A 71,812-nucleotide genomic window follows, 5' to 3' on the forward strand; every position below is an offset into this window, starting at 1 on the left:
TCCCTGTACACCAACAGCTGCGCCTCCAATCACCAGTCTGTCAAGCTCCTGAAGTTCGCGAACGACACCATCCTCGTTGGACTCATCTCTTGTGGGGATAAGTCCGCCTATTGGCCATCTGGTGACCTGGTGCAGTCCGAACAACTTGGAGCTAAGCGCTCTGAAGACAATGGAAAAGGTTGTGGACTTCAGGAAGGACGCAGCTGCTCCACCCGCCCACATCACCCTGGGCAACTCCACAGTCAACACTGTGGAGTCCTTTTGCTTCCTAGGCTCCATCATCTCCCAGGATTTCAAGTGGGAGCTGAACATCAGCTGAACATCAGCTCCCTCATCAAAAAAGCCCAGCAGAGGATGTACTTCCTGCAGCAGCTAAATAAGTTCAACCTGTCAAAGATAGCGATGGTCATCGAGTCCATCCTCACCTGCTCCATCACCATCTGGTACGCTGCTGCCACGGATAAGGACAAGGGAATACTGCAGCGTATCTTCCACTCTACTGAGAAGGTGGCTGCAATCTGCTGTCTCCCCAGGACCTGTACGACTCCAGTACACTGAGGCGGGCAGGACAGATTGTAGCCGATCCCTCTCACCCCGGACACAAACTGTTTAAACCCAACCACCAAGGCAGATTCCTTGTAAGTACTTACTTGGCAATAAACCAATTTCTGATTTCTGATTCTGATATGTAAGCAAGACATTTAACTCAAACAACTCAGCTTATGGCCAGCGTTGTTACCAGCTGCACGAACAATAATCTTCCACCTAAAGGCAGGGCTGGTAATGTTGAAAAGCAAGGGTATGGGTAAGATGACCCCTACCCAGGCCTAAAGATCTATGGTGCTGGAGGGTGTGGATGAGGGCGGGTCAGGAGGGGAGGGGAGGGGAGGGGACGCCAGCTACAGGGGAGATGGATCCCCTGTAGCTACTTCAATTCAGCCAGTGCAAAAGCCAGCGCCAAACGTACGTTCTATTGGTACAACTCAACATCTCTACCATTGCTCCCGTGCTCCTCCAGGCGTCACGTCAGTGCCTAATTACCAGTCAGGCCCATCCCCCCCATGTATGATGTCAGGGCTGATGCTCCAAAGTCTCCCTACAAGGTGCGATTAAAACCGAAGTAAGCCAAACTGAAACCAAAATGTACTAAAAGATTTACTGTTTTCATTACAGCAACATATCAGGCGATGAAAGCCAATCGTACAATAACACTTTCATGCTTGGTTGCCTTTCACCCACCATCCTTTGACATGGTCTGTGAAATATTATGTAAAACCTGAATGAGATTTTAAATAACTGTTAACTTTTACTTATCACATATCTTACATCTTACATCATCATCAATCATTCATTTTCTGTTCATACACAAACATAGGCTACAGTTATACTTGTGACAAATGCATTAAATAACAAAAAAATTATCAATGAGAGCCTTAAGTTTAGAAATAATTTATTAGTGTCCACATACTACTCAGTCAACCTCTTTGTCTCAGTGTCTCTCTACCTCTCTTGCTCTCTTTTCCTTAATGCCACTTCTGTCTCTGTATCGTCTATGTCCATGTCCATGTGTCTCTCTTTCTACATCCCTGTGTCTCCTCCTCCTATCTGTCACTCTCTCTTTCTTTCTCTCCATATCTGTTTCTCAACAACTCCTCCCTCCCTGTCATCATCTCTTCTCTGTCATACATCACTTTCCTCGTTTCTTTTCCCTCTCTCCTTCTCTATGTTCCTCAGTGCTCCTCATTAACTACTGACAGATCATTATAGTAGAGCACTGTATTATCATCTCCCCTCATCTCCAAGGCTGGCCTGCCACCTTGTGGCAATAGAGACGATATAACTCAAGATTCACTGGGCAGAGTGGCCGACCTGTGGAAAGTAACTGGTTCATTTACCCAAGTACTGTACTTAAACAGTTGTGTGCAGGGGGGATCACTCAGAACCCTCTGCAGACACTTGTTGTAGATTTCTGTCACAACTTGAATAAATACGTTCATTAAGACAACAGAGACTGACCTGAGAGAGAGTTTTTATTCATCACTCCAGTTTGCTGATCTGGTTGGACCTGTTGGGACCACGCATCAGTACAGATAGATGGTGACATCCCATATTTCCCCAGCACAGCTCCACTACCCCCCCTCCCCCCTCAACCTCTGGTGTCACACTCATGAACAGTGAAAGACTGCTGCCTCCCTTCTCTCTCCCTCCGTCCCCTTTACTCTCGCTTTCTTTATTTTTTCTGACACACTGTTGTGTGTCGGACATACATTTTTATTATAAAACTGAACAGGTTCTCTTATTGCACTTTTGCATTTTATATGACACTGTGTTTATTTTATAATATTTATTTACTTGTCAGTACTACTCCTTGTGCTTTTAAATTGGGGGTTAAATAAAGTTATTTGAACTGAATTGAATTGAATAATGGAGCTGAGGAGTGCTGCTCGTCGTGGAGGAAGATTTGGCGCCCTCTGTTGCTACAAACACGTCTTCGGAGCACATTTAAACAAGTCCATGTTGCCCTTGAGTTTAACCCTTCCCTGGACACATAGACTTTAGTGAACAGTGTTCATAATGTATATGCTGTTAGTCTTATTGTTCGCATGCCCTGGGACTGGGGATGACAATGAGATTTTATTCATGTCTCTGTATAATGCATCAGATTTCAAGTGTTGAAATTGATGTCTATTATGTGGTTCCTATCAAAATAACCTCCTGGGTACAATGTAACGTCTCGGAGAGACAGAGACGAGGAACAACTGGATCTACTCTCATCTCCTTCACCTGGAATGCATGTTTGATGCTTTCATATGTCAATACTTTGACTAACGTAAGCTTGGAGAGCTAATTTACATTTTGGGCCCCAGACTAAAGAAAATGACGCCACCCAAAATAGCAGTCAGTCCGACAGGCGAGGACATGTCGCTGTTCCTATAGCGCTAGATTTGATTTATCAAAGACGCTAGCAGGACAGACAATAATGGCTAAAAATGACATGTTATTATTTTGTTGTATGGTCTTAAATATTGTAGTTACTGTGTCAAGGTTTTTGCCAATAATTCAGCTTTAGAAAACAGTGAAGGGTATTTATACTGTATGTACATACATATTGACTAAAGTAATTAATATAAGATGGAAGTTAGTGGAGCTGTGCTGAGAATTATGGGATTTAACCATCTATCTGTACTGATAAGTAACCCCAACAGGTCCAACCAGGACAACAAAGTGGAGTAATGAATTAAAACCCTCTCAGATCAGTCTGTATTGTATGTGTGAATGCAAAAAGACAAGTTATGACAGAACTCTACAGCAGTGGCTGCAGAGGGTTCTGCTTGATCACCCCTGTGCACAACTGTTCAACTAATGGATCAGTACCTGCTGAGGACAGAAGAGAGCTGCAGTCTGATGAAGTCCCTGGCTGAAAGTTCAGGAAGTGGAGCTGTGATTGGTTGAGGTAACTGTTTTAGGGTTTAGAGGTACAGTTTTCTTTTTGTCTCTATATCTATGGTCCACGTTACATAATCTGCAAGGAAAAAATCTCTACACACAAGGAAATCCCGACCGTTTGCTGTCCTGGGTCCTAAATGGTGGAATGAGCTCCCTATTTACGACGGCCGGAAGCATATATATATATATATATATACTATATCATATATGATATATATATGCAGCTTATATATGCATATATATATACAGCTTTAAAAATATTTGTGTGTGTATATATATATATATATATATATATATATATATATACACACAAATATTCTGAAAGCTGCACTTTCATATGGCTCTTTGTAGTTAAAGCTAATATACTTGCACTTATTGTCTTATTTGACTTGTGTGTAGAGTCCAATAGTGTCATTCCATCATCAATGTATTTTTACATTATTATTAATTCATCAAAAACACTGTTGTGCTTTTATTTTGAAGACTACTTCCAGGTAGAATCTTTCTAGCTTGACACAGTTTATTTACTTCCCCCTTCTCCAAGGTAACCAACCTGTATACACAGACACTGAAGTGTAGTCAGATAGATAGATAGATAGATAGATAGATAGATAGATAGATAGATAGATAGATAGATAGATAGATAGATAGATTCCAATTAGTCATTACACGTCAACCACAGGTATGTTTATACCTCTATCTGTGTGTTAAGTCTGTGTTTAGAACGTGTTTGACTTTTTAATGGCCAGGACTGTCTCAAGTGTTACATGAGTATTACAGGTGTGTGTGTGTGTGTGTGTGTGTGTGTGTGTGTGTGTGTGTGTGTGTGTGTGTGTGTGTGTGTGCGTGCGCATTTCCAGTGTATGAAGATGCCATCCGGTGATGGGAAGAGTGACATGGAGCGTCTGGGTATCTTTAAAGAGATGAGCTACATCTCTGTAGGAGACAAGTACACTCCACCCACCATCCGTAAGCATCCAGTAGGATACGCTTATCTGCCTGATTACTTCACAATAAAACTGAAGATTCAATTCACAAAAAGATTGCACATACAAAGTTTTTTTTTGGTTGTTTGTTTTAATTCTTGTCATTGTTTATTCACCCTTTTTGTGCTGGGAAACAAAGATATCTTCATTCAGCGTTCTATTACTTCTCATCTTTAAATTGCCATTTATTTAAACATACAAATTAATGAAACGACCTTTAATATTCTTTCAAATGAAGATTCTTTTTTAAAAAAAATAACTGCTTCAAATGTGTCAGAACGTACCTTACATTAAGACGTTCCTTTTGTGGAACATAAATTAAATGTTATTAAATGTAAAAGTCATCAGAAACATGCATATGCCTCTTTCACCTCTTGTGTTTTTCATACAGAATTCTAATGTTCTTGTCGCTGATCTTTTCTCAGATACAGAGTAATCCTCTGCATTTTCTTTCACTTTGACCTGTTGACGTTCTCCTCCCACTCAGCAGTTGCAGCAAATAACCATTAAAACATGTAGCCGGCGCAAAATTAATAAATATCGGCCACTGCCATTTGTGAATGACATCTTATTTACCAAATGAGTGCCAATGAACTGGTGCATCCACAGAGCATATTCTTTGGTAGAACACGGTTCCAAACTCTCCACCGTGAGTCTGTTAATTGTCCAGAGCAACTGGAAAGACATGCTGCTGCTTCAGTTTTTAAATGTAATCTGGTGATATGGGTGAAATGACCTTTTGATGAGGACACAAACATTAATCAGACAACATAAGCAAAGTTCCATTCATATGTTTGGTGACACAGCTGCTGCATCAGTCTATAGATATCATTATTAAAAATATTGCAGGATATACATAAATATGTGATCTCCTTTTTTCCGAATCCAGGTCCGTGTAATGAGTCAGCGTATCGTAGCCGCCAGATGCAGGCGGGTGTCGCTAAACAACGATGTGCTCTGCAGAACGGCTTCTTCGACAAGTCCTTTAAACGGATATTTGAACGTGAAGCGCTGAGTGACCCGCTGAGACTGGCCCGACAGAACCGCATCCAGCTGGCCAATAAGAACCTGGGCAAGGCCTTCCTGCCCTGTAACGGGGTCAAGAAGCCGTGAGAGAACACACACACACACACACACACACACATCAGAGACACACACACTAACATACACAGAATTACACACAAAGACTGGAAATAAAGTGTAAATGTGTCCTTTCCTGTCCTGAGTACACTGTCATATGGTTTCTCTCTGCCTCCAGCTGTGGTTCAGGGAGTTACTATGGGACTCTGTCAGGACCAGTTGAAGCCATGAGTCCACTGTCAGTGGCCCAAAAATCCCATCGCTCTCCTGGACGCAACATTGTCACCTCACCTCCCAAGAAAGGCAGTGGTTACAGGTTTATGTGAAGAACTCTTTCTGAAGTAGCTCACAACCACAGCATAATGTATCTTATTCATTCCCGCTAACAACTACAACACTAGAGGGTTTAAATGCATTCATACAAACTGTAGCAATCAAATATCTGAAGATGTTGCATGTGATGAATGATCTGACTCCCTACTGTAATAACCAGTGAACTCGTAAAGCGAATCTCAAAGTTTTTCTGAGAAGATGAAACTGTTTTGAAATGTAATGTGTAGTTTTCACAGTGTCCCAGTAAGAATCAGAAGTGTTGTGCAACAGAGGAAATACTTGCACTGAGACCATTGGACGTGGACCTGATACTCTCATAGTTGCAGTCTTTTTTTTTTGAGTTAAATATATGAATTATAGTTGTTTTTCATATGCTCTGTAACAAGGATGATATGGCTAACTCATAATAATACAATATTTTGTGCAGCTGAAGTACCACCATGTTACCATGTTATCTCCTGCAGCTATCCCAATGTGACACTGTCCAAAGTTGAGCTGTATGCCTCAGACCCCTACAGCAGAGCCAAAGAAGTACTGGAGGTAAATTCTGAATTATGGTACACCTTGGGCCGTATATTCTTATTCAGTTTGGGCCATCATTTCTGTTTGTTATAGTAACACTGTAATCATCAAAGGACTGACATTGCTGAATGAATGAATGAAAAAGAAGTCAGATGGGGCAAAAAACTTGAGCAGTTTAGTTTAATTTATGATAGGATCCCCATTAGCTGTGCACGAGCTGATGATCAGATGTGGCTGTAAACAAGCCAACAGGTGAGCTAGGGAAACAGAGGCAAAAGAATGATGTGGCCCGTTGAGGTTCCTGTTGCTGTAGATAGTTTTATGGACATTTGTGTTAAAGTAAATATTTTTTTCATGCATTACTGACCGTTAGCTCACAAGGCTAATGGATGACATTGGCTATACTCTGAGTTGCTTGCTGTTCCCCCTGGGCATTGTTGCAACATACGAGTCTTTAAAAAATCTGTAAAAGCTGTTTAGGTCAGGTAGCAAACGTCTAGCTTGTTTATGACCTTTTAGAGATGTTGCTGTGTCCCAGGTCTCTGAAATGAACTTGCTGTGAGTGCAATGTTAATATTACTGACAGAAACGAAAGCCCAAACCACAAAATAAGACCCAAAGTATAATACTACTTTAATTAACCTGGATTCTGTGTGTTTCGTGTTCATCAGTTAAGCAGTAGTACTCACTTGTTCATGCAAAGTAGGTGGGCCCAAAAGCTTGGTGACATAAGCCGTTTTCACATATGAACTCCGGAATATATCCCAGGAACCAGGTCCTGGGACATTGTCCGGAATTTCCCTTCCTCACATGGAGCACCAACAGGAGATTGTTCATGTCAGAGCGTTCTCACTTCCTGGAAATCCTCTGTTTGGTTTAGGCGAGGGGTGGCGCCTGGGTAGAGCGTGCAGGAGGCAGGACATGACTCAGCAGATTATACCGCGGTCACGGTGCAGCTTCCTAATTTGTTCATAAGCAACCGAGTCTCTCGCGGTTCCTTGAATCTGTTCTGAAGATTTCAGCGTCGGCCCTTACCGACAGAAGTTCCTGAATCTCGTCGTCTCTCCTGTAAGACATTTTCGTTGGCACGTTCGTGTAAATCACCCTCCATCTTCCCTTTACTTTGCCTTCGCAAGCATATCGTCTAATAGCAGCGATTCCATTATAATAAATTAATCTATTTGCGAAACAGTGCCCTCTTTAACCCCGGGGTGTCAAGGCCTTTAAACTAAAAACTAATTTTTTATTATTTTTTGGTCTTTTCCACCTTTAATTTGTGACAGGACAGCTAGGTGAGAAAGGGGAGAGAGAGGGGGAAGACATGCAGGAAATCGTCACAGGTCGGATTTGAACCCTGGACCTCTGCGTCGAGGCATAAACCTCTCAGTACATGTGCACCTGCTCTACCACTGAGCCGAACCGGCCACAAAACTACCACATTTTGACACACCATATTTAACGTTTACAATTTTAAATGTGCGTGTGTGTGTGTGTGTATATGATACAGAAGGAGGCAGCAATCCATCGCTCCAAGTTAAGAGATGGTCCGTTCAAACTCAACCTTCACCCCGGAGATTATTTCCAAAGCAATCCATACCGCAGTGACAAGCCACTCCCACCAGCATACAAGCCCCTCCCAGCTGCACAGAAGCTCTCTGCGGTCCCCTTCAAGCCCCCGTCCCCCAGCAAAAAGGTTACCCATCTGTGTGCTCCACCACATCATTGTTAAAGGGAGATACCTGAGTCAAAGATCAATTGCTGATAATCTAGTGACATTTGATCTGCGATATGTCCAACCAATTCTAAATCGCAGCTCGTCGCATACGGCCGCTTGGTCAGGACCCCTTTGGCATCACTTTGTAAGGCACTGGGTCCCCCTTTAGCGAACCATAAAGTGCAAAGTCCACGTAGGGAGGTCGGGGTGGACCGATGGGTCAAACAAACAGGACTTTCACCCAAGAGATCGCAATTTGTGTGAAACCAAAAGTCAACCTTGACTTATTTGAACTTACTTATGTAACTTAAGTTATGTAACAAGCGTCCTTATTTCAACCCAAACCATGTTTTCCTAAACCTAACCAAATAGCTGTGCGTGAATTTACAACCATAACCAACGTGTTGAAGTCTATCGTACTACCCTGCCCGTTGAAAACTCACAATGGAAGTGTGTTACTGTTCGACGCCAAGAGCTCCTGACCAGGCGTCCGTACGTGACGAGATGGGAGTGAGAATGTGTTGGAGCGGTCTGTTTTATATTTACCTTTACATGTGAACAATCTATCTGTGTTTGTGTGACTGTATCTTGTGTTAGGTTGGAGGAATGAAAGCGGGGACGTTTGACCTTTATCCCTTACATTCGGCTGATCCGTACGTCATTCGCCGCTCCAAACCAACCAAGCAAGAGCCAATCTTCCGTCCTGCTCCTGGTCCTAAGAGCGTCCCTGTCAAGAGTATCATCACCGTCAATGTGAACAGGTTAGATCCCTGTCTCTATTATTGACTGTCTCTTTCTCCGTTCTCACATGGAGAGCTTTCAGGTGACACAAACAACCCTCTGGAGATCATAATGACTTCTCGTTTTATAGAAAAAAGTCCCAAATTAACGGAAGCATCCTATTAGGTGGCATTTGTAGTTAGTGGGACTGTCTCATTCGGGTAGGACACAGATGAAACTTTCTGTTGAAGCTGCTGTAAACTAAACACTGACTTATCACCTTATAAAGTTATGGCAACTTGTGTGTTAGCAAACAACGCCTCCAGCTGACATGCAGCATCAGTAGAATTCATTTGGAGTCGTCTTTGGGTCCACCTGATAAAGGTCAGTCCAATGTTCTCTCTCTTTTAGCTGTTTCTAGTCTCCGCCAACTCCTGAGGGAAATATCTGTTCTCTGTAGGTGCTGAATGCTCCGCTGTGTTCACCAGCTGCTCTCTGACTGTCTGTCTGCTGTTTGGAGCTCAGCAGGTAGAGGACAGAGGCTTTATCAGAGCTCTTTTTACTGAAAACAGCTGCTGCTGCTGCTGCTGGAGAGAGGTTCATGAAGGCTCAGGGGAACTGCAGAGTTGATGCTAGTTCTCTGTGGGTGTGTCACTTCAAGCGACACCTTATTACACTTATTACACATGGTGATTTGTTTCTGTTGTTAATATAGAAATATTGAACAGTGCAGCTTTAACACAGGGGTTGCCAAGTCTGCAGTTTTCCCGAGGAATTGGGCTGCTTTTAAAGTGAAAATAAAAAAAAAAAATTGTCCGCTGGTTGGGTAGATGAGACCCACACACACACACACACACAACATGCCCCGCAGCATCTCTAGCGAAGGCAACAAACTAGTACACAGTTTACAACAAAACAGGTTAGTTTGTGCATCCAGACTGATCTCATGAATTGGCGTATGTATGACACGCCAATTTGTATTCCGTTTTTGCGTGTTATGAAGACGCATAATCGCATTTTTGCGTGTATATCAACGCAAATCGGCCGCCATTGGCCTATATTGCGAGTCCATTTCCGCCGTAGCGAGTGGTATAAAGGAAGGAGGTAGGTTGGGGTGGCGGATGGGTAAAACACAGGACTTTCACCTGGGAGAGCCGGGTTCGCGTGTGGCGATTTTTTGGCCGTTTTTTGCTTTTAATTTTTTGTTTTTAATAAGCCTTACCCAATGTTTCTTTCCTAAACCCAACCATTTGTTGTTGTCGTAAGCGTGTTTTAGTCGTTATTTTCCGTGTTTTTGTCACTGTTTTGTTACTAAAGCCTTTCCCTGTGTTCTTTTCCTAAACTCAACCATTTTCTTTTTCTTGCCAGGCGTGTGACGTTGTTCTCGCGATAGTACGTCGCGTTCTCGTGATAACGCGCAACGTGGCAAGGCCACGTGGTGGGTCTGTTTACATCAGCTGTTTCCAGCGTGTATCATACACGTGGATAGCTGAAAATGGCGTAAAATAATACGCCATTTGGCTTTATGAAAGTGGCGTATATATTTACGCAAAGTCATGATGCCATGTTGGTGCATCAGTTAATTGGTCTACGTGTTTACATAGATGTATTTATTCGTAATATACTGTATCTAATTACGCAAGGCAAATTTAAGACCTAGATGAAATAACTTTTGGTACACTAAACATTGTAAGGGTTAGTTTAATAGGTTTTAGCTGGGGAGCATTTTGAGTTCTGTTGTTGGGGAGGATTTATTGGCCGTTGGGCTGGTTTTGGCATTCAGACCTGGAAACCCTGCTTTAACACATCACACTTACTATTTGTTGACTATGTATCAGAACAAGACTGTCCTCCTGAGAACGACAGTGAAACCTCCAAAATGACGTCTTTATGTTGAAGTGACAGAGCCCTCTAGTTGCTGTACGAATTATGACTCTTTTCCACTGTGAGCAAAGGAGGAAGTACCAGTGGTGCGATGTTGTTAGAGAGCAGGGCTTCTTCTCTCTGGAGTTGTGATGGCTGAGTGCCGTTTTAGGGTGACAGCATTTGGATGAGGAAAAGGGCATAGCCTACATTAAACATCTTACTTCCACATTAAACTGCACAGTTGTTCACCAGATTCGCTGTCTTTAGCTAACAGCACTAGCATTGATGACAGAACGTAATTCCTGCCACACTCACGTGGTGCAATGCGACCAATAGCTTTTAAGTTGTCATTTGTTACCTGACAGACGAGGGCGCCGTGAGTAGCGATTAAAGAGCCCCTATTGGGATTATTGGGATTTTCCCCATCTTTTAGTGTGTTATATAGTTTTTCGTGTATGTAATAGATTAATAAAGTACAAAAAACACATTTCACTCAAATGGAGCTTTCTCTCCCACAGACAGCACTTTTTGTCAGCTGTCTGAAACGCCTCGCCCACATGCCTGTTGGAAATTTCATTGATTGAGAAAGCCAGCCCAGTTTTTCATATGTGCTGCCCATAGGTGCCGCCCAGTGGCTTGTTTGAATTTGGTTGACCAATCACAACAGAGTGGGCCAGTTGACCAATCAGAGCAGACTTTTTTGGTCCGAGCCAAGAGCTCGGACCAAAAAAGTACAAATAGGACGCTGAAAAAGAGAATATTAGGGGCTCTTATGATGTCTCTTACCATGGTGAAGCCCCCGATGTAGTGGGAAGAAAAAAACCACACTAGACATATGATACCGTAGCACAGTCTGCCTTTGATGTACTTCCAGCAGGTACTGCATAAGATAGAGGTTAAAAGAGAAGGTGGAATGATCTCTGCAAATTGTCAATTGTGTGTAAACTGTAGGTTTGTCGGTCAGATTTTCCATCATGTTATGCAAGAACCCCCTCTGACTGTGCCACAACTTTTAGGTCAGAGTGGATGGTTGGTTCAGCAAAAAAATCTGGCTTTGACATGGCATGTGTGTAGTCCGAGCAAGTGCGCCGGAAGTACAGGTTTAGGAAGTGATCCCCCCCCCCATTTTACGCTCCCTGGCTGCTTTCGCTGGTCTGATCCCATCGCCAGATCATAATCAGAAAGAAAGTGCTCGTGTGTCAGTGTAAAGGGTGGTTACAAAAAAATTGTTTGTCCTGGGATCATCCCAGGTGTAACTCAAGATATCCTGAAGTTTCTATGGTCTGACTTCAAGGATATAGTTTTTTTTTGTTCTAGATATATATAAATGAATAATAATAAAAAAAATCAATACAACTACTTTGAAATAACTTTGACATTTTCAAGACATTAGTTGAACTCTAAATTTTATATCATATTCCATTTCTGCCGGACCTTGTCCCCGACAGGGGGCTGTAATTTCACCCGCTGATTTTTGAAGATAAATATTCAAAAGTGTGCATAAAGTCAGAAAAACTAATTCCATTTTCACAAGATTTTTTTTTTTCTGTTTTAGGAGTGTTCACTCTGCAAACTACACCTCAACCATTCCAACTGTGATGACCTTCTGACTACATTACCCATACCTCACCAACATTAGCTTCACTATCAGCCCTAAGATATGTACAGATATAATAAGATGAAATAAAGCTGAGAAGAGTGACTTTTGTCTTCCATTCTGTGACAGGATGCTTTTCTTGTGAGACTTTGTAGAAAGGAATAATTACCTGTGATCAGTGCAACTTGTTTCCAATGGTCTGTCGAAAAGAAGTGGTGATGGTGGATTGGTCCTCTAGCTCTGTAGGTCAGGCTGCACAGTGAACTGATGCCCATGTGGGCTTTGTAAATGAGAGATTTCACATGCATGCTGTCTCCTCTCTCCTCTCTGTAAAAGACAAGGGGAGACCACACTTTAATAACGGCAGCAGTTACAGAACATATTGTTGTATATAAATTCTGATAATAGAATAGATGCATATTGCTGATTGGCTGCTTTGTATACTGTATATTTCCAATTAGAATGAATATACATGTCTTTTTAAAGAAAAATGGTTCCCTGCATCAGTTCACCTCCTGGGCACTGCCAAGGTGCTCTTGAGCAAGGCAACCAACAGAGATGGGGACTCGAGTCTGAGACTTGGACTCGAGTCGCACTTAAGTTGCACAAACAGCTGATTTCAGACTTGACTTGCGACTGGACCCAAAAGACTTCGGACTTGACTCGGACTCGAGCTTTAAGACTTGTCAACAACCTGTTTTCATGCAATTATTGCTTTTCAAATCTAAATTTATTCATGTATTTTTATTTTCTTTTATTGGCGCATATACGTTGGGGAAACGTATGACGAGCTGCATGTCCCCTGCCCTTTGCTATGTGCGCGCACTCACATATCAAAAAATGCATTGACGATGGCGACACCAAGTCCTCCCGGAGTTGTGCCTTTTGTCATTAGATTTGCTTTCAATAACTTCGTAAGCAGTGGTAGTAAGCGAACAGCTACATGCAAAGTGTGTGGCACCAAGATAAATGATGCCGGATCAACGTCGAACTTCATCAGGTATCTCAAAACGCACCCAAATAGGTCAGTCACCTGCTAATGTGAAAGATACGTTAAATTTAGCATATATCGTCACAGGTAACAAGCTAACCATCACAAAGTGTTGTTCTAATGCTGGGAACAGGCAAACTGTATCTTTATTAGATATGTTAGTAGTTGCTGAGGCTCAGACATCCATGGCGCACAGGAGGCGGGACGCATGGATCCATCTCCCCAGGAACAAACGCTGGGCAAACTCATGTGATGCGTAATTGATCCCATTGATGATTTGTAGGCTATTAAGTGAACAAGGTGTACCCGATCCACCAAACACTGGGCCGTCTTGACTGTCTTAATTCTGCACATATTTCTGTTACTGTAGTCCTATTTACTATTTCATTATTTCATCCATGCGTGGCGCAGTGGATCCGTGCGCCCGTCACCTGCCGTGGAGACGCTGGCCTCACTAACCTCTCCTCCTCTGAGTCGGAACTCCCCTAACACTTATTTGGACTGACACTGAGATGACATGTTGTTCTGTAACTGGTGTGGCGCTGCCACTGTTCTCTTGATTTCCACTGCGACATTAGACATTTGTTTGAGTGAAAGAGACGTTACATTTACCATATATCACCACAGGTAACAAGCTCCATCGCAAAGTGTTGTGCTAATGCCGGGAACAGGCAAATTGCATCTTTATAGTTGTATCCATATGATGTGACAGACTTAGGTTAGACCCCATAAAGTTATCCTAACTGATTTTGATACTGTACTGTATGGATGGTAGCTACAGGACGTGCTTTGAATTCATAAGATTTAACAATACAGTGTTAGGGACGGATCAGATGGCCAGCACAGGCTCCACAGGGGACTGTGCTGTCTCCTTTTTCTGTTCACCGTATCCACCACAGACTTTCAGTACAACTCAGAGTCATGTCACCTACAGAAGATTTCTGATTACTCTGCAGTTGTTGGGTATATTAGGGATGGACAGGAGGAGTAGTAGCTACAGAGCGCTAAAAGTGGACAACTTTGTGGAGTGGGCTGGTAAAAATTGACCTGCTGCTGAATGTGGATAAGACCAGAGAGATGTAGGGAACGGCTCTGCAGCCCCTTAGCATTCTGCAACAGACTGAACTGGAAAATCAACATCACTGCTGTTTACAAGAAGGGGATGAGCAGACTCTATTTCCTGAGGAAGCTGAGTTCCTTCAACATGTGCAGCAGAATGCTGGAGATGTTCTACCAGTCTGTTGTGGCCAGCGCTCTGTTCTCGTCAGAGCCAGCAACAGAAACAGCCTGAACAAACTGATCAGGAAGGCTGGCTCCGTTATTAACTGCAAAAAGGAGACATTTGAAGCTGTGGTGGAGAGGAGGTCACTGAACAAACTGTTATCATGGATAACCCCAACCACCCTCTCCACCCCACACTGGTCCATCAGAGGAGCACCTTCTCTAGAGGTTCCGACAGCTTCGTTGTCGCACGGACCGCTACAGGAAATCATTCCTACCACAGACAATACAACTTTTTAACACTTCATCACGGAGTGTTAGATAAGACTCATACACATTACAACTGCACTAAGTGCAACTTGCACAATAGGTTTAGGCTACTTACATCTTTATTAATACTAGTACTTTTAATACTAAAACTGTATATTCTGTTGTGTGTCTGATATTTTGCTGCTGTAACAATTTCCCATAAAAATCAGTCTGTCCGTCCATCCGTCCATCCGTCCATCCATCCATCCGTCCATCCATCCATCCATCCATCCATGAGCCTGAGCTGGTGGTGCATTTGCTCGTAGCGGTCGCGGTAGCTCGTAGGACGATCTTTGGGAGAGCTTCCCCTCCCACAATGCACAGCGGCATAGTGCCCTTTATAAATGAATGCGTGACTTCCGCTCACTCTCTCAGTCTGCTGGAACTATGTTGGACAGAGGCGTCAGCTGAGGTAAGCATTTCTTTTAACAACGTATAAACTAATAAAATGGTCTTGCATTATTGGAGAGTAAACGGTCAGCTGTGTTAATGCAGTTACTTGACGTTAACCCAGTTAACCGTGCTGTAGGAGAAACCTGGTTAGAGTCTAACTCGAGCTGCAGACACGTGGACCCTGCACGTGCTGTAACGTTAACGTTCCACACCGTGAGAGGTTAGCCCGGTTTCTTTTGGAGACGGTCTTAAGTGGGGCTAACGGTGTCGTCAACGGAGAAATGTTAACCCAAGTAGCCCAAAACATTTAATAAACTTAACGGCAATACAAATAACTGCAACGCTCCTGGGGTCCTGAGCTAGCTAGGACCACTGAGGCTGCGAACGTTAACCGAAAAGGCTTCCCTGTCTGGGTGCGTTGTTGCTGCAAGAGTAATCTTGTTGAGACAAAACCTTAACGTTGTGTTATGGTTGGGTTACATGCTTTCCATTAGTCGGGTTATTCACAAACTGTTTATACTGTTTAACATCTATTTAGAGATAAAATTTACTTAACTTCCAATCAGATTATGTGCTAGGTTGCAACATGTGGGCTGTTGCACATGTAATTCCCTTTTGAATATGCAGGAAATGGTGAGCAACTGTGGCTCACTGTACACTGCCTGCCCACTGTGTTGGCTTGAGTAGCCTTATGGTGCGTTCTTTTTGTCTTGTAATCGCGACTAGTAGCTCGAGCGTGACGTCACATCCGTGTCGAAAAACTAATAACCGCGGGTTGATGCGTTCTTTTGTCACACAATACTACGAGTCGGAGAAAAGATGGATTTTTGTAACATTTAGGATTCTATTCACCCAGTTATTGACATTACACATATATATTTCAGTTTGATACATGAAAATTACGTTTTGGTTAACGTTAGGCTACTGCTCTGCTTTCTGCTCAAGACTCGGCTTAAAGCCATTGTTGTCATATAGTAACTGAGCGTCTCTAGCAAATTTCAGCTGCACAAGCTACAAAATGACTAATCAGTCGGTATTTAACTCCTAATAAGACAACTTCCGGGTCGTAACTCCGTAAAACGACTTCGGTGGACAAAAAGAACTCACCATTACAATGTGCATTACTATGAAGAGCAGTTGCTCTCTAAACATCAGGCAGTTCATTCAATGACAGGATGTTGCAAGGCCTGTGGGCATAATCCTATCTCTGATGTGCAACAATGTGACGTTCATGTTGTCTTTCAGGGATTTCCGGCTCTCCTGTTGAACAGGTGGTGTATCAAGAGTTGCAGCTATGGGATAGAGCTTCCAACAGAGCCCTGCTTTCCTTTTGGGCGTAAAGGTAAATGTACAGAACTGTTGCAGAAACTATTAAAGAGAGCTCTGCACAAGGCTCAGGTTTCTCCCAGTCGTTGTTGTGGCAGAGCCCCTCCAGCCAGCGCTCAGTCAGCTGTCCAGGCGCCGTGTCTGGCTCAGTGTTACAGCGCTGGTAGAGAAAGTCTCTGTAGTGGCTCTCAGCTCTGCAGGCTCTGTTTTAGAGTGTGCTGCTGTTGAGCTGCTGCAGAGCCTGGCCCAACGAGAGTGGCCTGTCCTGATCCCCAGCAGGGCCGGCCTAGTGACGGGCCGCACAATTCACACGCTCGCACCACCACATGGCTATTATCCACTAGTGACTACTTCTGACATGTTGGCCAAAATAGTTTGAACAGAAATGAGACCAATAGTAACTGGTACACCGGTCTCAACCAAACCTTTTTCCCTTGACTGTTGCAGGCTGAGCCCCTAAAGGCTGCTCCGTGTGGGACTGACAGTCATGCTGCTGGCTGCCTGAGGGTGAGTGTGGCATTTTCTTTTGTTGAAGCAGTCATATTACATGCAGTGATGACTCAAAATGTAACACATCATGCTGACAAACCCCATGGTGAACCATAAACCCTGAGCATGGCAGCTGGCTGTCAGCAGCATTGGTGTGTGTGCTTCTGCTTGTGCTGACTTTTCTTATTCTCTGCAGCAGCGTGTGAGCAGCTGGCCTGCGGGGGGGCAACACTGCTGGACCGGAGCCCGACCCGGGTATGTATGACGTCCAGTCGGCCTGGTACTGTGTGTGTGTGGATGGTGTGAACCCAATCGTGTACTGCCGTGGCAGAGACTTCTCCTCTGCTGTGGAATATTGTATTGGGAGAGAAAGCTCAGGACTTTTGGCACAGGTTCAGTAAAAACCATTTACCAGAACCTGACTAAAGATCTGAAACACTTCAGTAACAGTCCATGTCACTGAGCCTGGGTATGGGCTGCCGCTTTACACTGCGCTCTGTTTCTAGGTTTGTTCAGTAAGATGCTGCCAGGCCAGTCGGAGTGGATGGTCCCCAGTAACACCATGCTTCAGCACCCCTGTCTACCTGGTAGAAGCAGCAAACAGGACTTGTACATGTAATATCCTGAAGGCATCACCTGCATTGACATCTACAGGAAATTATTGGAATATAAAGTATCTTGAATAAATTTATTAAATTATGTACAAATGTTTGAGTAATTGTCTGGTGATTTGTCACTAGGTCTTGAGAGTGAGGATTTTTAATTCACAATTAAAGGATGAATTGGGTGTAGTGTTGAGGTGCATGCATCCTAAAGACCAAAGTAAACATTGCCTTCTGCGACTGCTGACCCCTAATCTGCTTTTGGTGCTCCAGCATCTATTTGTAGTAATTTCTGTTTGCATTAAGAATTATCTAACTCATGGTTAGAAGTAATGTTGACATGGTAAGTGTTGGGAGGAATGTTTTTGGAACTGCTGTAACTAATGTGACTCATTGTTTTAATGGAGTCAGTGTTGCTATATTGGCTGCTTTATGAGGAGTGATCCCATGTGACGGGTCAAACACCATCCTTTCGAGTGATAGCGTGACGTGTTGCTAGAACGCAGTTGTCAGATGTGGAATCCCAGCAACACATCTACACACTGAATAATGTAATGGAACCTAAACATGGTGGCTCAGTGGTTAGCCCTGCTCAGGACTGGGCTTGACTTTCTGTGGAGTTGGCATGTCTTCAGTTTCCTCACCAAAAAAAGCATGCTGGAAACTGCTGCCAGTGCCTTGCAGAAGGTTGGCATTACACCTGGAGCTAGGGCTGCTCGATTATGGAAAACAGTATAATCGCGATATTTCGGTCAATATTGAAATCACGATAATTTAACACTATTACTCGTTGACTTCTGGCAAGATGTTGCAATTATTGAACTTAAAACTGGAAAAAGTTAACTAAATCAACAGAAGGGGGGGAAAAAAAATTAACTGAAATTTGCCTTAATACTTTTCATATTGAAACTATTTTTTTCTTTCAGAACACAAGAAAAAATGAGTTTACTTGCGAAACGTAATGAGCTAAACGATTGTTTATCTCGACTATTCTGTTTTTGTGATCATTGGGAGCTGAAATCATAATCGCGATTACATTTTGATTAATTGCACAGCCCTACCTGGAGCTGGTTGTTAGCCAGGGTTCAAACACTCATGCTGGTACAATATATATAATATGGTAATCTATAAAGTGGCTGGTAAAATTTGAACATTCACGATGGATGGTGGATGAAAAAGTTGTCCCTGTGTGCTGGACTATGGCTGCCTACTGCTCCTAATTACAATACATTCCTTGTATGTGTATTAACAAATATATTCTACTTTTGAATGTAAAGTTCAGATGATAGTCATACACAAATATAGTTAGACTTCTAGGTAGGGCTGCACAATGTGAGAAAAATATGCAATAACGATATTACTTGCAATAAACAGACATTGAAGTGTACTCATTGTGAAGTGTTATCTTCGTGTAATATATATGAGGAGACTGTAAATTGTCTTTAGCTTGACTTTATTCCACATGTAACACGTATGTAAAACTTAATTTAACTTCCTGTATTACCGTACGCACTGACGTATACTCAATCACAGATCGTAACATGTTTACGTGACAGTCATTTCTGCTGCTTTCAGTATTGTGCAAAAAAAAGGAATTGCTTGTTGAATTTAAAACAAAAGGAAATCACCTCAATTTTTTTATGGAATACATTGACTTGAATATAAAGGGCACCGCTGAAAAAAGTGAGTTACATTTTAAAGTGCAGTTTTCTACTCAAAAAAAATCAGTGTCTTTCGCGATATGTCGCAGCCTCTCGCGATATCACAAAATAATGTGCAGTTAATATTTCCATGCAATAAAAAAAAAAGGTATGCTGTTGGATGACAAAGGAAAGCAGCTGTTAAATGTTCCAGAACAGTTTGAATGACCAGTGAGTGCAGCAACACACCAAACACATGACACCGTTAGATGATTAACAGTGAGACGAAAATAGGCCCTTTGTGTTCACCATAGACGATATACAGTAAGTTGTGTTCTTTAACTTGTTATCTATTACCAGCTGTTCATCTTCTGTTAGGTGAGCACATCTGGAACGTGACCAGGGCCTTAAACATTACACAACTAGTCATTTATAATGACATATCAAAGGCTCTTTCATGTACAGCTTCTACTTCAATATGTGGAGGAATACTGCGTTTATAGACGAGACGCTCTGTCAACCAGCATTTAATGATCTCAGCTGTGACTCAGCATAACTTCACCTTGCAGGGTTTCGGCAGGTGCAGCAGTGCATGCGCCACCAGCATCATTCCACTCACATTCACGTTTGACCCTTTACATCTAGATGACTCAACACGAGGTGCATTCCCTGCGTTCTCCATGGAATAAATCAAAGGCATGTAATGTGTACTGCTGTTTTCGGGAATCCATTACGTACCCATTGTTCTCCATGGTCATCTGCACAAAGTCAGACTTACACATATTAATCTTCATAAGTGATTAGTGGGTATTAAAATACCTTTTGTTGCACAGTGAGTCCTACTATGGCTGGGCCATATGGAGAAAATCAAATATCACAATATTTTTGACCAAGTACATCAATGTTCATATTGTTGGGATCATATAGGGTTGATAATTGGTGTTGATAATGTGCAAAACTCAAGCCACAGTCTGCATTACCAACAGTCACCTGAGCTAAACAGTTCACATCACCTGCTAAAGTCATTAAAAAGCAACACAACTCTTAACACACGTCTCAAAACAGGCTCAGTGCAGCCAAACACTATGCACAATCCTCACTGAGATAACACACACTGGCACTGAGAGTCAAAACACTAGCATCAAACACCAATACAGAAATGACAAACTTTCTCATCTTTACAGTTTGAACAATGTTAGTGACTTGACACTACTCAATAGTTTCTTCAAGGAAAATATATAGATTGTATATACCAATTTAACTACACAAGTAAACAAGAAGGAATGAAAATCAGCAGTTTTCTTCAATATAGTATTTTGTCTCTAGTAATTTATGGAATTACTGGAGAAAAAAACTAAAGGTAGGCTACATAACAGTAACGAAGAATAGTGTGACTAATCCTGCCTCTCTCCAGCATCATGTGGCAAGTTTTTCTTCATCACATTGGATGTCTGCATCATCTCTAAATACAAATGAATGTGGTGTTTCTATTGCTTTCACCGCCATTACTTTCTGAAAAACAGTAAGAACGCAGTTTTACTATTGTAAAGATATAGTGTTTTTCACTTCTTTTTTTATAGCTGTGTACATAACCTCAGGCATCGTTACCTGGACATATTGGTATCTTTGCTCTTTTACCTGTTTCTCTCAAAAGGTACAGTGTATAATTGTTTCATTCTTATTTGGTGTTTGTATAAAAAAAAAAGGCTTTCTGAGCTTTCTCTCTATATAGATATTGTATATGTTCACTAACACCTGTGAACACAAGACACCTGTTTAGGCTTTCAGCTGAAATTGCAATTAGCAGTGTTTGATAGGCACCAGACTGAAATCTATTCTGTTTTGAATGTGTGGTTTACAGTTTTGACAGCAGTGTGTTAGCATTTGAACAAAGTGCTGTAAATCTACAGTGCTGTGCACGTTGTGGTTAAAGTCATGGGATAAGTGTGTAGAGTTTTGAAAACTGTGTCCAAGCAACGAAAAACGATCTAGAGTTTGGTCCACATGAACTGCTGCTGTGCAGACTGTAGTTAGGATTTTGCACATGTGGCTCCAATTTTTCCCACTGTTGTTTAGCAATCGAAAAAACTGTAACACAATGAGAGTTTAGATAGCTAATCATCAGTAATGTGGATATGTTGACTAAGTGGGTAAAGGCAAATAAAAGAACAGCTAGAACAGTTCAGAAAATGACATGACTTTACTGTAATGCAGCCTTTAAAACCAGGAAATCTGGACCTACGAAGAACAAGGCAGCTAAAAGAAGAAAAATTATACAATAGTCATCATCAGATGATGAGGAGTGCTTCTGCCTCGTCTGTGTGGAGCCATTTTCAAACAGTCGTCCAAAAGAGACCTGGGTAAAATGTGTAAAATGCAACAAATGGGCCCATAATGCTTGTGTGCCAGAATTGTGACTCTAAAGATGAGCCTGATTAGTCAAGTACAGGGCATCTGTTTAGTTCAGGTTAAACATGTTAAGTTAAGCAAGTTATCTGCAGCTTTCCATTCAGAGAACGTTAGAGTTTGAAGTTCAAAGTAAAGTGGTCTTGCCACTTAATGTGTTTTGATTGAAATGTGTATTGTTTTTCCAGATTCTCTAGGCATGATAGTTTATATTTCCAGTTCTGGAAATCAATATTCACAAATTAGTTGTGTTCTTATTTTTAGATAATCTAGTGTGACAATTTACCCGCCGATGGGGCAAATTGTCACAAGTGTACATTCTGTATTTAACAGTCTACAACTCCATAATGAGATAAGATATGAAAATGTTATGAATACAACATATGTTCCCAAGACTTCCTTCTTTCATTTGGTATGACATTTATACTATTGTGATGTATGGTGCTCAGTAAATGTTAGACAGTGTGAAAAGTGTGACAACATACCCCGCTCTCCCCTGCAGTAGAGCCACAGCTCTGCTGTCCATGGGCTCTGACAGGATTTTCTCTCAAATGTGATATGTGAGAGAAAGATGTACAGGAAAGATCAGTGAAAGACATCCAAACAGCTTATTTGATGCATTCACATGTAAAGTATGACGTAAAGCCAGTAGGTGGCAGTGTATATGTAGTACATGATTGAGTTGCCAACTGGAAGATCTCCAAATGTTTGGCTGATAACAGCTCATTGTCACGAAGCACTATATAATTGTGTGATTAGTTCCTCTGGAAGTCGTTTTTAAAGTGTGAATGATTTGCGTATAAATGATCTAATTAGACATTAGGGAAGTAGGCCTACATTTCTGTACATTTTTGTTAAGATAAGAAAAGCTTTATAAAAGCTTTATTTTAGTTTACAGCTGAGTGAAAACAACACGAGAGCTCCACATTTGTACACATAGTTTTTCAGGGAGCGGTGTGTGTGCGTGTGTAGGGGGGGCGGAGGGGGGGGCGGAGTTTTTCTGCTCCAAGTAGAGACTTGTGTCTCTGCAGAGGAGCAGAGAGTGTTTGGAAGGACAGAGTGGGCCAGAACAAGGTAAAACAGAACAAGGTAAGACATTTAATCCGACATAACGGTTACAAAGTCACAAGTTGAGCTATGACGCGCTAAATCTTTGTTCGACGTCACTGTCAGTAAAAAAAACAAACAACAAAAACCGCTGGGTTGGCAGAAAACAGAGAGAGAGAGGAGAGAGACGGATGTTTTCTATCACGAGTTTCTGTCCATCCGCTGCACCGATCTGTGCTCGATCTGCGGGGAAACCGGGACCATTCTCTGGGTCGGCTTGGTTTGGATGAGAGCTCCAGAACGATCGCTGCTGTTGTTTTATATCTGAAAAATAGATCCTCATATCTGCATGGATGGATGGATGCATGTGTTAAATATCTACCTTTGGTGGATCGTTTTTAATGCAGTGCGGAATGTAAAGTTCTAAGTACATTTACTCCAGTTAGCCTACTGTACTTAACCCCTCATGACGTCATGTTGTTTTTAAAGTTTCTGTAGCAGAAATTTGGATTTCTTTCAACCAAACGGATATGGTTCCATGAAACGCTCTTCACAAGGCAAATTCACTTCTATCATTGACTTTTTTATAGCATTATTCGGACTAAACTTTGACAGTCTAGGTGATTATCCATCAACATCCTCTGATCTGAAATATTAGTCAAAATAATTCATACTTTCTGCTTTTTTAACTCAAAAGTTAGATATAATTGCATAGGCTATATAAGGTTTAGTGACCAGAAATTCCCAAAATAGTGGTTATAAGGTAAAAACGTCGAACAGTGCGTAAACAAACGTAAAAAAAAAAAAAAAAAAAAACTTTGAAAAGAGACAAACGCTAAATAAAAACAACAACAAAAAACAGCAAAATGAGTACAAAGATGTCAAAAAAAGTGTTCATTTTCATTTGGACAACACAAGGGTTAAGTCCAAATGTTGAGGTACTTGTACTTTACTTGAGTCTTTTCTTTTCGCGGCACTTTCTACTGCGTTATGTATTACTTTTACTGAAGTAAAGGATCTGAAAACGTCTTCCACCGCTGGTTGTATGTATAATTCCATTGTGTGATTTTTTGAGTTGATTCTTAGCAAAAAGCCCCTTTGTTCTTTCACAAATATGTACTCATTCATGTGTAATTACTTCCACCAACTAATCAAAGGATTCTCCTATGCGTAGAATCTGACATTCAGAATAAATAGGAGCGAGTCGCTCGAATGAAGGCCGCCATGTTGCGCCTCCATCTTTAAAATACATTAGCCAAAGAGGGCCATACCTCCGCCTTTCACTCTCTTCAAGGGGGTAAGCGAGCCCCCACAAAGCGTAGCTCCTATGGCGCCATTTTGATGCTAACAAGCCATCACCCGCCGTTAGCATTCCATTGACTGCCATTCATTTTGACGTCACTTTGACAGCGAATAACTTTACATCTGAAGCGTTTAAAGACTCTATTTGTCCATTGTTTATTTCTAAAGAAACACGACAATGTATAAAAGGCTCCATTACCTTGTATCTCCCGTTATGGCTCCGTAGCAGACGTTTTTGAAAAAAAAAAAGCTAACGATTGTGTCATAACCACACAACTTTCTGTCACATACTAGACAAATTACCGTAAAGGCCGGAGAAGCTTGCAGGCAGTTTCGACTTACATTAGCTGTTTAAGTTTAATTACTAATGTTAACTAGCATTTCAGTTAGCAATAATTAGCCTGTGCCTATGTTATCTCCTGACATATACCTACGCTCTCTGCAAGATTGGGAATGATTGAGATTTCTCTTGGCACAGCTACCAGAAGACTTACTTTCAGACAGGTTGCTCACGTCACATCTACGTCGTCAAGCTCAGTTTGACTGTCTATGGCCCTCTTACACTCAGTGGCACCAGAGTGGCACCGTGACGAATGCCAGGGGGAGATCACTCGCCAGGGAAGCGAAAAAGAGAATTAAAACGACAACGTGACAGGCAAAGCAACAAGACCAAAGTTAATATTGGAGTGGCTAGAACAGCTGTGTGTAAACGACGGAGATACTATAAGAGCTAATTTCGGGTTCGGCCACCGTAGGAGTTAAAACGCGCCTCGGAATGGGAAGGGCCAGAAAGTAATATTCAGTTGGTTGTCATATACAATTTCACAGCTAGATGGGAGAAATTCTTACACAATATTGCTTTAAACAATCCAAACTTTACTCTTTTAGTTGTTAGGCTGATCACATTCTAAACTCAACGATGTCCTGGCTTCATGTACCTGTGTAGAGAGAGGATGTAGTGGCAGTTTGATCTGCTTTACCAGGGATGGATTATGATGGGGATCATCTGTACAATCTTATGACTTTTTTTCCTTCAGCGACTACAGGCTGTAGCTCTACGATTGTGTGGAGGAATGATTATTTAAGAAGGGCGCCTATAAGGTTCGCTTTCTCAATTACAACATCATGTTGCAAACCAAAAAAAAAAAGGAGAAGTAAACTGATTGACTAACAGATGGAGAAATCTGCCCAGATGGTGACATTTCCTACAGAGCTCACTCAAGGGTGGAAGAAGTACCGACAGTTTCACTCCTGCTGTCACAGATTTGCATCAGTCTGCAACTTTCAAACATTTGGCTTTGCTGTTATCAAGAGAGAGATTGCAAGTTGCCCTCTATGAAGTTGTAGCCTACACAGAAACAGCTGTGTAACCCCCGCTGTACAGCGTCTGCTCTACATTTGAAATTCAAATTTGATTTTTGATTCTTTTCATGCCACTTTCTCCTTCTACTCCACTACATTCATCTGACAGCTTTAGTTACTAGTTACTTTACACATTAAGATTTCTGCACACAAAACACATGTATGTTTATAACATCTGATGTTTTATCATAAATGAAACTAGCCAACAATATATAACGGCCTACAAGTCCAGCTGAGATGATTAGACCATTAAACACACAGCTGTTTGGATCCTTAACACTTTCTAAAATGGGAGGATTTTTCTTTACTTTAACTACATTTTCCTGATAAAACTTATTACTAAAGTAACATTTTCAATGTGGGACTTTTACTTGTAATAGAGTATTTTCACAGTGTGGTGTTAGTGCTATTACTGAAGTAAAAGGGTCTGAATACTTCCCCCACCGCTGGTTCCCATTAAGGTGATCTGAGCTGGGGGTCTGGAGCCTGGCGCCATGGCTCGGTACCTGGGCTACTTCACCGCTGTGGGCGACGTCCAGCCAGTCCGCCTGGAGGAGGAGGAGCTGCACGTGACCAGCGAGGAGCTGAGTCCCGCCACGGGGCAGTTCCCACCCACGGCGACCTTCAGGGAGTCCCTACAAAGGCTCTATGGCTCCGAGCGCTTCCAGGTAGGCCGCGCTGCTTTCAAGTGATCCATCATTCTATGAGCCAACATTGCGTGGTTTCTCCACTGTGATGTCACTGACGTGGGTGCAGATGTGGCAAAAGACCCGTCATTTCTAAGGGACATCTTCAAAGTGCTCATTTAATCCAACAATGGTCCCAAACCCAAAGATATTCAATTCACAGTGATATAGAGAGAAATATGTGATATAAAAAAAATAATATATAAAGAATATTTTTCCCCCAAATCATTCAGCCCTACTTTTGCTTTCAGGTGGTGGTGGTGTGTTTGGTCATCCTGGACGCCATCTTTGTTCTTGCCGAGCTGCTCATCGATCTGTCTGTTATCAAGCTGGAACATGGCCACCTTGCTCCGGAGGTGAGACACAGATTGGTCCACTGACTCACATTTTCTTATCCAGACCTGTGTGTAAACCCGTGGTTCTCTGCAGGTGTTCCACTACCTGAGCCTGGCCGTTCTCACGTTCTTCATAGTGGAGCTGCTCGGTAAGCTGTTTGCCTACCGCCTGGAGTTCTTTCAACACAAGTTTGAGGTGTTTGACGGTTTGGTGGTGGTGCTTTCCTTCGTGTTGGACATTGTTTTCATCTTCCATGAAGACGAGTTTGTTGGGACGGGCCTGCTCATCCTACTGCGACTCTGGAGGGTGGCCCGAATCATCAACGGTCAGTACCTCTCTGCCTACAACTATTTATAGGGCGTTTCTGTTTTGAAAGGTGTTATTATTTATTTGGGGATGGGGCGGGCAGACACATTGCACCTAAAGGCTTGGACATACTTACCGCGAACAGCTATGGATTTGTACCATGTTGGATCCATTACTGCAGCAGAGGGTCTGCGTCTGTCTGGCCTTCCATGCGTGCACATTTCGTGTTTGAATGTTGCTGGTATCCCGGTGTCAATTTGAATGTGTTGCAGGTATCCCGGTGACAGTTTGAATGTGTTGCTGGTATCCCGGTGACAGTTTGAACGTGTTGCTGGTATCCTGGTGACAGTTTGAACGTGTGCTGCAGGTATCCTGGTGACAGTTTGAACGTGTTGCAGGTATCCTGGTGACAGTTTGAACGTGTTGCAGGTATCCTGGTGACAGTTTGAACGTGTTGCAGGTATCCTGGTGACAGTTTGAATGTGTTGCAGGTATCCTGGTGACAGTTTGAACGTGTTGCAGGTATCCCGGTGACAGTTTGAACGTGTTGCAGGTATCCCGGTGACAGTTTGAATGTGTTGCAGGTATCCTGGTGACAGTTTGAACGTGTTGCAGGTATCCTGGTGACAGTTTGAATGTGTTGCAGGTATCCCGGTGACAGTTTGAACGTGTTGCTGGTATCCTGGTGACAGTTTGAACGTGTTGCAGGTATCCCGGTGGCAGTTTGAACGTGCTGCAGGTATCCCGGTGACAGTTTGAATGTGTTGCAGGTATCCCGGTGACAGTTTGAATGTGTTGCAGGTATCCTGGTGACAGTTTGAACGTGTTGCAGGTATCCCGGTGACAGTTTGAATGTGTTGCAGGTATCCTGGTGACAGTTTGAACGTGTTGCAGGTATCCCGGTGACAGTTTGAACGTGTTGCAGGTATCCTGGTGACAGTTTGAACGTGTTGCAGGTATCCCGGTGACAGTTTGAATGTGTTGCAGGTATCCTGGTGACAGTTTGAATGTGTTGCAGGTATCCTGGTGTCGGTGAAGAACCGTGCAGACCACAAGCTCCACAAGCTGAAGGAGAGCTATGACCACCTGGTTCAGAGAGTCACGCAGCTGCAGGAGCGCTGCGACAAACTGGTCAGTCCTTCCAGCTGCTTCATAGCACATCAGACAGGCTCACATTTACTACGGGGAGGGAAAGAAGTTCAGCGTATGAGGTTTCTAACAGACTCGAGCAGAGATTAATATCATATAAAGGAGTTTATACATGTGAAGTATAGTAAAGTGCCCATATTATGCTCATTTTCAGGTTCATAATTGTATTTAGAGGTTACATCAAAATAGGTTTACATGGTTTAAAAAACACCATATTTTTGTTGTACTGCACATTGCTGCAGCTCCTCTTTTCACCCTGTGTGTTGAGCTCTCTGTTTTAGCTACAGAGTGAGGCATCTCACTTCTGTTCCATCTTTGTTGTGAGTCGCACATGCGCAGTAGCTAGGTACTGTGCTACTAGCTAGAAGCTAGCAATGCTAGCGGTTAGCCACCGAAAAAATTATTTTTTTCATAATATTGGCAATTTAAAGACATACACCTGGTGTGTATATAATCAGCTTAAACAGTAGAAGTATTTTTCATTTGACAGAAAAAAATAGTAGAGGCTTCAGTTTTATTTCAGCTCATTAACTGTTTGAAAGAAAAAAAACGAGTTCATTACAACATATGTTTTATTTTTGTAGCCCTGGTAATTGGTTTTATCAGTCATGACGACATTGTATCAAAGTAAATGTTCAGGTCTCAGAATGCTAAAAATAAATCAAGGTCCAACGGGGGAATGAACTGGAGCCAGTCAGACAGGTTATGCGTAATGCACCTTCCCTGCACAAACCCTAAAATCACAGTACTTTACCAGAAACAGCCAGTGGTGAAAGAAGCATTCAGATCCTGTACTTAAGTAAAAGTACTAATACCACTATGTAAAATACTCTAATGAACATGTTACTTCAGTAAGAAGTATGTAAGTATCACCAGGAAAATGTACTAGAAGTATTAAAAGTACTCAATGCAGAAAAACCCTCACATTTTAGAAACTGGAAGCGATCAAAACAGTTCTGTCAATCAACTCAGTGTTTAATGGTCTAATCATTCAGTTGGACGTGTAGGCCGTTATATTGTTGGCTACTTTCATTTATAACTACATGTGTTATGAACACAAATCTTAATGTGTAAAGTAACTAGTAGCTAAAGCTGTCAGATGAATGTAGTGGAGTAAAAAGTACAATATTTATCTCTGAAATGTAGCGGAGCAGAAGTAGTGGCATGGCAAGTACAGTACTTGAGTAAATGTACATTCCACCACTGGAAAAAGCTTAAAGCCCCAGTGTGTAACGTTTGTAGTTGTTCATTATCAAAATCTGTATTGCTCTTCACAAACTTGTCCTTTTTCATGAATATTGACCACCACCATCAATTTCAAGTATTCCTATTTGCTTGGAATTTTACATTAGCGCTTGCATGAACTGGGGTAGACGCTCCATAACGATGCGCCATCTTGAAATACATTAGCCGGTAAGGGACATACAGGCTATAATGCTCCGCCTTTCGCGTTTTCGACTCACAGCTGCCGCTAATGGGTACCGTCGCTTCCCGGCGCCGGCAAGTGGTAGGGGAAGACTCATGAATATTCATTAGGGAACTCATCCCTGAATGGCTAGTTCTCGTTGCCTGCTCTGGTTGGGTTGGTTAGGTTTAGGCAAGAGGAGTGGGAATGGTTATGGTTAGGGTAATGCCGCGTTCTATTTACCTCGGAACTCGGAAGCCGCAACTGGGAATGACGTCATACCCGAGTTGAATGCGTTCTATTTAAAAGTCGGATTTTCATTGTTTTCATTAGCTCTAGCCCGGTTAGCTATTGTTAGCAACCAGTTTATAACAACGCATTACGCCGTTTTTTGTGCATGCAAACAGCGTAACAACATGTCCACAGATAGAAGTTGGACATGCCTGTGTGAACGACACAAATGAGACAGAAGTGCTTATAACTTTACGTTACTGCAGCTTTCACAACTGTTGATACAGAGGGCAGCCATGTTGGATTTTGAACTAGGGCTACTGCGAGGTTGTACGAGTTCCGAGCTCGTAAATCCGAGGTCAGGGGGCGTTTCCGACTTTGACCTCGTAAAAAACGAGTTCCGAGGTAAATAGAACGCGGCATAAGAATGTCAGGGCGAGCCAATCAGGGATGAGTTCCCTAATGAATATTCATGAGTCTTCCCCTACCACCCTGCAGCAGCCAACTCACTCTGACATCTCTCCATTAGTGCATGTAAAGGTGTGTGTATTTCAGGCTAATGTGTAGTGTGTAAATTGTCGGGGATCAATAAAGAGTATAAATTATAAAAATTGAACTGACTCAGAATGAGGTCCAACAACCGACTGACTCTTGTCTCCGTGTGTCTCCGTCCGTCTCAGGAACAGGAGAACCAGAGACTGGAAGCCCTCCTGAAGAAGCACGCCACAGACTCCTAACTCCTGGAGCCCGCTGCTGTGGAGCTACTCTTCAATCTCATTTATATCACGTACCTTTGGGCACTCTTTCAACCTATAAATTCCATGATGAACTTTACTTTTAGACCTGATTTCAGTATCCCTTAACCATTGCTACATTACCTGAAGAGAAATATATATTTTTTAATATCTGTATCAGTAGATCCATATCCATGTCAAAGGTTATGTCGAATGAATGTCAGATGCTACCACTCCATAAAGCCACGATGGCCTCAATTTCTAAGTAAATATTGGAAACATTCCTCCCACTGATGACTTGTACATAAAGCTAGATGTGCGTCTGCTTAGTGACATTTCAAAAAGAACTGTATGTTGTGTAAAAAAAAAAAAGAACATGTCAATAAATGAAGTGATTTCATTTATTAAAAAAAAAAAAAACATTTGTTAAATCTTTTTTACAAACATCGTATATACATTATATTCACACAATCTACAGGAACACAGTGATCATTCAAACAGTGCTTGTGGTCAAACCGTTGTGTTTGGTCAAATGGACCGGACGCTGTTGAGTGGAACCCACGTGTTCAGACAAAAGGGAAGAAGAAGTCAAAGGGTAGTCTGGCGTTGATGGTGGGTGTGGCTCTGGAACCAGGAAGAGCAGCAGCTGAGACTGGAACGAAGGCCACTGAGCTCCTGACGGACAGGATGCTGCTGCCTCCAGACAACATGTCCTGTGGGAGGACACGGCAGTCAGACAGATCATTAATCATTAGATTCATTAATCAGCATCTTTTGATCCCCCCCGCAAAATCCTGCCAGTATTTATGTAAGAGTCTTACCAAACTGGTGGTGTTGGTTTGGATGACTTCTTTGATGCTCACAATCTGAGCTTGGGGGTTCACCAGGGATCCGTATTTAGTCCATTCAATTTCTAAATGAAGTGACAATGGGAGGCTGCAGCTCTGTGCTTCCTGCAAAACACACGCACACACAATCGGTTTTTATTAAAAATTACTTGACTTGTTACCAAAGCAAAGCAGTTTCTATTGAGATTCTTATATTAATTATGGACACTTGCAGATAACTCGTAACAATTCTGCATATCACTAAAATTATCAGCGCTGTCAGCAATATTGTAGTCACTCTCTAATCTCCCTCGTGCTCTGAACCTCTTGCTTATTCTTTAAATTTCCTATTATTAAATGGCCAACGCTCACCAGTGTTCAGTTCATTTCAATTTGATTGAACACGCCCAGATTTACTGGCGTGCAAAGCAGTACGTTTAAAGATCAAAATAAATGTGTGTGTGCATCTCAACAGAAGGTTTTCAATTTCATGCTAGCTCTCAGTGGCACTGTCGCTAAAAATGTTCAAAGAAGGTAAAGTCCGCACACAAGACACACAACGTTTCATTTCCGGAGCATTAAGCTTTTTTCTACATTTACTTTTTTCACCCTGCACCAGCAACTACATGTATGTAGGCAGCGTTGCAGCAGCAGCTAAGTGTAGCTAATGAAGCTACAAGCTACTCCTGATCCACAGCAAGCTGCAATGGTGATTCCATACCGTAGGAATTAACTGAATTTGCTGTGATCAAATTCCCCAAAAGCAAGCCATCCTGACGGAACTGATGTGGGCCCACAACATAAAGCATATATACTGCTTCCTGTGTTTTCAGCTATGGAAACAGATTCAGTGTGGATTAACACTGTTATAAAGATCAAAAGAAGTAGCATGCAGTATGTTATAAAGATTAGAAGCCATCACATGGCTGTGTTAGAAATATTTTAAGAGAATGGCTGTTCCTGGCAAAATAACACACACACACACACACACACACACACACACCCTCACACACACACACACACACACACACACACACACACACACACACACACACACACACACACACACACACACACACACACACACACACACAGCACTGGGGGAGGCAGTCAGACTGGTTTGAACCAGGTTGTAAACTGACACCATCCTCGGAAACAAGTGAACAATACCCGGGGGAAAAGGAGAGCGGGAAATCTTTTTTCAGGGTGTTGCCCTCTACCATTGGATGGATTGAGTGCCAAGAGGCTGGGACCAGCCTGTGCACCAACCAGGAAGCGTCAAAGTTGAAACCACGGCTGCCTCCCCCCCTTAGTATTAACCAATCACAATAGCCTGCACATTTTCATATATTGAACTGTGTCTGTTTAAACTGCATTCTTTTTGGGGCGAGAAGAGACAGAGAAACAGCAACCCGCTGACTGTGGATTCTCAAACCGGAACAGATCCTTGTATACAAGTTCTAATTATTAATCCAGCTTTAATAAACCACCTTAAATGAGAGAAGTTGTTTGTCTTCTGTCCTAACTGACCAACTGGACCGTGTCAGCTGAGAGCAGTGTTCTAAGCCAGTGTTTTGTTGTTAGCAACACAGATTCCAAAAATGAAATGACTTTTTCTGTCAACATGCAGTATCTTTAACTTATTTTTAATCTAAGGAAAACAATCCAGCATCTCGACTCTGAATTTTGAATTGGAATCCAGAGCTGACATGACCTGGAGATTGACTGTATTCAGTTGTATTAAGAAAAAAATAACCACTAATGTTTGTGGTGTAAAAACTGCACTCAACCTGCAAAAAGTAGCGAATAGCAAAGTAGGCTCAACCACCTCAGACAGCCAGTACAGGTTCAAGTGTGCAAATGATATAAGTAATGAAAGAAGGGAAATGAAATAAACAGATGAATCAAAGAAAAATAACTTAAATGATTAAAAAAAAGGGGGGAAAATAATAATAAAAAAAAAAAAAAATTTAATAAATAGTAATAAAAAGAAAGAAAAAAGAAAAACAGTTGTAGAAACATAAAAGAAAGAAATAAAACATTAGACTTGATGTTTGGACTCCAAACTGTGCTCCAATTGTGTGTCACATGTATGAATGTATTACTCCCTTTTGCTTAGGCCTGCTGTAATTATAAATAATTATATATTATAGTTAATGTCATTTATTTTATTTTAATATTTTAACCATTGCATTTTAGAATGCCTATTGGCCGGTGACTACAGCTGGAAATTAGCCGTAGAGGCTAAAGCTGCTCCTTTTTATTGTAGAGTTAATTAAAGGGGACTGTCCACGATATAAAAAAAAAAAAAACTAAACTAAACACAAGCTGTCAGAAATAAAATGGCACTGAAATGTTTAAGATATTGGACGAGACCCGAGACCGTGCTCACCCCAGGGTTGAAGTTGTTCTTGATCGGCACCCAGTCCAGTGGATAGTCTAACGGGGAGTTCCCAAAAGAAGCCACGTACTGGGCCTGCTTTGGTCCTCTCAGAACGTCCAGAAGCAGCTGAGAGACCAGCGAGCAGTTGGCAGCGTCCTCCAGTCTGCGGGGACAAGATAAGTCAGCGTCACATATGTAGAAGACACACAGCGATCAGACGTGAAGAGTGTGAAGCCGTCCTGCCTTAATGTGCAGCCGGACACAGAGTCCACCCCGAACAGGACCGGGGAGCGCTGGTGTGGTCCCTGCAGACAGTCCTGGTCCTGTGCACTCTGGAGCAGAGACAGGGTGTCTGTGCGGCCCACGCTCCGAGCAATCCCTGTGACCACAGCTGTTAAGGACAAATTCATCGGAACGCCACCAGTTCTCATCAAACACACTCGCAGTATCCTTACTCAACATGGCATCATGACTTTGCGTAAATATATACGCCACTTTCATAAAGCCAAATGGCGTGTTATTTTACGCCATTTTCAGCTATCCACGTGTATGATACACGCTGGAAACAGCTGATGTAAACAGACCCACCACGTGGCCTCGCCACGTTGCGCGTTATCACGACGTACTATCGCGAGAACAACGTCACACGCCTGGCAAGAAAAAAAAAATTGGTTGAGTTTAGGAAAAGAACACAGGGAAAGGCTTTAGTAACAAAACAGTGACAAAAACACGGAAAATAACGACTAAAACACGCTTACGACAACAACAAATGGTTGGGTTTAGGAAAGAAACATTGGGTAAGGCTTATTAAAAACAAAAAATTAAAAACGGCAAAAAACGGCAGAAAAATCAACCACACGCGAAGCGCGAACCCGGCTCTCCCAGGTGAAAGTCCTGTATTTTACCCATCCGCCACCCCAATCTACCTCCTTACCCAATCCCCCGTTCCTTTATACCACTCGCTACGGCGGAAATGGACTCGCAATATAGGCCAATGGCGGCCAATTTGCGTTGATATACACGCAAAAATGCAATTATGCTTCTTCATAACACGCAAAAACAGAATACAAATTGGCGTGTCATACATACGCCAATTCATGAGATCAGTCTGCCTTACTAGACACTAGTATACACTATACAAACCTGTTCACAGTAGCCATGTTTCCATCTACATGTTTTAATGTGAATTAAGTAATATCGAATGAAAAATGCCTTATGGAAACAGTCAAATTTGATTGAATTTCATGAACATCGACACAAAGTTTGTACGCTCTTAATCGGTAAACAGCTTATGTGATATACGCTGATGGAAACGTTATTTGCCATATCAATATGAATTGCGATTATGTTTTAGGTGATTTTATGGTCGCAACTCGCCATAAAACAAAGAAAAAGGTTTATTAATTTCCGCCACGTATTTCTTCCCGTTTACTTTCTTTGCAGACACGGCGTGTGTCAACAAAGACCCATATGAGTGGACTAACGAGGAGATGAGAGACTTTTTAAATTTACGAGCAAAATATAACAGCTATTTTAGATACATTACCGGTCAAAAGTTTGGGGTCACTTAGAAATCTCCATTCCACTCCATTACAGACAGAATACCAGCTGAGATCAGTTTTTTTTTAACCTGGCAGCAGTTTTCAGATTACATTATGTGCTTATGAGCTGGTATTCTGTCTATAATGGAGTGGAATGGAAATTTCTAAGTGACCCCAAACTTTTGACTGGTAGTGTAATTGTTGTCTGGCATTTATGTGCATCTGCATCACCATAGCGATGTTGTGATAGCGTTGTTGTCTTATTATAGCTTAAAAGGTGCTCTTAGCGATGTCGCGCATTTTTTTTAGGCTACAACATTTTTTTTGTCACATACAGCAAACATCTCCTCTCTATCTGCGAGCTGCCTGTCTCCTAAATAATGCGGTCTCTGTAGACAGCCCAGGCTCCACGAACGAAAACAAAAACAAATTGTGCCAATCTGCACCACGAAACATAACAAACAGTCTTCCAGCGTTCCAGCCAATAACCGACAAGAAGGATTTTGGGGTGGGGTGGTTAGTGCGGAAGGGAGGGAGAGGGGACAGGATGAGGAGGAGGGAGGGGCGAGCTAGCCTCGTTTTGTTTGAAAATACGTTGAACGTCAACAAGAAGTGACGTCACCCAACATCGCTTTGAGCACCTTTAATATATCGCTATCAGCTGGCACATAAGCACTATTAACAACTTGTGCAGTATTACTCTTTTCTATGTAGACGGCGCGACCCATTTTGGCTAGCAAACTTTGTTTGCAAATGTTAGCTTGAATGTTGTGAGATTCAGTGCGAAAATGAATGGAAACTCCTTAAAATGCATCAAATCTATTCCATATACCAATTTGACCGCAAAACGGCATGGGACGTCATTACACACAGGTTTTTATTGGCTTTAAAGCCGTTGGATGGCAACACACTTTCACCGGCGTTATTTGCATGAATGTTTTTAGCGAACTTCAGATCATTCGATCGACAAGTGGATGGAAGCAAGGCTAGTGTGTATTGGTCAAGGGGAGGGAGCTGCAGCAGCGTGCAGGCAGGTGAAGGATATTCTGCTGTTCTTGTTCCAGACACAAGAGGTAGTCCAACCACATAACCTGGATTCCCACTGTAGTGGACGGCCACGTCCTCCCCACCCTCCTGGTTCAAAGACACAACATAAAGTACATCACTCGCATTTACTCTCTAAAAAAAACAAGTTTTCATTTATCAGTTATAGGACGTTATGCACAGGATGTCATTTTTTATTTCATCAGAGTCAGGAAAACGTGTGTGCGGGAGCCTGATCCCTCCCTGAAGCTCAGACATCCGGAAATCATTCAGATCTGTGTTTTTATTTTTTACTGTACGTACTTAGAGTGGACATATGCTCATTGTCAAGCTGTGGGTGGAGCTACTCAGATGGGGGGCGGTGTTTCTAATGAGCCTGCATGTGACAGAGGAAATAGAGCAGGATTGGCTGGTTGAATCACGTTTTTCACAAAGAAACTGACCGGGTCGTCTTATTTCAGTCTGTGGGTCGGTCGACTCTCCAGAACCCAGATGTAGCGTATACAAGCACTGAAGGAGTGACTCCTTCACGACATGTCCCCTTTAAAATAAGTAGTTCTGATTCCCCTCATCTAGAAAGAGAAGGAACCCTTCGTGGCTAACACACCGTGAAACATAGTCAGTTAGTTGTTGAGGCACTACCTGAGCAAATGTGATCTGAAACTCCTGTTCCAGGGACAGAGCTGCCGCACGGACAAATCCAAGTACCAGAGACACCGTGGCATTCACAACCTCGCCAGCCGGGTCGTACTTTATCACATAGGCAACCTACGGAGACAAAACACAACCTTAATGGCCCAGCCTACGATGACTTCTTTTATTTGCAAGAGTTTTCATTCTATGTCCACACTTTCAGCCAGACTGTCCTTTGTATGACCTGTGGTGTCTATATTCTGTTAAACAAGCTGAAGTGATTAAAGTGCTCATATTATGCTTTTTGGCTTTTTCCTTTCCTTTTATTGTGTGTACGTTATAGGTTTACAAAATGAATAAACCCAAAGTCCACCCCAAAGGGACTTACCATCTTCAACAGGAAACACTGTTCACAAACTGCTCCAAACAGCTCTATTGTAGTCCAGCCTTTACTTCCGTGATGAACGTGCCTAGCTCACCTAGCTGCTAGCATGGCACACCCTCATACTCTGCTTCTGACTGGCTGGTCTTTACCTAGATACAGCGCATGTGCGACTCCCAACAAAGATGGAACAGAAGTGAGATGCCTCACTCTTTAGCTAAAACAGAGAGCTCAACACACAGGGTGAAAAGAGGAGCTGCAGCAATGTGCAGTACAACAAAAATATGGTGTTTTTTGAAAATTAAACCATGTTAACCTATTCTGATATAACCTCTAAATACAATTATGAACCTGAAAATGAGCATAAAATGAGCACTTTAAATATACCATGTCGTATTTACACACTTGTAAATAAAATAAAAAGGTAGAGACTTCAGCAGGTACCTTCAGGTAACTTTATTCAACTCTGGCGACCGGATCAACAACTGCCTGTAAGGACCTCTACACGCTACTGTACATAGGCAAAAGGTGTCTATACAGATACCTTAATGTAATTATTAATATCAAACACAATAGGTAATCGCCTATAAATATTACATCCCTGTCCTTAAAAATAAAGTGCGGATTAGCAGCGTTTTTCACAGCCTGGAATGGTAGGTAAAACTCTCTGTAGCATAAACATTCTTTGAACAGGTAAACAGTCTTAGCATACTAAATACTGCAGAATTTCACTTGCAATTAAATGTACAGCTATGTGCCAAATAAGGTAATGAAGTGATTAAATAGATTGGGTCATGTGTCGACTCACCTGCAGCACCACGTGAGCACAGAGGCTCGGCTTCAGCAGGACGGGGCGGAGCTTCTCTCCCCCGCTGTCCGCCAGCTCTGTTTGAGTCCCGTCTACAGACTGCAGGACGACTGAAGACACCTCCACGGGAACAACCTCGGCAACGACACACACACACACACACACACACACACACACATACATTGGGAATTTTGGGAAAATATTTATTTTGGACTGGCTACGGTTTTGTGCATTCTATTAGAAAGTGCAGCTCTGTCTCAACGTTGTCTTTCTTGCACAGCTGGCAGAGGCGCTCCTCTTTGGGGAGCCATGATTGTTTGTATCGGCCATTCTCGATGGAAAGGTTGTGCTCACTGGGTCGGTGCTCAGTCACTGTCAACATCATTAACATTTAGGCCAGACATTTTTTGCAGATTCATCCTCTGCTCTCATTTAGCATGCCTTTGGTGCAGACTGAAACGTCTCGACAGCTACTTGATTGGTTGCCATGCCTTTTTGTAAACACAGTCATGTTCCCCTCAGGATGAATTGTAATCACTTTGGTGATGCTCTGACTTTTCATCTAGCGCCAACATCGGGTCAAAAATGGAATGTGTCTGGGGCACCCTGGTGGCTCACCTGGTAGGGCGTGCACCCCTTGAACCAAGGCTCAGTCTTAACCACATTGGCCCATGGATCGATTCTGACCTGTGGCCCTTTACTGCATGTCTTCCCCATCTCTCTCCCACTTTCCTGTCTACAACTGTCCTATCAATTAAAGGCCAAAATGCCCAAAAGAATATTCTTTTGAATTGAATGTGTCTAATATTTTCGTTTATGACTAAACCTCCAGCACTGATGCCATCCCATCAGTCTCAGTGCTAGTTAGCATACGTTAGCACTCTATTATTTAACATGATTAACATGATAAAGCATTTAGCTCAAAGCACTGCTGCTGTGCCACAGAGCTGCTCACATGTGTCACTGTATTTTCCCAGCATTCCAGGCGGCCATTCACTTCCATCGCCATCCATGTCACAGATATGCTGTTGTTAAAGGCTAACTAAAGCACCAAATAATTGTTTGTTAAAAGCAGACAGGATGGACACTGTGGTGCATTATACATCTTCAGCAGGTTTCAAGTTTTCATACCAAACTAACTGAATGGAAATCCATGGGTACACATCTCCAAGATATAATCTAGAAAAGTAACACACACCAAGGGTTGTAGAGGTGCTGATCACTGGAGGTGTTGCACACTTTAGATAAAGTACACCATGATGTTCATTTAGAACTGTTTTAACGTTTGCCATATATCTATTAGGATTTTTTTCAATATATTTGTTGGTCCCCCCCCCTTTATTTCAGAGTGACAGTGGACAGACAGAAAAGGTGGGAGAGATTAGGGGGATGACACGCAGCAAAGGGCCGCAGGTCGGACTCGAACCCGGGCCGCTGCAAAGGCCTCAGCCCACATGGGGCGCATGCTCCTACTGGGCGAGCCAGAGGTTTCCCCTAGATATATTTTTTTAACATTTGAATGTTGTAAATGAAACTGAGATCTTTGGCCTGTGGCTGTGTCAGGTTGTTGATTTTAAAGAAGGAATGAGGGCCGAAAACATCATCGGAATAAAAAGAGATATGCACATGGAGCTACATTGTGTGACACTTTTTTCTTCTTCTTATTTTCAAGTAAAAGACATCTCCAACGCTACCAGTATGGCTTGGCTAAATAGTGTGCGGTGATGTAAAGTGTGGTGTCAACGCAAATGTGACAATAGCTGAAGACTTCCTTCTTCTTGGGAACAGAGCATCCAGTCGTTAGAGAAATGTTTCCTGTGCTCACATTGCAGCAGTTACCCTCAACCTGTTGCACTACACTAAACTTCCCCAAACCATCGGCCCTGAGCTGGGAGCTCTTTATGGGATTTGGAGTCTCTACTGGGAACTAAAACCAGCTCGATGGTGTTTTAAGCCCCCAACGTCGACTTCAAGGCAGCGCTGTGACCGTCGACTTCAAGGCACCTAACCCTAACCACTGCCTAGTCCTAGTGCCTTCCAGGCAGCGCTGCCTGGAAGACGTTGTTGGGGGCTTTAAACACCCTAAAAGCATTCGTGCATCCGCTGACCGATAAAGACAACAACAATGTCAAATACTGTGAATTACTTTCATGTTTCAAGAAGTTGTATATTACGTTGTAGCATTTAACCAGATTCTAACTTGACTTGGACAACTAATCGGTTATTAAAAATAGTTGTCAATTTTCTGTCAATCGACTTATTAACTGACGGATCGTTTCAGAGTTACACAAAACGATATGCGTACTTACTGCTGCGCAGTGTTCGAACTATACCGTGGCCTTCGGGGGAGCCCACTTTTTTTTCCATGCGGGGGGGGGTCGTGCGCTTGCGATATACTATTATACTTTATCGACAGGAGTAGATAGGTCAAATAGCAAACAGCCAACCACAAATAAACAAAGCATCAGGCTGTCTTTGAGCTTTCACATGAACAACGGTTAAAGTTACTCAGGCTACTGAAGAATACCAGAATTCCTCCGTTCAATTAGACCTTAGCGACGCACCCCAAGCTTCCATCCTTAACAAACAGTGAATTAGTCGTGCTATTAACGTCATCGCTACACAATTTCTTAGTAAAACCAAAATTAATTAAACTGCCTTGTTTTCTTTTTGCCATGGCTATATGATGCTTACTGCAGAATGGATTTCAAGGATTTTGCGCGCCGATTAATGGCCTCCAACGTTTATTTTTTCTACGAATCTTTGAGTTAACATCTTCTTATATACTGTCTATGGTTAACATGAGTTGAATTTGCACCGCAGCGCCGCCACGCCTTGATGCTCATAACGCGAATAGCATGTATAGTTATCTTTATTGAAGTGAATTAGGTTCAAATCGCCGACATGCATGAATGATATTTTTGCAGTTTTACACATAATAATCCACGATGATCACATTACAAAAAACTGAAATTGCACGTCAAAATGACACATTGTCAATATTTTTAGAGACCCCCCCAAAATTTCACAAATCACGTTTTCAGGGGAGCCCATGTCTTATTAAGGGGAGCCGAGCTCCCCCTAGCTCCCCCGTAGTTCGCACCCTGCTGCTGCGTCGTACAACTCATAAAGTGGTTAGAGAAAAGTTTCTTGTGCTCACGTTGCAGCAGTTAACCTCAACTTGTTGCACTGCGTGTGTGTGTGTGTGTGTGTGACATGTTTTTTGAGGCCTGTCAAAAGGAACGTCAGTGTATTGCTAAATGTCCGGGTTAGGCAGGCCATGTGACGCCATGTGAGCGGTTTTAACACAGACTTTTGTTGCAGCTTAGTTATTTTTGTGCCAAAACTTCCTCACAACACAAGCACTGAGCTGGGACGTCATCATGGGATTTGGAGTCTCTGATTGTGTCAGCTGACGATGAAGACAACTATCTACATTACACTACACATATGAACTACCTCACTACAACTAATATCAAGTAGTGTGAGGACATCATGGAGAGACTACAACACATATATAAATGCATTTTTTTCTGGATCCCATGTGTTTCAAGAAGTTTGTTGTCCTGATTCTGACCTGACGTAAACAATTTATCGTTATCCAAATAGTTTTCTGTCAATCAACTAATTAACTGACAGATGGTGTCAGAGTTAAGTAAAAGGTAGCCATACTTACTGCTGCGTCTTTATTCTTCCCCTGTGGAGTGGAAAAGATCTTTGAATTAACATCAACTATAAGCATTTCCAATACAAACATCCAAATTAAGCGTGATTTACACTTCTGCGTAAAAGTTACGCCGTGGCTACGTACGTAGGTACGTGGAGCCATCGACCCTACGCCGTAGCCTGACGTGCACCTCTCGAAAAATTTAACTACACACAGGTTTTTATTGGCTTTAAAGCCGTTGGATGGAAACACACTTTCACCGGCTTCATTCGCATGAATGTTTTTAGCAAACTTCAGATCATTCGATTGGCAAGTGGATGGACGCATAGCTACTGATGGGGTCGGAGAGTGTTTGAGGTGGGGGGGGGACAGAGGCACTCACAGCACACAGCTGGATGGAAGTGTAGGTGTCCATGCTGAGGGCCGGCAGAGAGCTGCAGTCCCGCTCCAGGACCACACGCCGGGCACAGCGACCGCTCCGATCCTTCAGGAACGCTGCGCAGACAAACCTCTTTTAAGCGTGTTTGAAATACCAAATTACAACGATAAGACAATAAAGAGGTTTCAGAATATTCCTTTAACAAATAACAGATTAGAACACAATTGTTTGAAAGAAATATTTCACTGATGCAGTTTTAAAAAATAATGGCATATTAAGATCAAATCATCTTAGATTAATGTGATTAAACAAAAGTGGTATGCTGCTGAATGTTGGGGGGTATTCTAAATACAGCAAAAACTTAAAGGGATACTCTGCTGACTTTAAACCAGCTCTGTGTCCTGGCAGTGTGGGCAAATAAATGGCATCCCTTCGTGGCTCCAGCCATCAGTTTGTTAACAAATTTTTTTTTTTCTCAGACATGGACTGATACTAATATATATATATATATATATATATATATATATATATTCCTCAGAAAAATAGCATCATCTGTTATATGTTGTGTCTTGTTTTAGTGAAATCATTTTGTTTTCCCTGTGTTTTATTTAGTTTATTATTTATGTATGTGAACCTAATTCAGCTTTAGCCCTGGGGACGCTTTGTGTTAAACTACTTAAGCTACTAAACAGAGGGCAAATGTCTGACATGAAGCATCTTTTACTCTGACTGATTATTAGCAGCACAAAAGGCGCCAGCTGCTGAGCGAACAGCTGGAATTTAACATCTGTACAGGTCAGTGTTTGTCTGATAATCAGACAGAACAGGCACTGCATTTTAAATTTCAGATAAACATGGCTGTGTAACTGATATCACTGACGAAACTCTACTTGTGGTAGGGTTGCATTTCAGCATCCCTCATTATCCCATAACGGACACAGTTGGGCCACAGTGCGGTGAGGAGAGGTTACCTGCAGGACTGGTGTCCACACAGTCAGCAGTGAGACCAGCAGCTGGCAGCCAGAACATGGCTCTCTGCCCACTCCGTCCTGCTGTCAGCATCACATCCCCAAACTGAAAGCACAAACCAGCAGCAGCAGCATGAGAATGAATCCGTTTGAGGGGAACAGAGACAGACGAACGGAGACTCGCCTGGTATCCAGACGAGGCCGGGAGCTCCGCAGTGTTCTTCTCGGAGCCAAAGACAAAGACGGTAAATTCTTTAAAGAGCGAGTCAAAGCTGCTGGCAGTTGGAAGAGCGGGAGCGGGATGAGAAAACCCATCAATGCCTAGACACGACAAATAGTCAGGAGAAAGATCAGAAAGTACTTTGTGACATGGCTGCATTCTGTTTGTGGTCTACATCTGCCCACAAGTATAACATTCTGCACAACATACACCAGCCTTATCTTTTACATTCAGCATTAAGGTTCATTAAAGGTACTCTAAGCGATGTCACACGTTTTTTAGGCTACAACATTTTGTTGCCGGTCCCCTAAACACACTGTAAAAAAACCGCGGTCTCTGTAGACAGCCTAGGGTCCACACACGGCAACAACAAAAAAAGTGGTCCAACCTGGACCATGCAAACATACACAAACCGTGTTCCAGTGTTCAGCCAATAATGGACAAGAAGGATTTGGGGGGGGGCCGGGGGGGGGGGTGGTTAGTGCGCTGAAGGACAGAAAAGAGGGGACGGGATGAGGAGGAGCGAGCCAGTCTTCGTTTTGTTTGAAAATACTTTGAACGTCAACAAGAAGTAACATCACCCAACATCGTTTAGAGCACCTTTAAGATCTACTAATTGACCAATGGGTGTAAGTCTGAAGTAATAAGCGATAGTTTCTTACTAAAAGGCTTTATTCCCAGGTCATTTCTAATCCAAATGAACACCATACATGACTTACGGTTCTGTGACTGAATGCAGAAGATGTCTGAATTAGTCTCCTTCCGGACAGACGACTGCAGCTCTGAGTAGCCATCTGTTGTGCTCGCTAAAGAGTAGGACGCTACATCGCGGCTGCACAGCTGCTTTGTGCCACTGCAGACAACAGAATGAACAGCAAGGATGAGACAGAGCTTCCACTGGATGCAGACAGATGTCACCGAGTAAAGCTGTCAGAAACAGGCGGTTCATACTGATGTTTACGTAAATTCTAAAATCAGAGAATGCGCGTTCTGCAGAGAGAACCAGCATTATTACGGACATGCCTTTACTTCTACTGTTTGTATTTTAGGAAGAGATGATCCTGTTTCAACTTGCTGTTAATACAAACTCAACACATGTTTACCTGTTTGTCTTGCTAAATTCAACATCATCTCCACAGCAGTAATACCATCAGAGTCATGTCACACTTACCTCTCTGCTGCTCTCACTTTGTCACTAATAATGTTAATTTGTATTAATAATAGTAATTCATTTGTCACTGAAACAACACACAGATATATTAAAAGCCTCCTAAAGGGGGCGTATCTCTCCCTAACCGGCTAGGCTTTTCATTTCAAATTTATACGGACATAAGGGTGTAAGTAATTAGAATACATTTGGGACTTATAAACAGTATTTCTCTTAAAAAGAGATGCTCAGCGCAGCAGAGTAGTGAGTAGTTCTACTCCTGCTCAATGTTTCTATGAACAGCTGCTCTTTATGTAAATAGTTTCCTGTTTTCTTACAGTGGCAGCACGTCGCACCTCGTGGATACTTATGAATCATTACTAATAATGCAGCATTGGCACTGGAGCTTATGAAAGACAGATCCATCCATCCATCCATCCATCTTTGGACCGGACTTGCCTGACAGTGTCCACTGAGCAGCCGGTGAACAGAGCCACCTCATCCGTGCACGCTGGGTCGCAGCAGCAGTTGATGTCGCACGCATCCTGGTGCTCATCACAGGGACACAACCTGCCAACTGAAACACAGAGACGCTCACAACAAACCTTCTCCATCTCACTGAGGAAACTTAGCATTCACTGAACAACGCTGCCCTTATCTGATAGAGATTATTATTATAATCAGATACAGTATTAGGGGACCAATAAGGTCTATATAAAAGAGACTTCAGATACAGTATTATGGGACCACTAAGGTCTATATAAAAGAGACTTCAGATACAGTATTATGGGACCACTAAGGTCTATATAAAAGAGACTTCAGATACAGTATTAGGGGACCACTAAGGTCTATATAAAAGAGACTTCAGATACAGTATTATGGGACCACTAAGGTCTATATAAAAGAGACTTCAGATACAGTATTATGGGACCACTAAGGTCTATATAAAAGAGACTTCAGATACAGTATTAGGGGACCACTAAGGTCTATATAAAAGAGACTTCAGATACAGTATTAGGGGACCACTAAGGTCTATATAAAAGAGACTTCAGATACAGTATTATGGGACCACTAAGGTCTATATAAAAGAGACTTCAGATACAGTATTAGGGGACCACTAAGGTCTATATAAAAGAGACTTCAGATACAGTATTATGGGACCACTAAGGTCTATATAAAAGAGACTTCAGATACAGTATTATGGGACCACTAAGGTCTATATAAAAGAGACTTCAGATACAGTATTATGGGACCACTAAGGTCTATATAAAAGAGACTTCAGATACAGTATTATGGGACCACTAAGGTCTATATAAAAGAGACTTCAGATACAGTATTAGGGGACCACTAAGGTCTATATAAAAGAGACTTCAGATACAGTATTAGGGGACCACTAAGGTCTATATATAAGAGACTTCAGATACAGTATTATGGGACCACTAAGGTCTATATAAAAGTGACTTCAGATACAGTATTATGGGACCACTAAGGTCTATATAAAAGAGACTTCAGATACAGTATTAGGGGACCACTAAGGTCTATATAAAAGAGACTTCAGATACAGTATTAGGGGACCACTAAGGTCTATATAAAAGAGACTTCAGATACAGTATTAGGGGGACCACTACAGGTCTATATAAAAGAGACTTCAGATACAGTATTATGGGACCACTAAGGTCTATATAAAAGAGACTTCAGATACAGTATTATGGGACCACTAAGGTCTATATAAAAGAGACTTCAGATACAGTATTATGGGACCACTAAGGTCTATATAAAAGAGACTTCAGATACAGTATTAGGGGACCACTAAGGTCTATATAAAAGAGACTTCAGATACAGTATTATGGGACCACTAAGGTCTATATAAAAGAGACTTCAGATACAGTATTATGGGACCACTAAGGTCTATATAAAAGAGACTTCAGATACAGTATTATGGGACCACTAAGGTCTATATAAAAGAGACTTCAGATACAGTATTAGGGGACCACTAAGGTCTATATAAAAGAGACTTCAGATACAGTATTAGGGGACCACTAAGGTCTATATAAAAGAGACTTCAGATACAGTATTATGGGACCACTAAGGTCTATATAAAAGAGACTTCAGATACAGTATTATGGGACCACTAAGGTCTATATAAAAGAGACTTCAGATACAGTATTATGGGACCACTAAGGTCTATATAAAAGAGACTTCAGATACAGTATTATGGGACCACTAAGGTCTATATAAAAGAGACTTCAGATACAGTATTATGGGACCACTAAGGTCTATATAAAAGAGACTTCAGATACAGTATTATGGGACCACTAAGGTCTATATAAAAGAGACTTCAGATACAGTATTAGGGGACCACTAAGGTCTATATAAAAGCATCCAAAGAGCACCATGTCATGGGACCTTTAATAACATCAGAGGAACACTTTGATTTGATCTATGTGCTAAAAACAAACCCTGCAATGATATACTAGTATCAACACAGTATAACCCTAACTAGCTAACGCTACAGTGTAACGTTAGAGCCACGGCAGGTTACCGTCAGTGACAGGGGAGAGCAGCTGGCCGGACTCGGGCAGGCCCGGCTCAGGGGGCTCCACTCCGCTGGGGCTCGGTGCTCTCGGTGCTGTCGGTGCTGTCGGGTAAAACTGTGTCGGCTGTGTAGCATCGTTGTCACTGGCGTTATACTCCCAGTCACCAAACGTCGTATTAAAGTTGTAGCTTGTTGTGTTCTCGCTTGTGGTGACGGCAGTAAACGAGAGGAGTAAACACAACACCGCCGCTGACACCGCCATCTTTGTTTAATCGTTGCTATGGTTCTTCTTCTTCTCTTGTTCCGTTAACGGGTTACTGTGTTTAACGACGCCTTACCGCCTCCTGTTGTCCGAGCAAGGCACTGCACTCCATCGCTTCTGGAAATGTATACACACCATAGACTGTAAATAGTAATATTAACAGTCTATGAAACATACCCACACACTGTGGCAAGATATGTGTAGATTCATCTTGGGTAATATTACCTGTAACTTTGAACTTTTGCTGGAAAATGTAATATTTGTTTTTGTCAGATACAATTCGATGAATGATATGATAAAGAATATTTTCTCGTCAATCTCATAAAATTGTTTTACATTCATAAATGTAAATTTGCCAAAGTAAAACCTCACTTTAATTTGTTCAAGAAAGAAATGGTGCTATATATTAAGCTCATTCAAAAAAAACGAGGGACCTCAGATTTGGACTCATTGAGCCGAGGACATTTAGTGACATCCAGCATTTGATGTCAGAGAGACAAGCCATCACATGAGACAATCTTTTGCATTTAAACAATTAAACAGTGTGTGTTGTATCTACCGATCCATCTGCATGCATTACCTGGAAGCCATTGTATTGTCTTAACATTACAATGTTCTTGTATATTTACCATAAGTCATTAGGCCTATATGACATTTAAAGCTGTATTCACTGTTTGTCATCTCAGAGGCACAGAGACAATATTATGACGTCATAAAGATGTGCTGGCAGACAGTTTAACACAACATGTAACGGTATACACACTCTGGTTCATTCTTACGATCTTATGCTCATGCTGTGAGGTATTTGTAGTTTTTAAAGCTCTCATAGTGTTTCCTAATTTACCTGTATGTTGCAGTGTTTTGTTAATCCACAAGATGGCAGCACAGGACAGTGAAACAGGAATCAATGGTCTCTCTTTCCCCCAGCTTCATTCAAAGACAGTTATGACTGTGTCAATTTACTGTGAATTAATATGCTGTATTATCCTGATGTATTCAATTCAATTCAATTCAAATCACTTTAATCATCCCCAGGGGGCAATTCAATGGCACAAAGAGCAGCACATTCCCACATATACAGTACATAATCAATACAATAATACATAAATAGTAGTAAAAAAGGGAGGGAGAAAGGGAATGGAATGAATGCATCAGTTATCAATCTACGGAATGTAGTGCAATCCAAGATTTGGGAGGTGTGTGTGTGTGTGTGTGTGTGTGTGTGTATGTGTGCATGTGGGGGGGGGGGGGGGGGCTCGGAGTTCAGGAGTTGGACACCCCTATTATGCTGTTTTTGGTGTAAATGGAACAGGATATTTTGGGTTGTTTGATATACATAGTACAACCATAAAGAAAGAAAGAATTGCTGTGATTGGATAAAAATCACTTGAAAATAGATTACTTGGAGAGTAAGAGGAAGAAGAATGTGGCGTGAAGTGATTGGATAAAAGGCTGCAGACAGATAAAAGCTGTGTTTGTGTGTGTGTGTGTGTGTGTGTGTATGTTATGTTTGTGTGTGTGTGTGTGTGTGTGTGTGTGTGTAGATTGCTGATGAAGGTCCCTGGTTGAACTTCCAGCTTCATAAGTCACTCTGATTGGTCGGCTGATCCCACAAATAAATTACATTTCATGTGTGCCAGCCCTACAGAGACTTTAAAGTAAAGCTCAGCTGGTGAAACATGGAACTGTAATCTATCAATCTATAACATGTTAGAACAAGTGAAGCATTGTGATTAAAATGTCCACAAAGGTTATGTGTTCCAACCAAGAGATATTCGCTTATATCAAACACAGAAATGCAGCAAATGACACACGATTTTAAGTCATTTATCAAGTGTAAAAACATATAGATGTATTTCTGTAAATGATCTGAAACATTTTCCTTCTTGGAAATACCGTTGAGCTCCGTTTCGGCAGCTGGCCAAATAGTAGCTAAGTGTTAGCCTGCTGGTCTGTGACTGTCGGTCTGCTGTTTGCAACTGAGCAGGCCTGGTACCGACGCTATATCAGCAGGTTGATGGGAGCTGTGAGACTAAACCAAAAACTGTGAACTGCCGTGTAACCAAAAGCACTGAGCTAACAGCTGCTACGGCGCTCTGCAGAGCTGAGGGGAGCAGTGATAGTTCACACCACCAGGATAGACCCCTCTCGCATAACATACAGTCGTTTGAAACACTGTGACCGCAACGACTGATACATGCAGCTTTAAGTCCAGCTGTATCTGACTGAATGGGATGGAATCAGACCCGGCTATTAATCACTGACATTAAGGCCAGACTGTCTGAGATCTCCCCTTGTGTAAACGGAATACGTGGTCTCTCACAAAGAAGAGGCAGACCTGACCATTGTTATAGTCTAATGGTCTGTAGTTCAGACTTTATCTGAAGGCATCTTTGACAAAGAGATTCAACCCAGTGCAGAAATGGCCTCTTCTGGAGCTCCAAGGGAGAGAATAAATTAAAGATGTGTTGTGCTCTTTTTGCTCAGAGGAGGATTTGGTTGGAGTGGGAATGGGCTTGGATGAATGACGCTGACGATGAATTTAAGGAATGATGCTATTCCTTAAATTACAAAAGATTAAATATATTCCATTAGAGGGTCAACCCAAAAACAACATGGGACCATTTAGTAATTTATTTTAAAGACCCCTCATATATCATATATCACATATATATATATATAAATATATACATATAACATATATATATATATATATATATATATATATATATATATTAGATGTATATTAGATATAGGGAGAAAAAGGAAAATGTTTGTTGTTAAATATTTGTGAATGGTGCTTATTTCATTATCAAATGAAGATATATAACAAACGTTATATAAAACGAATTTCACCACGAGAACCTTTTGAGCTTTTAGAATGGGTTGTATACTTCTGACATCACATATGAACTCCGGACTATGTCCCAGGAACCAGGTCCTGGGACATGCACATGGAGCACCAACATGGAGCACCAACAGGAGATTGTCCGTGTCAGATCGTTCTCACTTCCTGGATATCCTCCGTTTGGTTTAGGCGAGGGGTGGCGCCTGGGTAGAGCGTGCAGGAGGCAGGACATGACTCAGCAGATTACAGCGTGGTCATAGAGCAGCTTCCCAATTTGGTCGTAAACAGACAGAAGTTCCTGAATCTCGTCGTCTCTCCTGTTAGACATTTTCGTTGGCACGTTCGTGTAAATCACCTTCCTTCTTCTTCTTTGCCTTTAGATGTTTTTCTATTTGTCAGTTTTGCGCTGATAGAAATGTCATCGGCACGCCCATTTGCTCGCTGTGAACTCTCCGGCTCAGTCGGACATTACACAGACTTTGCACTTAGGAGCTGGTAGGGTAAAGGCCGTTTAATGTCCACTCCATCTGATTAATAATAATAATGTTAGAGAAACTCAGGGCTGACTGATAGACTGCAGCTCTCTGTGTGCTCTCCCAACAGGATTGGCATTTTGTTTATGTTGCATATTTAGTCAAATTCGGGATGTTTGTGTTTGAATTTGGGAAGATATTTAGTTTGGACTGGCTGGATTTTTGTGCATTCTATTAGAAAGTGCAGCTCTGTCTCAACGTTGTCTTTCTTGCACAGCTGGCAGAATGGCTCCTTTTTGGGGAGCCATGATTGTTTGTATCGGCCGGTCTCGATGGAAAGGTTGTGCTCACTGGGTCGGTTCTTTGATTCATGTCAGTCACTGTGGTCAGATAATCTGCCACACTGTACTCTCTCTTTAGGGCCACACAGCACTGCATTTTGCTTTGTGCTTTTGTTTGTGTGTTCCAGTTGGTGATGTAGTTGTGTTTCTGTTGTGTTATAATTTGGTTAACTCTAATTGATTTGTTCTCAGACTGAACAGGGTTAGGAAGTGAAATGAGCGTCAGGACCAGTTGAATGAGGGGACTCTTTTCTTTGCTCAGCTCTCTCGCTCTCGCTCTCTCTCTCTCTCTCTCTCCCTCAGTCTCTCTCTCCCTCAGTGTCTCCCGCCCTTTACACTCATTAATTAATTCTCAATGGCCATTAAGGGCCACTAATGAATTTATTCAATCTGAGTCTTTGTGGATAATATCCAACTGTCAGGGGGAGGCACACCTGCAATGTGTGTGTGTGTGTGTGTGTGTGTGTGTGTGTGTGTGTGTGTGTGTGTGTGTGTGTGTGTGTGTGTGTGTGTGTGTGTGTGTGTGTGTGGCAGGGAGAGGAAGGAAGTCTAATTACAGCATTAATTAAGAAGCAAACGGTTTATTGAATGAGTTCTGTGCTCATTAAGAGAACCCACAGCAGAAGCTGGTCTCTCACTGTGTCCCCCCCCCCCCCGGCTCTGCTCTGATGTCACCGCGACAACGCTGCTCCGTGTTACGCCATAAAGAACCAAAGTCCTGACATCACTTCCTGTGTAGCTGGTAGCTTCCGGGACTCCGTTCAATCCTTCATTGGACGTTTTTGTTCACGTTTCTTGGGTTTAATATCCATCATCTCTGAAATATCTGCTACATGACTTTCTTCTAGAAGCTGAGCCATTCAACATTTGAACAGATACACAAAGACAAGGTTTAGGGTCGGTAGCTGTGGTCATCTTTTCTATCAGATAGATAAAAGTGACTGCTGCACAGGAAACTGTCCTCAGCTGTAAATCTGCCATACCGAGCATGTGTGTGTGTTTGTAGTGTATCATGAGCACCACCTCTGCTCCTCTAATCCTCTCAGCCGATCCCTCTCTCTGTCTCTGTCTCCATCTATCTGTCCATTTATCTGTCCATCTCTCATCAGGTCATCGTCTCACCCTCCCACCCCACCCCTCTCTGCTGATACCGGTGTCCTTCACAAGCACACGTGCACAGATCAGAAATGGTTTACAGAGGCCTTGGACTGTATCTCAGGATTTACACTTTGATACCTGTACTGTCTCTCAGTAAATAAGTAGTAAACCCTCACTTGCTCTAATGCAGTATTCTGCAGAAACCTTGAATGTCCGTCACATATTAGTCTGGATCAACGACAGTTCATTTGCTGGATAATCGCCGGGACATCCAGTACCGGATGCCCCTCGCCTGCAAAACTGTTTGTTTCGGGAAACATCAACAAACTTCGAGCTAGCAAACTAAACGCTGAAAATGTCAGGTTTTGCAGAAAATATGAATGGTGCAACAAGGCAGGCCTGGTCGGTTCTTTCGGGAAATAATGGGAAAGATTTACAAAGAATATGTTTAGGGCATTTCCTCTCTGACTGGGACGTTTTGGGACCGATTGGTGGGATTGCTGTGGACGAGGTACACACGGGTAAGAGCCAACAAGGTTTAACCATGTATCCAGCTAATTTAAATAGCCCATGTTACTATATTGTGTCAACAAATAACTTAATTTAATATGGTATGTGGCATTTTCTTTGCAGGGTGCAAATGTTCCTCCAAAACAAGTTCCTTCCTGAGGCTATTTAGCAGAGTAACAATGTATGTGTGGTTTAGCACTGTGGAGATAGTGCTGGCAATGCGAGACTAGTCACAAATATACACACATATTTATTTTACAGTGTTTTTTGATTGCTAAACAACAGTGGGCACAGCTGGAGCTACATGTGCAAAACTCTAACTACAGTCTGCACAGCAGCAGTTTATGTGGACCAAACTCTAGTTAAATTTTCATTGCTTGAACACCGTTTTCAAAACTCATACACAGTTATCCCATGTTGTTAACCACAAGCGGAGCATCAGAGAGAAGTGCAGGCATTTCAGTGGCACCTAAATAAAGCACCGAAATCTACTTGCAATTCGGTCCGGTAGATAACGGTCGTTACGGCACCGGTGCCATATTAGCGCTACTATGAGAATCTACACGATTCGCGTCACAATTTCCCATCCAAAACGACGATTTTCGTGCAGGTATGCACATGGCTTCAGTTGTGCCCAGTGTCGTTTAGCAATCGTAACTGTAATAAAACAAAAGATGAAATTGCAGTGATTCAAATATGAATATTGTCTGTTGTATGTTGTTTATAGCTTTCTGTGTCTCTTCATTCTGTCGTCATCCTCCGTCTGTCTCTATCTGTCAGTCTGTCTTCTCTCTGTCCTGATAACATCATCTTATCTACTCTCCAAATTAAAACGCCAGCCTTATGCCCTTCACTGTGTGTGTGTGTGTGTGTGTGTGTGTGTGTGTGTGTGTGTGTGTGTGTGTGTGTGTGTGTGTGTGTGTGTGTGTATAGGTCACAGTGTTTTGCCATTGTCTTGTAACAAAGGTCGGGTGGCAGGGTTATCTTTTTCAACAGGATGTATGGAAACACACATTGTGCATCTCAGGTTTAGTAAAGTTGTGTCAATGTTGCAGTCTTATTCCCTCATTTTGCACTAAAAATGCTCTTACTTTGGAAAATCATCTTCTGCATGGATAACAAAGCTGCAACAGAACAGCTATGTGCTTGTGAGTGGGAAAGTTAACCTGACATGCACATCACTTCCTCCTCAGCACTATCAAGAGATGATTGAAGAAGATTGGGATTATGGCAACTAAACTTTGGTTAAAATCAGGAAACTAAAACGCTTGTTTAAGGTTGGGGAAATATAAAAAAATAAAATGTATTTGCAGGTCTGTAAGAGGCATTACCAGACTAATTTGCAGCTGTGTATTATCTAGTATTATTTTAGTATCTGCCAGAGAAAATGAAACATGACCTCACAGATTTGTCTGGTCTCCAATAACTTCATGCAAACTTTGATACAGAGCTTTGTCCAGTAGGAGCTTCAGTTCTAGGTTTACGAGGCTGTTTTCCTTGTTAAACTGAAACACACTGTGTATTACACTTCAGTACAAATCTCCCCTTTGTGTTGTTTATGCCAGTACATTTTCAATGTGGCTTTCTTCACCGCAGGGGCAATGGGAGGGAGAAGATCCTCTGGTGGTTTTGAGTTGTAGAAGTGTGTTTAGCTTTATGCTAGCAGCGAGGCTCTGGGGCAGGCAAGGCAGCTGGTCGCTCCACCACTTTAGTCCAGACTTAAAAATCTCAACAGCTATCACAAGGATTGCTATAATATTTTCTACCGACATGTATGGTCAACAGATGACGTATCCTAATGAACTTTTCCTCTAGCGCCAAGCACCCAAGGTTAACATTTGTGGTTTTGAGTGCAATGCTTCAACAACTATTGGGTGGATTGCCATTATATTTGGTGCACACATTCTTAGCTCATAGAAATAGAGTGAATTGTAACAACCTTGGTGATCCTCTGACTTTTTATCTAGAGCCATCATCAAGTCAAAGGTTTAATGTGTCCAACCAGATCCCACGTGGTAAGGGTGGGCGGACACACCTCTTCTACCCTCTTCCTCAACACTGGAGCACCCCAGGGCTGTGTTCTGAGTCCCCTGCCATGTGTAGCCACTTTCAGCTCCAACACCATCATCACGTTTGCTGATGACACAGCTGTGGTGGGCCTGATCACAGAAACCAATGAAAAGACCTACCTGAAAGGAGTAGAGGAGCTGAGACGGACACTCTGTGTTGTATTGATAAGTTCAATAAATACATAATCGGTCAAAGTGCATCATATCCATCAAATCAGAGGTGAACGCTGACTGGCCCATTACATTCTCTTTGTAATATCTGGACAACATAGGCCCCATATACTGGTCCAACAGTAACACTTCCATTGCTTACGTCCCCCTATATAGCATTATAAGGACATTTGTTGCAGTATTCGTCAATAATTAGAACTTCTCCTGTGAAGATGTATTTTATATTACCACAACTGTAGTTTACTATATAGTCATTCATTATCTGCTTTTACAGCAGCCTCCCGCTATTGTTGCCCACAGGAGGCATTAGGGTTGTGAACGACATTACAGGGAGTTATAAACGGTTCATTAAATGTTTATATACTGCTTATGAATGCTAAATAGGGGGACTTAAAGTATTAGTGGTCTAACTTTAATATCCATACAGTAGATGAGCAGACATACTTATTCACTCTATCATATTCACTCTATCAAATGTGAATTATCCATCATACTACAGACGTTGGCTTTACAGATTTCCATCCAGTCATTACTGGTTATTACTGGCAATGAAAATAGAAAAACCCAAGCACTGATTTATCGTCAGCAGCTGTGTGTGCAGAGCTCAGCTCATTTCAATCACAAATGGCAGCATCTTGATTTACACCGCCCACTGTGTTAATAGCGCTAGCCATGGTCAAATTTAAACTAGCCCGATTAATCAACTAAACATTCAATATCTCCCATTCAGCAGGCGCACGGCGAGCACACACAACTTCTCAATATGAATTTTCCGGGAGATTTCTTTATTGATCGACAGACAGATGATTTGTGAGATACATTGTGTGCAGATCAATAGGTGGCCAGTCAATAGCTCATGGCGAGAAATGAACTGTGGTGACGTGAAGGCCACAAAGTCAAGTCTGCATGTAGTCTCGCATAGTACATGTGAAAATGAAGAAGTACGTAGAGCGTCCAGCTGGGCCAAGAACTCAAACCAGCAACCTTTCACTCACAATCCTCTGAAACTGCTTGGCTACAAGCAGCCAAGGAGCTTTAATAAAGTGGAGAGGCACAGAGCCTGAGGAGACAGCAGGGTGGCCAGTGACTTTTACAGCAATCAGACACACACACACACACACACACACACACACACACACACCACACACACACACACACACCCCCACACACACACACACACAGCTTCATACACTCTGCTATTTTACTGAGGTTCCACTTTGCTGCTCTGCTCTGTAGGGAGACCTCTGTCTTTGTGGGGGCCGCTGTGTGTATGTGTGTGTGTGTGTGTGTGTGTGTGTGTGTGTGTGTGTGTGCACTTTATGTGTTTCTCTTTGTTGGTGTGTGTTCAGCCATTCAACCCACTACATTTGCCTTGACTCGTGTGTGTGTGTGTGTGTGTGTGTGTTTGTGTGTGTGTGTGTGTGTGTGTGTGTGTGTGTGTGTGTGTGTGTGTGTGTGTGTGTGTGTGTGTGTGTGAAAGAACAGTGAGGTTAGAGCAGTGTCAAAGCCAAGCGGATGATGAATGGCATTAGTTTAGTCTGTCATTACAGACTGGTGTTTTATGTAGGGGTCAACTCTAATGGAGGAGAGGAAACAGAAGGAGAGGAAAAAGGAGGAAAGGAGAGTCGAATGTTGAGCTGTACAAACTGTGTTGCGTGTTTTGGGGAAGACCCTTTACTGCACAAAGCTAGCTCCATAACAAAATGGGGTTTTTCTCTCTCTGGTAGAAGAAGGTAGAAGAACTTGACAGAGTCTGGACCTCAACCCATCCAACACCTTTGGGATGACCTGGAACAGACTGTGAGCCAGACTCTCGTGGCTGAGTGGGAGCAATATCCTGCCAGTAGGATGAGAGATGAACATAAAAAACATTGAAACCCTAAGGTGGACATAAAGTCTTCAGTAAAATAAATTGCAATCCACTCTTAATATTTTGAGAGAAATGATGTACAAGTGGAAGTTTTGGCATGAATACTGATAAAGGAAGTCTCATCTGGGACAGATAGGCTTTCAATGCTTTCGTAGAAAAGGGCGGCGCAGGTATACGTCGCCATTGCCTTTGGAGTTGGTTGCGCCTTCAAAGGTCAGCGGCACTGAGGTCGAAGTTAAAATAATTTGAACTTTGAGCGCCTCGCGGCAATTCCGAGCGGTGCGCGACGCCAAGGGGTAGCGCTCCGTCTAGTTGGCCGGCACCGCTCTCCCCGTAGGAAAACAATGGAACGGCCAGAGAATCACGTGTAGGCGGCTTTAGGGTTCATTGTCTGGATTAATAAATAGATAGTAGATATTTTACAGAGTTATATTAAATAGTCATTTTGTGGGGGCACAACATGTCCAAAGTGGAAAGGGCTCATCCTCTGGGAGCATGAGTGAGCAGTGCATCATTAAAAACAAACTGCCTCCTGGCTTCGAGAGATGCTCCAAAACACACACACACACACACACACACACACACACACACACACACACACACACACACACACACACACACACACACACACACACACACACACACACACATATACACAACCAGCCTCTTGTCCTCTCTAACAGCGCGTGTGTGTGTGTGTGTGTGTGTATAGGTCACAGTGTTTTGCCATTGTCTTGTAACAAAGGTCGGGTGTGAGGGTTATCTTTTTCAATAGGATGTATGGAAACACACATTGTGCATCTCAGGTTTAGTAAAATAGGAAAGTGTCAGTGTTACAGTCTTATTCCCTCATTTTGCACTAAAAATGCTCTTACTTTGGAAAATCATCTTCTGCATGGATAACAAAGCTGCAACAGAACAGCTATGTGTTTTATAAGAAGTGAGAAAGTTAACCTGACATGCACATCACTTCCTCCTCAGCACTATCAAGAGATGATTGAAGAACATTGGGTTTATGGCAACTAAACTTTGGTTAAAATCAGGAAACTAAAACGCTTGTTTAAGGTTGGTGAAATATAAAAAATAAAATGTATTTGCAGGTCTGTAAGAGGCATTACCAGACTAATTTGCAGCTGTGTATTATCTAGTATTATATGTTTTTTTTATCGCTATGACACTTTTTTCAACAACTTTCCTAAACTCTTCACACAGCACAACATCCGTCTGTGTAGGCTATACAATTAACACATTTCTTGTTGCTTTGACACAAAATGCATACAGTTAACACAAATTTAAAATGCTTGAACTTCTTTTACACACAAGCTCCACCAAGACCAAAACAATGGATTTTTATTGCTAAATTTACAAATGCTTTCAACATCATGTTCTAAACCTAACTTATATGATAAAGTCAACGTGAACAGCTGTTCATATTGTAAATTGAAACTCAAATGTATCCCCTGGATTTTATACATGCATTTATTGAGAAACAGCTGGTTGAAGTTATGCAAATAGATCAATCACAGCTGATTCCCTTCTAGGAAACACACTCAGGTGTTGAGGTTCTTTCAATCACATGATCATATGGTAGTACAGTAAAAGAGGACCTATTTGGACAATATACTGTAGATGAACACAGCAAATAAGAAAAATGCCTTCACGAGGGAGAGGTAGAGGAGTACCAGGACAATTCTATCTCTGTCTCCTTTTTTTCATAAACCGTACATTCTATAAAGCTACTCTGAGATGGGTCTTTCATTTTTTGTATTGAATCTCTGCAGCAAAAGAAACAAAATGGTGGCCGGGTTGGATCAGTGGGTAGAGCAGGCGCACATATACTTGGAGGTTTATGCCTCGACGCAGAGGTCCAGGGTTCAAATCCAACTTGTGACAATTTCCTGTATGTCTTCCCCCTTTCTCAACTAGCTGTCCTGTCAAATAAAGGCAGAAAAGCCCAAAAAATAATCTTAAAAAACAATATGCATGCATTTACTAAACCCAACAAAACAAAAATTTAGAGCGGCTTCAACAGAAACTGCAGTGCAAAACACACAAGCTATGATCAATACAATCACCATTGTCTGTTGTATAAGGGCAGACCTGACACATAAAATAATGCAGTTTCTGTAATTCCATGGGATGTTAGTGTTTTGTATGATATTGTTCTATGATTGACTAAATGTGTTAGTGTTTTCGAAGAATTATTTGATTTTTGATTTCGCTCCACCACTTTAGTCCAGACTTAAAAATCTCAACAGCTATCACAAGGATTGCTATAATATTTTCTACCGACATTTATGGTCACCAGATGATGTATCCTAATTAACTTTTCCTCTAGCGCCAAGCACCCAAGGTTAACATTTGTGGTTTTGAGTGCAATGTCTCAACAACTATTGGGTGGATTGCCATTATATTTGGTACACACATTCATAGCTCCTGGAGAGTGAATTGTAACAACCTTTGTGATCCTCTGACTTTTTATCTAGAGTCATCATCAAGTCAAAGGTTTAATGTGTCCACCCAGATCCCACGTGGTAAGGGTGGGCGGACACACCGAGCCGTGCATCGTTAAAAACAAACTGCCTCCTGGCCTCAAGAGATGCTCCAAACACACACACACACACACACACACACACACACACACGCACACACACACACAAGCAGCCTCTTGTCCTCTCTAACAGCGGTAAATCCACATGGCTACATTAATATTTCCGTAAATAACGTCATCGGATTACACGTGACTAACGTTTGCCGTTGTTTCAGAGCCATGGACAGTGCCGTTTGTTGTGTGAAAGTATGCTGCTGTCCATAGCACTGAAACAGAGCCTGATAATGGAAGGACTGCAGCTCTAGAGAATGTAATTAATATTGTCCTCGTTAATTATGCATTATTTCACCTACTGGCACACATCCGCTCTTCTGCACTGATGATTGTGTAAACCCGGCCAGTTGGCTGGTATTTACTGTAAAATACCTGCGGTGGGCTAACCCTTGTTTTGTGGTGGTGTCGTATCGGTAATGTTAGTGCAGAAAACATGAATCAATCTGTGTTTCTCTCTCACTCGCTGCTGACTTGACGTCGCCTATGCACAGTTCCATTAGGTTTTACAGTGGACATTTGTAGTGAACTGAGAAGGTAGAACCTTTTGTTTAACCTTTGGCTGAACTTTCCATTACCTTTCTGCACGGCTTTCTCACTCTCAAAACAGACTAAAGGTTTATCGCCTACGTACGCAATAAACTTCATTCAGGTTTTGGCCAACATTGCGAGCAACATTTTGTTCACCTTGCCTTTGAGGGCTTCCGTCGATCACCTCTTCCCCATGGAACAGGAATGCAGATTGACTTGGTCTCTTTAAATGAGAAGAAGAGGCCACAGAGAAAAAGAAAAGAGGATGAGAAGATAGGAGGAAAGACAGGTGGCAGAGGAGGAAAGAGCGATGGAGAGAGACAGAGAGAGGTTAAAGGACATACTCCCTTTGGTCACTTTGGGTGATGGGGCATGACTGACCCCCCCCACCCCCACCCCCCCCCCCTCCACCCTCCACCCTCCACATACACACACACACACACACACACAGGTCCTGTCAGAGGGTTGGCAGGCTGCTGCTGAAACAGGCAGGATGTTTTAGTAATCTTGACCAATCAGCTGCTTGCTAGTCTGTGTAATAAAGAGAGAGAGCATGTGTGAGAGAGTGAGACAGAGAGAGAGAGAGAGAGAGAGAGAGAGATTTGCTCTAGTTGTTTTAAATTACAGCCTGCACTCTCTAGGTGAATAACCCCTCACCTACACACTTCATACACTGACACTCAAACACCCACACACTCACACACTCACACACACACACCACCAATGGCCAATGCACGCTATATTAGACACCTTAAAAGGGACACAGCAGCGCTCAGCAGCCTTGGCTGAGCTTCTGCTGGAGACAGAAACATGGAGGACAGCAGGGTCCTGCTGGCTGACCAACCTTGTTATTAAGTCAGGGTGGCCAAACACAGCTGAACAGTAACATGAATTAAAGTGGCCCCACAGCAGCCTGTCACCGGGCCACACCAGGTGACACCTTGATGTATTTCAACCCTGAAGCAGGTGAACAACAACAACAGTTATTTCCAGCAGCAGCACTCTGGGGATGCGGGCTTACATACATGCATGAGACCTGGACCGGCCTAGTGCAGCTTCTATTATCACCGAGTGACTGCGCCTGGCTCAGATGTCGGAGGGTTGGGTGTATGTCAGCAACTGTGTTTCTCTTTTAGATCCATCAGTGCTTCTTCAGACTGTGAGCTACTTGGATGATGTTGTGTTCCTGTCTGTTTTGAGACTAATTGCAGGTGTGGAGTGGAGCCACAGAGGTTTGACCAACAAAAATCAGCAGGTCCTCCACAAATCAGGAAAGACAATGCATAATACATTAATGATGACCTAATGCCATCAACTGTTATAATTTGTTCATTAGCGTTGTATGTCACGTCACCTCATGCTGTCTTCCTGTCAATGTTTAACCACACTTCTTAATGACATCATCCAACAATCATCAATATCTGTTTGTCTTGTGCAGGAGACTATCCCAGCATGCACTGGGCAGGAGGTGGGTTACAACCTTGACAGGTTGCCTGTATGTATCAACATAGAGTGCATGTGTTTCGTACTGCATCATGACCAGTTGACTCACTGGTTAAACTAACCTACCTTAGCTACGTGGCTCATGATATAGACACAGTTAAAGACAGTGACACAGTACAAAACATATCCCAGCTTGAGAGTTAGCTTTATTTTACAGGCCTGTCATTTCTGCGTTATTATGGAACCCACGCAACTTCGAGGCAAGGCTGCCCTTCAATAGCATTCACACACTACTATTGGCCAGGCGTCCATGCTTACACAAGGTAACGTAACCCGATTTGTTGAGGTCCTATCCCCTGACCAATCGGCTATCCTAACCTTAACCACTCAAGGTCACTGCCTAACCCCAACCAATCGAGCTGCTCCGTAGGGCGGGACTTGCCTAGAAGTTACGTGGGATCCAAAATAACACATCATAACACAAGTATTTCTGAGGAAACTTCCTGAAGAGAACTCTGTAATTTGATACTAAATTTCATAAACCTTTTTTATTCTTATTGAGGGCTGAAACAAACATGGATTAAGGGTGCTCCAATCAGGAGGGCCGATCACATGGTCTGTTTGAAGCCGCAAAGCTTTATTTCACTATATTCACATATATATATTCTGTTCATCAAGTATTAAAATTAAGAAGTGAGTAATGAAATTGAGTGGCGCTGTCCATGGTGCTGAAACTAAGTGGCGCTGTCCATGATGCAAAAACAGAGCAGCGCTGTCCGTGGAGCTGAAATGGAGCGCTGTTACCAAACCAGAGCAGCGCTCTCCATGGTGCTGAAACGGATGGCTGTTGCGAAACAGAGTGGCGCTGTCCATGGTGCTGAAACACAGCAGCGCTGTCCTTGATGCTAAAACATAGCAGCGCTGTCCGTGGTGCTAAAACGCAGCGTTGTTTCCGGAACAGAGTGGCGCTGTCCATGGTGCTGACACACAGCGGTGTTACAACAACAGAGTGGCGCTGTAGGGGTGGGCCTCTCTGTGCATAATGCAGTGTAAAAATGCCAACATCTCGTTAATTTAGTTATAGCACCAGCTTGCTAATGTTACTAATTCTATCTGACACTGGGTGACACTTGTTACAGATATAATGAGCCAAACAAAGTCGTCAGTCATCTGGCGAGAGCACTGTGCTCACGCTGCGACAAGAGTGTGTGAATGAATTTGACAAATTTAGTGTCAGTTTAATTTTTACATAGGTAAACCGGAATAAAAAGCCTTATACTGACCAGTTGTGTGTTGACAGAGTGCCACCTACTGTACCGAAGGTAGAATTACTCCCAGTCTTCTACCTATTCTTCCCCGCTCATGTATATGGGGAGAACTGTCAGAACCTTTATTATTGTTATTCACTTAACCGGCTACTACAGGGAATGTAAACACACTGCGAGTCATCAACTGTTAATAATTTGTTCATTAGCATTGTATATCAAGTCACCTCAAACATACTTCCTGTCAACAGTTTAAATTAGTTTTATTTTCATCCATCAATTATCAATATCTGTTTGTCTTGTGCAGGAGACTTTCCCAGCATGCATTGAGCAGGAGGCGGGTTACATCCTCGACAGGTCGCCTGTCTCTATCAACATACATATGCTTCGTACTGCATCATGACCAGTTGACTCACTGGTTAAACTAACCTACCTTAGCTTCGTGGCTAAAGTATGGACTCCATGATATTAAAATAATAGAGTTGTCTTTACCTCATCCATTGTTTACATATAGTAGGACACCTCATCATGCATTATTGCTTACTTATCTGGTAAACACAGAGTAAACTGTAAATATTACCGAAAGCCTAAATCATTTACTGTAATGAACTGTGCGCTTTACATTTTGCAGACTGTGTAGGGGGAAAGATTACTATCATGGCTCCACTGTTTTTGGAGGTGCAGAAATTACACATGGCCACATAGATTCTAAGCCTTAAGGCACAGGTAGTCAATCAACACACTTCTGACAACCCTGCAACCTTTTTACAAACACTGAAAAAAAAAGATTTGCTTAGTTAAAGACAGACAAATAACTCTAAATTATCCCTTACTCAATATGTTACTGTTTTTTAATTTTAAAATCAATAAATGCAGCTTTAAATGTCATTGCACTTTGGTTGGCACAGGTTGGTTAAAGTGAAACTCTTCGCCTGACCTCAAGTGTAGACCTCCAGACTGTGTCACCTGAAAGTCATCATTATTGGCCCCATATTGGTTTTTGGATGTGAGGTGTGTGTTGGTGTGTGTCCAGGGTGCTCAGTGGGTTAGTGTGATGTTGTGGGATCAAGCGCAGCCCTCAGCCCTCAGCTGGATGTCATCCCCGCTCTGGCTGCTGGGCTTCAGCACAGCTAACCTCTGCCTGTGGTGGGTCTACAGGGTCAATATGGTGTTTTACCAACAGGAAAGTGATTCTCCACAGCTGTCAACATCTATCAACCTCAATCACACACACACATGCACACACACACACACACACAGGTCAGCCACTCAGCCGTACGCACACACCCATGAAAACACAGACACACTGGGGTCAGCCACTCATAAAGCCGTAAACAACAGAAAATGGTATGTGGCTGAAAAAGTGTCAGCTCAATTGGATTCCGCAAACACTGCTCTGTTTTTCCACAGCTCCTTTATTTTCTCTGTCCATGTTGATATGTCTTCTATCTTCGCAGCTTGCCGAGAGGTTTTTACTCCATCTAAAGGCTATCTGAGTCACTGATGCTTATGGCTCTGTATTTTTGCCCTTTTACTCACCAGTTGGCTCTCTCAGACGAGCACCATTTTCTGTCTTATCTGTGCTCACAATGTGAATACTCGGGTCAGAGCAAAAGTAGCCAAGCATTGGCAATTATATCTGAATCGGCTGGATAGTTATGACCATCGGTTTTACATGGGTCTCTTTAAATAAAGCAATTAGGAATGTGCATGTTTATAAATACTATTATTGGTAATCATAATTTACAGTCCAAAGCCCTGTTAGCGTCCCCTAAAAGGACAAATCAAAAACATACTGACAATCCCATTAGACTAGTGGTCATGAGGCTGATCTTAAAATCAGAAGGGGTTGTTCACTTTAGAGAATGAATGTGCTCAGTTAATTTCATTGCAATCTGTTAGTGGATATGCTATCTTGCTGGTGTCCAATGCAAAGGGCTCATCCTTTCTTTATCTTTCTTTCTTTATTTATTTATTCACAAATACCACTTGAAACATTACAATAATACAGTTGGGGGGGTACAAGATTAATTGGGTAAAGTGAATGGGTCCCCCAAAGAAGCTAGAAAAGCTTATAGGTGGGGGCCCATGATTCAATAGAAAGTAGTGGAACAAAGTATAGAATACACAATTTCCACAAATGATGATGACTAGATGCACGCGAGAGGCGCTCTAGTACATACATGACATTGCATATACATACAATCATACATACATCCCAGTAGTCCATGAAAAAATAGTTTTAAATTAGATATAGGTTAATAAGAAATATTTTTTTAGTTGTCTTTTAAAGTTGGAGATAAAGGGCAACACCTTGAGGCCATCATCAATCCTGTTCCAAATCTGCGGCCCCCTACAAACAACACTCATACTTGCGCGCACATAGCTGCGACATTTTCCTGATATAAGTGGTTTGATTCTCGTTTGGTAGGTGTGCTGGGGGCTGGAGATAGGAACAAGACTACTCAATCTAGAGTTCATCCTGTTGACAATTTGAAACATAAGGCAGGCATTATGGTATTCATTTAGCTCAGTCAGTCTTAGTAACTCAAAACGGTGAAATAGAGGTTTGGTGGGGGAATTTATCTCTGACCAGGAGAGAGCCCGTATGACTTTCTTTTGCAAAGATATAAGTTTTTTAAGATGGCTGGTGAAAGTGTTACACCATATCACATTGCAATAGTTAAGGTGCGGTTCAAAGAGAGATTTATACAATGTGAGAAGGGCAGACAGCGGAAGAAAGTGTCTGATCTTATAAAACAAGCCAACATACTTGGACAATTTATTTACAAGATAGTCAATATGACATTTAAAGCTGAGAGAGTCATCAATGAGGACCCCCAGGAATTTAGTGGAATATACTCTTTTCCTCCTGTGAGCATAAATGCCGTCAGATGCTGATATTGCTAGTGTACAAGTTTGCCCCACCATGGTGCAATGGATTAATTACGCATAATATGGATGGATGTTGGTCTGTCAGTCTTGGTCAAAATGAAATTTCTTTTTAGAAAAGCTATTTTATGCATTTCCATGCAAACACTCATGCCCAGTGGATGAATTTACATGACTTTGGTAACCACCATCAGAAGCTGTTTCACTTTTCCTGTGAAATATCTCAACATCTACTGGATGGACTGGCACAGAGACATTCATGCTCCCCAGACTAAAACCGTGATCCCCCTGGCCCCACCACGAGGCTTTTGGGTGAAATACCTCAGCGACTACCGGATGGATTACCGTGACATTTGGTTCAGACTTGGAATGATGTTGGTGATCCCACAATCTAGCACCGTCATCAGGCATCATCAAATGTTAGCACGCTAATATGCTAAACTAAGATAGGGAACATGCTAAACATTAGCATGTTAGCATTGTCAATGTACACATGTTGCCAGTTCGCATTAGCATTAAGCTCAGTGCACTGCTGTGTACAGCCTCCAGAGCTGCTGCATGGCTTTCAACTAGTCCGGTCTTGGGAAAGATTTTGAACAACGATATATCAGCTTTGATACACACAAAATACTTGATACTAGGATCAAGTTCTTGTTGGTTTGGATCTTAAAAATATAAAATAATGCCATCCATAAAGTCGTTTCTCACCAGTTTGATGTGAAAATGTGGTGCGGTAATGCTGAAGATGGCATATTATTATTGTAATTACTGTACCTCGGTCAGTTTTATGCATTGATTGTCTTTATTATACTATTGCTTACTTGGAAAATGTGCATGCATTCGCATTTTCCAAGTAAGCAATAGTATAATAAAGACAATGCAATGCCTCACCTGCAGGTAGCGTTCCCTGACTAGTTACCTGAAGCAGGGTTTAGTGCAGCTCCACGCCACATAATTATGTATCTGATCAATTGTGTAGTTAGTGAGGCTAGAATAATATAAAACTGATTCTGATTTCAGACTTGGCTCCGGGTGTATCTGTTAAAACATGGACGCAGACGACTTCAATGTGCTCGAGTAACAGTAGGCCTACAATACATGGCCGCGTTGGTTGTTAGCTCTCAAGGACACACACACATGATTTGAATGGATTACAGTTTTTTTCGATTGCTAAACGACAGTGGGCACAACTGGAGTCACATGTGCAAAACGCTAACTACAGTCTGCACAGCAGCAGTTCATGTGGACCAAACTCTAGTTCATTTTTCATTGCTTGAACACAGTTTTCAAAACTCTACACACTTATCCCATGCCTTTAACCACAACGTGCACAACACTGTAGATTTACAGCACTTTGTTCAAATGCTAACACACTGCTGTCAAAACTGTAAACCACACATTCAAAACAGAATAGATTTCAGTCTGGTGCCTATCAAACACTGCTGATTGCAATTTTAGCTGAAAGCCTAAGCAGGTGTCTTGTTTTAGACTAGTTAGTGAACATATATGGTATTTATATAGAGAAAGCTCAGAAAGTCTTTTTTGTATACAAACACCAAATAAGAATGAAACAATTCTACACTGTACTGTTTGAGAGAAACTGGTAAAAGAGCAAAGATACCAATATGTCCAGGTAAGATGTCTGAGGTTATGTACGCAGCTATAAAAAAAAGTGAAAAACACTATATCTTTACAATAGTAAAACTGTGTTCTTACTGTTTTTCAGAAAGTAATGGAGGTGAAAGCAATAGAAACACCACATTACAGTAATTTGTATTTAGAAATGATGCAGACATCCAATGTGATGAAGAGAACTTGCCACATGATGCTGGAGAGAGGCAGGATTATTCACACTATTCGTTGGTACTGTTATGTACCTTTAGTTTTTTTCCCCTAGTAATTCCATAAATTACTAGAGACAACAAATTACAAGAAAACTGCTGATTTTCATTCCTTCTTGTTTACCTTATGTAAAAATTGGTATGCTATACAATCTATATTTTTTCCTTAAATAAACTGTTGAGTAGTGTCAAGTCACTCAAATTGTTCAAACTGTAAAGATGAAAAAGTTTGTAATTTCTGTATTGGTGTTTGATGCTAGTGTTTTTACCCTCAGTGTGTTCTGAGTGACAGTGTGTGTTATCTCAGTGAGGCCTGTGCATACTGTTTGAGACGTGTGTTAAGAGTTGTGTTGCTTTGAATGAGTTTTGCAGGTGATGTGAACTGTTTAGCTCAGGTGACTGTAGGTAGTGCAGACTGTAGTTTGAGTTTTGCACATGTGACTCCAGTTGTGCCCACTATCGTTTAGCAATCGAAAAAAACTGTAAGAATGACACAATTATACACCTTTTGAGAGAAACAGGTAAAAGAGCAAAGATACCAATATGTCCAGGTAAGATGTCTGAGGTTATATACACAGCTATAAAAAAAAAAAAACACTATATCTTTACAATAGTAAAACTGCGTTCTTACTGTTTTTCAGAAAGTAATGGAGGTGAAAGCAATAGAAACACCACATTCATTTGTATTTAGAGATGATGAAGACATCCAATGTGATGAAGAAAACATGATGCTGGAGAGAGGCAGGATTAGTCACACTATTCTTTGGTACTGTTACGTATGTACCTTTAGTTTTTTTTCTCCAGTAATTCCATAAATTACTAGAGACAAAATACTTTATTGAAGAAAACTGCTGATTTCCATTCCTTCTTGTTTACCTTGTGTAAAAATTGGTATGCTATACAATCTATATTTTTTCCTTAAATAAACTGTTGAGTAGTGTCAAGTCCGTCAAACTGTAAAGATGAAAAAGTTTGTAATTTCTGTATTGGTGTTTGACGCTAGTGTTTTTACCCTCAGTGTGTTCTGAGAGACAGTGTGTGTTATCTCAGTGAGGCCTGTGCATAGTGTTTGGCTGTACTGAGCCTGTTTTGAGACGTGTGTTAAGAGTTGTGTTGCTTTGAATGAGTTTTGCAGGAGATGTGAACTGTTTAGCTCAGGTGACTGTTGGTAGTGTAGACTGTAGTTTGAGTTTTGCACATGTGACTCCAGTTGTGCCCACTGTCGTTTAGCAATCGTAAAAAACTGTAATAGCCTGATTAGCAGAACAGCAGCCGACTGACGGCCTTTTGTACATATGTATTTACATGTTTATATATTGATTGATTGCTTGATTTATTGGTGAAATGTATATGTTGAGGTCCGTCTGAATATTTAATTCCCTGCACAAAGGTTAAGCAGGGGTATGCAAGTATTCACAAAATCATGTCACATGGTCATGTCATGTGTCTGTCAGAGCACCAGCTCATTGTGACGTGACCAGGTTTATTTCTCTGTGCTACATACAGTGTGAGAGTGTGTATCAATCATGTGTTTCATGCTGAAAGTTTTGAACTTGGAGTGCAGTGTGTATTCCTACTCTAGTATTATTAACAGTGAGATATGTATTACGCTGCTGACTATGTTCTCTCTTATCACAAGTGTTTATGTGACATATGGATCGTATTGCCACTGTGTGAACTGTGTGTGTGTGTGTGTGTGTGTGATCACAGGATTGGTTTGAGGGTTACATCTGTGTTGTCTAATGGGATGAATTGTACTGTGTGTGTACTGTGATTTAGATGTGCAGCCCTATATTCTCTCTGCCATCTTCATTGTTTTATCTCTCACACACACATACACACACCTGACAGGCCTAGCCAGGCTAATAGATAGTATTTTAAATCATATTACCTCCATTACAAACTGTTTTATTGTCCCACCACATCTGTCAACCTGCTGAGTGGCTACTACGTGTGTGTATGTGTGTGTGTGTGTGTGTGTGTGTGTGTGTGTGTGTGTGTGTGTGTGTGTGTGTGTGTGTGTGTGTGTGTGTGTGTGTGTGTGTGATGGTATCAGTTTAGGGGGAAATGAAGCCACGCTGGAGGAGAGTGTTGGAGCTAAAAGATTGAGCTGTAGGACATAGATCAGAGAGAGGGAAGAAAGGGACAAAGACATAAAGACATAGAGAGAAAGACACAAGGAAGAGAGAGAGAGAGAGAGAGAGAGAGAGAGAGAGAGAGAGAGAGAGAGAGAGAGAGCAAAGCATACCATACAAACTGGTGGTGTAGTCAGCAGTCCTGACCCCACTTTGTCAGCATCGTGTGTGTGAGAGAGAGATAATGAAAGAGAATGATCGCATGTTTGGCACATCTGAATCTAACATCTAGTAAAGGTCAGAGGTGGATAAATGTGGATGAGCAGAAAATTGTCATATAACTTAACTGGTCAGTTGACCCAAATAAAAAGGAACATATGTGTTGGGAGCAGTGTGTGGAAGGCAGATGCATCAAAATCTGGATAAATAAAAGTAATCCTTTCTGCATGGAACCACAACAGGTAGGTGAAAAGAAATTGTTATTTACTAACTTGGGGAAACAGATTATTTATTGCACAATAAGTACTAAAGCCCTAAACCTAACAGTTAATTATACCTAAGATATCATAATAATGAAAAAAAAGAAAAAAGAAAAAAAAACGTAACCCCCCCGCACTCCCTAGAAAGAGAATGCGGACAGTAAAAGAAGCTCTGGCTGTTTGGTAATAACATGTGGCTTTCATAACATCTAAAAGAAAACACTCACTTCCACAGTTTGTAAGTTCTGCAATGTAACGCGGACTAAGACAGCTGAGACCACCTCAAATGTATATCGGGACTTAGAAAGGAAGCATAAAGAAAGGTAAGTGTAAGTGACGCTAGTGACGCTAGCTAGCTAACGTTATCAATCTGCCTCTGTAGCACAACTCTTCAGAAATCTGATTTTTTGAAGTGATTCGGTTAACTGCTCCTCAGATCTCTGCCGAGTAAATCCAGACAGCTAGTTAGACTATCTGTCCAATCTTTTTGGAGAGTTTTCTCTCGCACAACTAAAACAACTTTTGAACGCACACATGTTCACACAAGCCTTGGTCTTGTCTTGGTACCCTCTGGTCTCGGGGATGACTTGGACTCGGTTTAGGTGGTCTTGACCTCAACACTGCCTATAAGCATAATAACATCTTTTGAGAGGCTGTGAGACATTTCCCTTTCTTTCGCCTCCTCCTGCTAAGACTTGCTCCGTCTTTATCGTGCTCTTTAGTTCCTCGGGAAGACATCACTACTGAACTGTGTGGACATTTATATTCTCAGTATCTGGGCCAAAATACATGTTTTAACAATTAATGAAAATGTACTGGCTAATTAGCTCATTACAAAGATTTATTTATCTTAACAGTTAGTTAGCTGGTGGAGGACGAACACCAGGAAGTGAACTTTAAATTATTAATATTCAGCAAAGCATTAGTAAATGATGTGTTTAATATTTCTAAAACTAATAGTTGCAACTTATAATCCATTTATGAAGGGTGACTTATTAGAAAGTGGTACCCTTTAGTATTCCATTGCCAATAAATCCAATAAACAAGAAAATGTTTTCTGCAAATTGGTGACTTCCCTGGATTCCATGATTCCATGATTCAACTGTCAACAGATAGTTTATCAATGGTCATGCATTAATTATGATTCTAGATGTTGAAGTCAGATGCGGTGCATCTCATAACCCTTAAACTGCCTCCTTGAGTCCTCCCCTTGCCTCCCTTCCTCGTGTCTTAGTCCCTCCCACCGAGGAGACACGGGAAATCATGGAAGGAGAGAGGCAACGAGCAAACGTGTTTTTACAGGATGAGATGTCCTTTCCTCTGATGGGTTACATGAATTTGTCAGCTGTTTGGGTGGGGTTAGCAACTCCTTCAGCTGCACGGCTTCCAGGATGGCTGCTCTCCTCGCTCACGGCTCCTCGGTGATCCCTCCTCGATGCTCGCTCCATTACAACTTCTGGTTCAGCTGAGGACCGAGGAGTAGTATAAATAAGGGACGTGAGATGAAGCCATGGTCCAGCAAAGAAGCCAAAACAAAGATCCAGATCCCTTAAAAAGCCAAAGTGGTGTTTGTTATCAGACTCATGTCATTCCTTAACATCATGAGTATATCCACCTACACTGTGTGTCAGTGTGTGTGTGTGTGTGTTGTTCTGGTAACAGGCAGCAAGGTCACAGCAAATGACAATAGTGTGTGTGTTTTTTTTTTTTGTTTTTTTTTTTGTGTTTGTTTTTTTTTTTGTTGTTTGTGTGTGTGTGTGGGTGTTTTAGTAATAAACCTACCTCCCCCGGGAAGGGGGGGGACAGGGCGCGGGGGGGGGGGGGGGGGGGTTGGGGGGGGGGGGTAAAAAAAGGGGGAAGAAAACAAAAAAGAGAAAAAAAAAAAAAAAAAAAAAAAAAAAAAAAAAAAAAAAAACACACCCCCCCAACACAACAACACCCCCCCGCTTCGCCCCTCCCCCCCCCCTTTCTCCTTCTTCTTTTTTTTTTTTTTTTTTCTCCCCTCCCCTTTTTTTTTTTTTTTTTTTTTTTTTTTTTTATTTTTTTTTTTTTTTTTTTTTTTTTTTTTTTTTTTTTTTTTTTTTTTTTGGGGAAGTTTCTTTTTTTTTTTTTTTTTTTTTTTTTTTTTTTTTTTTTTTTTTTTTTTTTTTTTTTTTTTTTTTTTTTTTGGGGGGGGGGGGGGGGTTGTGGGGTCAGTGGGTGTGTGTGTTTGTATTGTTTCCAGTCTGAATATGCAGTATGAGGTCCAGAGAGGCTGAACATATAGCTCATCATTACCAGCAGCATTTGTGTGACTTATTCTGTCAC

At 42.0% G+C, this 71,812-nt stretch overlaps 3 protein-coding genes, 1 long non-coding RNA gene and 1 other non-coding gene across 8 annotated transcripts; 4 read left to right on the top strand and 1 right to left on the bottom strand.

The window, feature by feature from the left end:
• The first annotated feature begins 4,015 nt into the window (after positions 1–4,015).
• On the top strand, positions 4,016–12,351 carry c10h4orf47 (chromosome 10 C4orf47 homolog). 2 transcript variants are annotated; one of them, XM_039814426.1, is made up of 8 exons: positions 4,016–4,129; positions 4,308–4,416; positions 5,323–5,542; positions 5,692–5,835; positions 6,311–6,386; positions 7,876–8,061; positions 8,680–8,843; positions 12,224–12,351. In XM_039814426.1, exons 2-8 carry the CDS (start codon positions 4,311–4,313, stop codon positions 12,276–12,278), a joined length of 951 nt encoding a protein of 316 aa, XP_039670360.1. In that variant the 5' UTR covers positions 4,016–4,129; positions 4,308–4,310; the 3' UTR covers positions 12,279–12,351. The 2 variants fall into 2 exon arrangements, with proteins under 2 accessions (XP_039670360.1, XP_039670361.1); XM_039814427.1 differs by having other exon boundaries at positions 5,692–5,829.
• Positions 12,352–15,070: 2,719 nt separating this feature from the next.
• Positions 15,071–17,712, top strand: LOC120567456. 2 transcript variants are annotated; one of them, XR_005640579.1, is made up of 5 exons: positions 15,071–15,198; positions 16,425–16,521; positions 16,953–17,012; positions 17,191–17,249; positions 17,501–17,712. It is a non-coding gene; the product is annotated as an uncharacterized LOC120567456 (long non-coding RNA). The 2 variants fall into 2 exon arrangements; XR_005640580.1 differs by having other exon boundaries at positions 17,194–17,249.
• LOC120567497 lies at positions 16,614–16,811 on the top strand. Its single transcript, XR_005640590.1, has one exon. It is a non-coding gene; the product is annotated as a small nucleolar RNA SNORA74 (small nucleolar RNA).
• A 4,928-nt stretch (positions 17,713–22,640) lies between the features above and the next one.
• hvcn1 (hydrogen voltage-gated channel 1) lies at positions 22,641–30,594 on the top strand. Of its 2 annotated transcripts, none has more exons than XM_039813803.1 (6): positions 22,641–22,731; positions 25,815–26,021; positions 26,291–26,395; positions 26,469–26,700; positions 27,700–27,812; positions 30,147–30,594. In XM_039813803.1, exons 2-6 carry the CDS (start codon positions 25,848–25,850, stop codon positions 30,201–30,203), a joined length of 681 nt encoding a protein of 226 aa, XP_039669737.1. In that variant the 5' UTR covers positions 22,641–22,731; positions 25,815–25,847; the 3' UTR covers positions 30,204–30,594. The 2 variants fall into 2 exon arrangements, with proteins under 2 accessions (XP_039669737.1, XP_039669738.1); XM_039813804.1 differs by having other exon boundaries at positions 22,671–22,716.
• Positions 30,584–47,111, bottom strand: tctn1 (tectonic family member 1). Its single transcript, XM_039813801.1, has 14 exons — positions 46,742–47,111; positions 44,659–44,776; positions 43,772–43,905; positions 43,017–43,153; positions 42,836–42,938; positions 41,868–41,980; positions 41,495–41,515; positions 37,819–37,953; positions 36,638–36,763; positions 35,997–36,085; positions 33,654–33,791; positions 33,420–33,573; positions 31,022–31,153; positions 30,584–30,913 (listed from the first exon to the last, which is right to left on the bottom strand). Exons 1-14 carry the CDS (start codon positions 46,995–46,997, stop codon positions 30,767–30,769), a joined length of 1,803 nt encoding a protein of 600 aa, XP_039669735.1. The 5' UTR covers positions 46,998–47,111; the 3' UTR covers positions 30,584–30,766.
• Between the last annotated feature and the right edge of the window lie 24,701 nt (positions 47,112–71,812).

Source organism: Perca fluviatilis, chromosome 10 (assembly GCF_010015445.1).
Source record: "Perca fluviatilis chromosome 10, GENO_Pfluv_1.0, whole genome shotgun sequence".
NCBI lineage: Eukaryota > Metazoa > Chordata > Actinopteri > Perciformes > Percidae > Perca > Perca fluviatilis.

Bases quoted from the DNA above. Each gene is read 5' to 3' on its own strand.
- c10h4orf47 (XM_039814426.1), top strand. From the start codon at position 4,311: ATGAAGATGCCATCCGGTGATGGGAAGAGTGACATGGAGCGTCTGGGT. The intron at 5,543-5,691 runs GTGAGAGAACAC...CTCTGCCTCCAG, and splicing joins TGTAACGGGGTCAAGAAGCC to CTGTGGTTCAGGGAGTTACT. The intron at 8,062-8,679 runs GTTACCCATCTG...ATCTTGTGTTAG, and splicing joins CCCCGTCCCCCAGCAAAAAG to GTTGGAGGAATGAAAGCGGG.
- hvcn1 (XM_039813803.1), top strand. From the start codon at position 25,848: ATGGCTCGGTACCTGGGCTACTTCACCGCTGTGGGCGACGTCCAGCCA. The intron at 26,396-26,468 runs GTGAGACACAGA...GGTTCTCTGCAG, and splicing joins ATGGCCACCTTGCTCCGGAG to GTGTTCCACTACCTGAGCCT. The intron at 26,701-27,699 runs GTCAGTACCTCT...AATGTGTTGCAG, and splicing joins GGTGGCCCGAATCATCAACG to GTATCCTGGTGTCGGTGAAG.
- tctn1 (XM_039813801.1), bottom strand. From the start codon at position 46,997: ATGGCGGTGTCAGCGGCGGTGTTGTGTTTACTCCTCTCGTTTACTGCC. The intron at 44,777-46,741 runs GTAACCTGCCGT...TCTGTGTTTCAG, and splicing joins GCTCTCCCCTGTCACTGACG to TTGGCAGGTTGTGTCCCTGT. The intron at 42,939-43,016 runs GCGAGTCTCCGT...TTGTGCTTTCAG, and splicing joins CGGCCTCGTCTGGATACCAG to TTTGGGGATGTGATGCTGAC.